At 37.4% G+C, this 71,457-nt stretch overlaps 6 protein-coding genes and 1 pseudogene across 14 annotated transcripts in view; 5 read left to right on the forward strand and 2 right to left on the reverse strand.

Annotated features, from left to right (window-relative positions):
• LOC132111165 (small ribosomal subunit protein mS37-like) overlaps window positions 1–2,358 on the reverse strand; it is a 4,933-nt gene extending 2,575 nt beyond the window's left edge. The window contains exons 1-2 of the mRNA XM_059518326.1: window positions 2,080–2,358; window positions 804–916 (exon numbers count right to left, since the gene is read on the reverse strand). Of these exons, the coding sequence (XP_059374309.1) occupies window positions 804–916; window positions 2,080–2,209 (243 nt within the window). The 5' untranslated portion in view covers window positions 2,210–2,358. The remainder of the gene's footprint in view (window positions 1–803; window positions 917–2,079) is intronic.
• Window positions 2,359–10,705: 8,347 nt separating this feature from the next.
• Window positions 10,706–13,183, forward strand: LOC132110326 (rap1 GTPase-GDP dissociation stimulator 1-like). The gene is made up of 8 exons (XM_059516879.1): window positions 10,706–10,739; window positions 10,787–10,930; window positions 11,099–11,227; window positions 11,354–11,488; window positions 11,608–11,733; window positions 12,303–12,442; window positions 12,526–12,652; window positions 13,011–13,183. Exons 1-8 carry the CDS (start codon window positions 10,706–10,708, stop codon window positions 13,181–13,183), a joined length of 1,008 nt encoding a protein of 335 aa, XP_059372862.1.
• A 1,112-nt stretch (window positions 13,184–14,295) lies between these two features.
• On the forward strand, window positions 14,296–24,346 carry LOC132110766 (uncharacterized). 8 transcript variants are annotated; one of them, XM_059517697.1, is made up of 4 exons: window positions 14,319–14,453; window positions 20,102–20,165; window positions 20,315–20,796; window positions 22,444–24,346. In XM_059517697.1, exon 4 carries the CDS (start codon window positions 22,454–22,456, stop codon window positions 23,813–23,815), a length of 1,362 nt encoding a protein of 453 aa, XP_059373680.1. In that variant the 5' UTR covers window positions 14,319–14,453; window positions 20,102–20,165; window positions 20,315–20,796; window positions 22,444–22,453; the 3' UTR covers window positions 23,816–24,346. The 8 variants fall into 8 exon arrangements, with proteins under 8 accessions (XP_059373676.1, XP_059373680.1, XP_059373677.1 ...); XM_059517694.1 differs by lacking the exon at window positions 14,319–14,453 and adding an exon at window positions 18,253–19,796 and having other exon boundaries at window positions 19,833–20,165; XM_059517696.1 differs by lacking the exon at window positions 14,319–14,453 and adding an exon at window positions 18,253–18,762 and having other exon boundaries at window positions 20,096–20,165.
• Window positions 24,347–33,805: 9,459 nt separating this feature from the next.
• Window positions 33,806–37,922, forward strand: LOC132110768 (elongation of very long chain fatty acids protein 6-like). The gene is made up of 4 exons (XM_059517700.1): window positions 33,806–34,189; window positions 34,300–34,431; window positions 35,562–35,713; window positions 36,049–37,922. The coding sequence occupies exons 1-4, from the start codon at window positions 34,095–34,097 to the stop codon at window positions 36,477–36,479; spliced, it is 810 nt and encodes a 269-aa protein (XP_059373683.1). The 5' UTR covers window positions 33,806–34,094; the 3' UTR covers window positions 36,480–37,922.
• Window positions 37,923–41,138: 3,216 nt separating this feature from the next.
• Window positions 41,139–43,473, forward strand: LOC132111167 (homeobox protein OTX2-like). The gene is made up of 3 exons (XM_059518327.1): window positions 41,139–41,258; window positions 41,550–41,734; window positions 42,443–43,473. The coding sequence occupies exons 1-3, from the start codon at window positions 41,237–41,239 to the stop codon at window positions 43,205–43,207; spliced, it is 972 nt and encodes a 323-aa protein (XP_059374310.1). The 5' UTR covers window positions 41,139–41,236; the 3' UTR covers window positions 43,208–43,473.
• A 3,917-nt stretch (window positions 43,474–47,390) lies between these two features.
• LOC132110769 (tetraspanin-14-like) lies at window positions 47,391–55,845 on the forward strand. Of its 2 annotated transcripts, none has more exons than XM_059517702.1 (9): window positions 47,391–47,509; window positions 49,509–49,595; window positions 50,465–50,515; window positions 50,991–51,137; window positions 51,340–51,510; window positions 51,830–51,955; window positions 52,377–52,433; window positions 52,666–52,776; window positions 54,686–55,845. In XM_059517702.1, the coding sequence occupies exons 2-9, from the start codon at window positions 49,515–49,517 to the stop codon at window positions 54,749–54,751; spliced, it is 810 nt and encodes a 269-aa protein (XP_059373685.1). In that variant the 5' UTR covers window positions 47,391–47,509; window positions 49,509–49,514; the 3' UTR covers window positions 54,752–55,845. The 2 variants fall into 2 exon arrangements, with proteins under 2 accessions (XP_059373685.1, XP_059373684.1); XM_059517701.1 differs by lacking the exon at window positions 47,391–47,509 and adding an exon at window positions 47,800–47,930.
• An 8,377-nt stretch (window positions 55,846–64,222) lies between these two features.
• On the reverse strand, window positions 64,223–69,859 carry LOC132110327 (SH2 domain-containing protein 4B-like; annotated as a pseudogene).
• Between the last annotated feature and the right edge of the window lie 1,598 nt (window positions 69,860–71,457).

The following is a 71,457-nucleotide window of genomic DNA, read 5'->3' on the forward strand; positions in this document are numbered from 1 at the left end:
ATTCTGTTCAAATTCCCTTTAAAATCTTAAATGATTCCCTTTGAGCTAAATTGACCTGTTTCCCTTACAGTAATGAAAGGGATAGTTCAACCAAAAATGAAAATTCTGTTATTGATACCTCATGTTTTTCAAAACCTGTAAGACTTTCATTAATCCTCGGAACACAGATTAAGTTATTTTTTATAAAATCTGAGAGCCCTGCATAGAAAGCACCAGAACTACTATGTTGAAGGCCCAGAAAGGTAGTAAGGACATCGATAAAATAGTCAGTGAACCATCACTGGTTCAACCGTAATGTTATGAAGCTACTAGAATATTTTGTTCTTATTTTGAATTTTCTTATTTTTATTTGTGTGCAAAGAAAACAAAAATAACTATTTTATTCAACAACTCTTCACTTCTGCGGCAATCATCGCCGCCATTCATGAGAGTACAATGGCTAAAGTCATTATTTTTCTTTTCTATGCACACAAAAAGTTTTCTCATAGCTTCATAACACTATGGTTAAACCATTGTTGTCACACGGACTATTTTAACAATGTCCTATACCTTTTTGTGCTTTGAATGTGTCAGTTGCTTTGCTGTCTATGCAGGGTCAGAAAGCTCTCGGATTTCATCGATATATCTTAATTTGTGTTCAGAACAGAAGATAAACGAAGGTCTTACAGGTTTGGAATGACATGAGGGGGATTAATTAAGGACAGAATTTAAATTTTTGGGTGAACTATTCTTTTAAGGATGTTAAAACTGCTATCAGTAGGCTGTTTTTTTTTTCAGAGGATTTCCTGAGGACTGCGAGTTACCTTTTCAACACATGTATAGAAGACTGAGACTTCTTTAGAGCAGACTGTGTTGTTGAAGTCATTCTGTTTCCAGCAAGCCATCAGCAATGACATTTCCGTTACACATGTGGCCTCTGTAACAAAGAGTGTGTTTCAACATGTAAGAGTTTAGCAAAACAATGCATTACAAAAGCCCTTCCAAGTTGCCTTAAAAAGCAAATCAGCATCACTTGTATTTCCCGGCCCATTTAGAGAAGCAAAAATTATTTTAGTGCATGCAGGTCATTTTACTTTAGCAAATCAGTTACTTTTAAAATTGAGAATGAGTGACACCAGTGAATGTATTAATGAATGTATAAGTGCTAAATGTATCTTTATGCTTAAAAATATATATATATTAATTGAACTACAGCTGACTTTAGTTGTTATTAAAACTGTAGTTAGATATAAATCTGAGATTGTTTTCTAGCGAGCACAATGTTTAACCAAAAGCCTTATGTATCAAATTTTATAAATGAATTTCCAAGGCCTCTAAATTATTAACATGATCAAAACTTTGCTGGAAAACCTGTTCTTAATCTACTACATGTCTGATTTTAGCAAGTCCTTTTACTAATTCTAAAAATGTCCAATTTCAGGTGGTGCTACATGGTGCTACAGATCATTTTGCTATAAAATCTTTAACAACTTATATAAACTACATTTAATAACACCTTTTATACTGTTATTAATATTTCAAGATGAAAATTAGTGGAATGAAGATGTATTTGCACATCACTCCAGCATCATTGTATTGCCGTGCATTATACATTATATTTCCCCCCCCACAATTAAAACTACCAATCTTTGATCAAATTGATTGATTTTTATTAATTATTACTGCTATATAAACAATAACATCTACACCTAATTATATGTACTTGCTCAGTTTGGGCCTTTGACTAAAACAGGTGTTTTTTCCGCGAATGTGTGCTATACAGTCAAAACAAAGGTTCAATAAACTGTTCCGTTTAAATAAGTATTAATATTTCATTTGCCAGGTTTTTAACGGCTAAACAGATAACCTTTACACTCTATTTACAAATACTATACGTCCTATTTCACAAATATGCTTAAAAATATATACAAAAAATGAATACTTCGAAAAATTATAAATAGGCTAGGTGAATAAACAAAACTTAATGTAAATTCTGTTACCGTTTCGATCTAAAGCAGGTCAGTAGAAGAAGCCAAAAAACTAGCAGACACCCAACAGTTTATGCGCACGTACATTTTCAAAGAAATAAACAGTCCTAACCTCCTTTCCTGAGTTTGCGGCTGGCGACTTCATTATTCAGCGCCAGAGGTTTGATGGGTCTCAGCGCGGGTTTTCCACTCTGTCTGCTCAACTGTCGAGAAACCTTCTCTTGGATCACAGATACACTCATCGCCTTTCTATAATGTCTCCTCCCAAGACGGTACAAACATTAAACTCTATATAAGAAAGAAACGGAGCCTAGTAATAGAATGACTTAAATGTCATTGCCGAGTACTTCACGTCCTCATGAGTAAGTCGCCATTTTCTGTCGGAAAGCGATCTCTACCCGTTGTTATAGTTACCACTGCCGAGTCTTGACATTGTCGTAAAAGTATCCTGAGTGAGCAGTGTTTCATTTGCATGATTCAAGTTTGTACTTCAGTTATTATGAGCTATTTTATGAAAACTAATTTTATTCATACACAATCCAGACCTAATTATACTGGGAATGTGGTCAAATCTAGTGCAAATCAGAGTTGTTTCTAAGGCTCCTTCAACTTGAATTTGAATTTCAACTCATGAAATTGGAAAGCAAAGTCTTCCATTTCTGAAATTTGCTGAGACCTAGTGCAAACTTAAGGATGAACTCATTTACTTTTAACAAGGACATGTGCTTGTAAAGCTCAGGACAGGATGCCTTTAGGTGATGCAGGTTTTCCAGTAAAAGTTTTACTCAGGACATGTTTACACACTTGAGACACAGCAGAGGCCTGTGAGGGCGCCAAATTAGCCACAACAGACCAAGATGAAAATGATTGTTTATCATTACCATTTTTATCGCCTTAAATTTCCAGTACTCTAAAAGACAAATGTACATTAAGAAAAACCAAAGCTTTCCTTTCTCCCAAAAATCAGGTCATTCAGATTAGATATTAATGCATTGTTGCATGGAAATGACCGACTGTAACACCACAAAAATGTCTTGATGCTGTTAATCCCTGCTTACATGAAAATCCTTGAAACTGTGAAATGTTTTTCACTCTAAATTAATGGGGCTTATCAAACGGAAACTCACCGTATGTACACAGCTCCAGTTACAGTATAAGCATACAGAGACAAAGTTGTAATGACCATGTAGTTTTCTCTTCTACTCTGCAGTAAAATCAGACCAGCATAAGAATGATAGATTTTGATGGATTGGCTTACCATAAGTCATGTCATAGTGGAGAGATAAGAATTTGCGAGCAGAGTTTCCGTCCAAATGTTAATAAGGGACCTTTAAGTGAATATAAAGGTTTTTTTTGTTTGTTTGTTTTAAAAATATAATAATTTTGATAATTGTTCACCTGTCTTTCCCCACCTTCAGCGCATTGTTACAGCCGATTAAGTCCAACTGGTCCATGCATTCCATGGCAGCTTGTCCTCATATCTGCTCTAGTATTCTGACTTTGTCTCTACTTGATTGTAACAGGGCTGTCACAGTCTTCTGTCTTTCTGTCACTGTCTTCTGTGAGTGTTGTGTTTGTTTGGTGCCATGTGTTCTCTCCTGTCCTTTTCTGACCCCGCCCACCTTGTCACCTCATTACTGTTTAGTTGGTCCACCTGTGTTTCTCCCTTGCTTCCGGACCCATTACCTTCATTCTGCACAGCTGTGTCACCCACTCACACATTCACTCTACACACTTGGTTCACTCTGCACACCTGTTCACATACTCACACACACAGCTGTTCCCCACTTGTTCACTAGTATATAATTTTGTCTCACACACCACTCTGCCTGCCTGGATTATTGTAATGTCAGTTGTATTACGTATGTTTCTCGTGCTTGTATTTCGGCTTGTTCCCAGTGTTTTGTTTTTGCCATGTTGGCTTTTTGTTTCGTACTTATTAAAGTGAATCTTCCCCTGCATCTGGACCCTGACCTTGTTCTTTCCACGGCACCGTCCCTACCGTGCCGTGACAAGGGCTACCTTGAGTTTTCAGCCAGCTGGAACAAATATCAGGATCATAAACTGGCTGATTTGGGAAGATTGTGAAGTGTTCCTGGAATGTTCAGGACTGTTTATAATTTGTAAAATTATTCCATTTCAGGATTTCCTATTAGCAATGTTTAACTCTGAGGTAAATTACAAATCATGAGCTAAAGGTAAGTTAAAACACAACATGTAGAGTTTGGAAATGACATCTCATTAAATATTTGTATAAAATCAAATTGCAGCACCGTGCATGTAAGTGTAACTTTTTTTTCACTTGCCAGCAGAATGTGTTGGCATGGACAATACCTAAGAAACAAAGACTGCCCCTCCCTGAACTTCAAACCTTGCTGCTTCTCTTTGCTTGACGGAACTAAATTATGTTTTTTTTGGTGAGACTGTGTTTTCTCTCAAGCTCACAATTATAAATCATTCCTCAAAACAATTTATTTCAAGCTTCGTTCAACAAGCCTGACACGGCTCCTTTTTTCCCTCTCAAAACCAGGGCTATTGCACTGTGATGGCTCAGTTTGTGTAAGGACTTCAGTGCCATTTGCTCTCTTAGAAAAATCCCTTTTTTAATCTAATTGCTTCTAGAAAAAGATGGTCAATAAATATAGACCTTCAGATCAGAGTATATTTTTGCACTATGAAATAAGTTTAGAACGTCTAAACTATGAACACCTCAATGTAGAGTTGGGCATATAAAACCAAAAGTATAATCTACGACCACATTAATCTACTTTCTGAACTATGTATTCAAATTAACCATGTTTCCCTTTATCTTTTTCTTTTTTTATTCAGCTGTGCTTGCTCAATGAATTACATAAACTGAACAAACATACCAGACCAACTCGAGGTCATGACTCTCCTTCCTCTTTGCACTGAATATTTGTTCCTCTACACTCTACTGCTCTGTAAAGCGACCTGTAACAATGCAAATAGATCTCCTTTGAGAGTCTCTTTCATCACATGATCCCACCAAATATCTTAACTACTACTAGTTAAAGCATATTAGCGAGACTGAATGACTCAAGTGATAATTGAGTCATAGAGTCAGAGTAGGTGTCGATGCAACACATTTGGTCTTGGATTATATTCAGTGATATGAAAAAGTATAGCTAAGGTTACTGTGGGAATCAAGCTATTGAAGTCTCTCAGATATAATTCAGTAATAATCTCTCACTCTAATTTTAGAACGAGTTTAATGGTAGTCAGCCGCTATGTAACGTGATGTGGAAGAACGGAAGGCTTAACATAATAACATTAAACTCTGTATAACTTACAGTCAGGGGAAAAAGAATTAGCAAAGACTTTGAGGCTTAAGTCTTATTTGTCCATAGAGGAATGAAACAAAATTAAATAATAATTTTCAGCTTTATAGAATTTAAAAAAAAAAAAAAAAGAAAGTGACATCTATTATTGTATTATAAAAACATGTATTATTATTATCAATGTTGAAAACATTTTGTTTTGCTTCTAAATGTTTTTGTGGAAAATTTGTGGTGATACATTTTTGGTTACATTAGGAAGTTTCAAAAGAACAGCAATTATGTGATTTATTTATTTGTTTTGTTAAAATTCTAAATGTCTCCACTGTCACTTTCAATCAATTTCATGCATCCTTGCTGAATAAGTATAAATTTCTTTAAAATGATCTAATGATCCCAAACTTTGAATGGTATTGTCAGTATTGACAATACTGTGTCATGGAGATGTGCTATTATTGAACTGGCTAACTTGAACTCCTCTACTCATGAATTTGGGTCAAAATGGACGTTTTTAGTGTGACATTTGACTTTTTGCCCCAACCCTTGATCTCCTCACTCAGATTTATTAGCAGGAAAGCCTCATGTGTCAGTAGACCCATTGTTTTAGCAGATGTGAGCTCCCTGATTGTTTTCTGCTGGTGTGTTTGGCCTGTTTGGATTTGGCTTAGGAGCTATTATAAGAGAAATTTCGCTTACATGTGCCTGTAGAGGCCTTTGAAACTAAAGATATATGAGTGCAATGAATGGTGTCTCATCTGTGCAGGTTTTAGTGACAATGTATTATTTTTGGTGACAAATAATGCTTAAAATATGCTAATTATAATGTGAAAAATATAATTTTTATCATTTAAACTAAAGCACATTCAAATATATCTAGTTATATAATCACAGCAAGTCTGGATAACTGATCAATCTGTGATCATTGACATTTTTATCAAGCCAAATTCTTTTTAGAGTCATCAAACAAAGCTCCATTTTCTTCTTTACTGGTTTGACTAGATTGACAGCCTCATACTGCCACCTGCTGCTGCAAACCATTATATGGAAATGATGAAGAAATTACTCTGGGAGCTCTTTGTTGGTCTAAATTGAAGCACAGACTGAGGTGCAGCCACAAAAATCTATATAAAGGATAAACATAGGCTATTTTGGTTTTTACATTTTCTAAGTACATTATTAACACTGTTAGTGGCAAAAGTACCATGGAAATAACGTTATTTTGGAAATGTACCATGCTAGTACATTCATGGGTATGGAAATTGTTTAGCATCATGGTATACTGTAAATCAGACTACTATGCCATCTAAGTAAACACACCAGTGTAACAGAGTATTAGACTTGGATGTGTTATTTTTGGGTCATTTCTTAATGACTACTAAATTGCTATTTTTGATGATTGTTGCTGTTGGGCCTAGGTTAAAATTAAGAAATAATAGTTATATAGATAGAAAACTTATACCATAGACAAGGAATATTATTATTTTCTCAACACAGATAATATTTAACATTTGTTTTAATTCTGCTTGGCTGAAGCTTCATAATTATATGTAAACACTCCTTGTAGGCGTAACAACATTTACGTCATTTGCCCTAAATGTAATCTGTTTTAATTTGATACAGACGTGTCTTCCCTTCTGCAGTAAAATTTTAATACTGTCACTAAACACTCACTGATACATTTCAGAGGATCATGACAAGATTTAAAGGGACAGTTCAACCAAAAAAGAATATCATTTACAGAAGGCTGGCATTTAGGCCTGTTACAACAAGAAAGATAACTATAATGATAAATGTATTCGAGTCCACACAAGTGCACGATAATGTTCTGTTTATTATAAGTGTGCACTACGGATCAGCCATCTAAAAACATTGACAGCCAATCAGAATCCATGACTTTAAAGCGCTAAAGCATTTAAAGTGACAGATGGCAGAACTCTAGTGCACTGTAATAAATTGTAATGCACTAATGTTAGTTGGTGTGGACACAAATATATGTATCAATAATGTTATTGGTGTGAATGGTTCTTTACCTTAATTTTGTTCCAAATACCGTCCATTTCTTTTTTTTCTTTTTTTTTTTATGTGGTACGCAAAAGCAGTTACCAGGCAGAATGTCCAGGCTCCACAGCTGTCCCTGGTTCCCATCCATGTTCATTATCAAGAAAAACAGCTGCTTTTGCTAAATTACTCCCATTGTATTCCACACAAGTCGGTCTGGAATGACATAAAATAATTAAATGATTAAAGAAAGTTCAGTTTGTAGATGAACTCTCCCTTTAAACGAGTCTTCCCCACTGAGATAGTCATTCTAATAGCTTGATAAATAGTTGCCAGACCTCCTGAGCCACAGACCCAGTGTTCATATTTCGTTTGTGCTGTAATTTAACACCCAGAGATGGAGGGGTGCAACTGCAGTGCAAAACACGTCTAAGAACTGGGCAGTGTGTCAGCCTTAGCACTTTCCCAGGGCTAATTGTCAACTGATGAGCTTTGAGCAGCTTTAGGATTTAGAGTGTATTATGAGGAGGAGGGAGAGGCAGCAAGAATACTGCCAGAGAGCCAAGGACCAGGGTGGGGAGGATTGCATCGGAGAGACACGCACACACACAGAAATAATAAGACGTGTGAATTAGCCAAAGTGGATGCAGCATCACTGAGATGTGCAGAGTGAAAGTAAGGGAGTGAATGACAGCAAGGGACCAGATGAATACGCATCTGTGATCAGCAAAAACGAGAAGGGTGAGGAGCGGAGCAGAGGAGAGGAGAGGAGAGAGGAGTGGCACTGCTGCTTCACTGACTTCAGGTGATCTCAGGACTGGAGCTGTCCATCCTGCCTTTCTAACCACACACCACCGAGACACGCACAGAGACTTGGAGAGAGATTCAGAGGACCTGTGGTCATGGCAGACATAGGTAAGTGATTCAAATCTCTTCTTTGTAATTCTTCTTTGAGCTTCTGCTGCAAGTTGTTAAGTGTAGTACAAGGTTAACTTTGAACAGATACATTGTCTGCATCTAAAGGTCATTAATGGTGATTACCCTCCTGGTGAGCCGAGCCCCATTGCTTGCTTTAGGAGGTGTATCCTCAACGTGTTGGTGTATAAATAAAGGCATGCTGGGAGCCAGGCACCCATAACAGACCCAGGGTATCCTCAAACCGGCCGGTTGTCATAGCTATAATGGAGAGGACTTATATAGCAGACATATCTGTTATGCCTGTGAATGGATCACAGGGAGTGTGGGGAAGGGAAAGGTATGATAGCCCTCCTCTATGTCTATTTTCACTCTTCTTACCAGGGATTACCGGGGTGATTACTTAGAGAAGAGATACAGAATCGTCTCTCTCTTATTCTGGCCCTGTCTGTTTCCTGTGCCTGAGGAATGACCGTCATAGTGTGCTGCAGATAGTGTATACTATAGGGACATATACAGGGATATGTCACAGTAGATTAAATCACATTGACATGTTTATCCACAGGATGAACAACACACAGACATTGCTTGATCTTCATTTCAACTTTAATACAAGCATAGAATCAAAACTGACAGTTCGTATATTGTGGTGGAATATTCCAGTATTTACTATAAATAGTTTATCCATACACATTGTTATTTCTATGGGGGAAAAAAGACTTCTATAATGACTTATAATCAATTCCCAATGGACAAAATCAGGTCCCATCCTACATTTTTCTTGTTTAAGTAACCATTTCACTCAAATATCTGTCAAAATAGGGACAAACGATAGCAGCTTCCATTTCAGGTTGACTTGGAATCTATTGCCTTAAAAGCTTTCATTTCAATTGCTTTAAATGTAAATGTTTAAACATAATCTTAATGGAAAAAAAAGGTAAATTAGCACAAATAAATATCCAATATTAACCCAATAATAGATAGATAGACAAATCTTAATACAGATATTCAGTTTACTTCTTTATATTATAGTCTGATAATGTGCATTGGAAATTCACTGAAAACATGAATTAAACTCATCCCATAACATCATTCCATAAACCTGTTTTTTTTTTCATTCATATCTAAACGTTTGTCCATTGCAACAACCAATCCTGGTGCCATGACCCTTATTAGAGCCTGTAAAAAGCGCGATCACATGTGAAAGTGACGTCTGTTGTTGCTAAAAGCCCTACTGAGTGAGTGCACCATTTAGCATCGCACTCATTACATCTCAACTCATTACAACTCATCCTGATGTGAGCTGCAATTTGCCTCTGCCTCCTTGAAATACTACATGTGTGTGTGGCAAGACAATCCTATGTAAGGGGGCAGCAGAGGGTCAGTTCATCTTCCTGCTAGCAGATTTGGGGCACAAGTAGGAGACAAGTAAACTGCATTTACATTTGAGAGAGGGACGGCATAGGAGAGAACGGGTTAATCTCATTAATCTTTCTCTTCTTTTCTCAGTTTCACGCCCCATCTTCTGCTCATTTGCAGCAGTAGACACAGCTGGTGGAGAGTGGTGTAATCCCCAGGATGGTGGCCACAATGCAACAGTTTCCTGAGAATGACCCACTGGTAAACGTCTGCCTGCTGGCACTCTGCAACCTTGCTGATGTGGGTAAGACAAAAATAGATAGCAGGGAAGCTTTCAAATCTTGTGATAAATAATAAAAACACATAATAAAAACACTAACTGACTGGACATCATCACACTCGTGATACACCAGCTTTAAAATTCTGGTGGATACCTAGGTATGTATGCATTTATTTATTTATATATATGCAATGCATGACTATTTATTCATTTATTTATTTACATAATGAAAATCGACTGGTATTTAAAAAATAATTTAGAAATTCATCTATTTATCTAAAACGAATCATTTTAAATACTACAAGTGAATTTAGGCATCACAACATCATAATAATGTACTATATGAACAAATGGTTATCAATTTTAAGATTTTCCAGTGATTACATTTAACATGTATAATTTTTTTTTTTTTTTTAAGATAACCATTAAGTGAGCATAGGGGGATAAAGCATGCACAATTACATAATACTGGTCAATATGTCTATACCGAAATATACAATAACCAATATGCTACCGACATATTGTGCATCTGCAAGATTGAGGGAGTCTTGTTTTCATAACCACCCCATTCTCAGTTATTCTTATTTAAAGAAGCATTCAGGTATTTTTTTCCTCATAATATTTCTAATATCTAGTGACTGATTGTGGTTTATTAGATGCTGCACGAGAGGCCCTGGTGGAAGTGGGTGTGGCGGAGGTCTTGACCTATCAGCTGAAGCGGGCACCAGATGCCGAACGCCGGCATCTCATACTAGAGGTTCTTGGGTCACTGGGAGAAAGTGGTGAATAGCATAATATTCAAACCAGATCTATACGTGAGCCTGAATCATACAACATTATTCATATAGTGCACTTAGGTTGAAATTTTGACTCGGCCACTGTTCTATGTGATGTTGTCTAGAATTGAACTAAAAATATACTTGTGCATGTCCTTGCAAATCCCTTTGTTACAGCATGTTGATGTATTTTAGATGCTCTGAAACGGCAGTTTGTGGATGCAGGCATGCCCGAGGCGCTCTCTGAAATGATTCGAATTCTTCAGGGTGGCTCTGACACACATGACCTCTGCAGCATAAAAGTGGGCTCAAACCTCATTGTTACCCTCCTACTCGGAGGTACGTCACTGTCCATTACTTCACCACTAACATCATATTAAAATAGAATTTATTTTACACGATTTTATCATGAATCCATTAGATTATTAACATTAGACAATAAGGGAGTCAAATAAAAATATCAACAATGCAGTGGAAGAGTAGTGCTATTCTATTTGTTTGTTACAGATGAGTCAATGCAGAAGTGTTTTGGGGAAGGGACGGGGATGTATCAGGATGTCCTCTCCTGGCTGCAGTCATCAAATACTGAGCTGCAGTTGTCAGGAGCCCTGGCCATTGTGAACTTTGCCAGAAATGGTGAGGAGATAAATATGGAGCTGTTGTGAAGTATGATAAAGTTTTTGTCTGAAATGACAAAAATCTCTCAAACGTTATTGCAGTTAAAATGACTGAGAATAGTTTTCTCTCTTGTTTTGTTCTTAGACAGCAACTGTGTAAAGATATTGGAATTAGGAGTTGTTCCTTGTATTCTGGACCTGTTGGAGCAGGATGTAGCAGAGGGAGATGTATCTGTGCAGCACGCTTGCCTCAGTGCACTTAGAAATCTTGCCATTCCAGGTTCTACTTTCCTTTTCAGTATATGCTGTATAAAAGTCAGTAAGAATTTTTTTTATGTGAAAGTGTCTTATGCTTATGTCAAGATCTGTCATCTTGCTCTTTCTGTTTTCCTGATGTAGCTTCCAATAAGGTGCGTATGTTGGAGAATGGAGTCACTGAGAGGATCAGGACCCTTTTGCGCACTGACATGCCCCCCGTCCAGGTCAAACTGCTTGGCACTTTGCGCATGATGGTGGACAACCAAGGTAATGATGCAAGAAAACTGCATTTATGTAAATTGTTGGTTCACCAATTAAAGAGATTAGTTTGCATAAACTTATCAAATGAACTTACATGCAATGTAAGTCGCTAAGGAGAAAAGTCACTCTTAAATGCATAAAGACTGAATAAGTGGGACAGTCCCAGTGGTAGTAAAAAAGTACAATTTGGCTGTTTAAGATGAGTGCATGACAAACATGTTGTAATTTTTAAACAAAAGCTTTGCTAAACTATACAATTACCTGCCAAATGATTATGATGGCTCATGAATTAACATTTCTCCTTACAAAGGGTACAAAGAGGCTGTAATTTCCAGCCCTTCAGTGAAGTGTTATTTTAGATACCCTTTTATTCAGACAAAAGGCCTGCAACGGCTTTGACACACTAAATTACTGTCTGCTCTCCAGTTATTATTTCCCTTACCAAAGGTGATCTGAGTAACTAAATATAAAGGTAAACAAATCTGCAAAAGTATCTCTTTTTTTATATTAAATGATCAACACTTATTTTTTTTAGCATATATTCTTTCTTCATTCCCCTCTCCCCCCTCTTGTAGAGGAAGCAGCTTCAGTTTTAGAGAAGGATGAGGTTATGTTAGCACGGGTGATGGAGTGGTGCGAGGCTAAAGATCATGCCGGTGTCAGAGGCGAGGCCAACCATCTACTAGCAGCTCTTATAAGACACAGCCGAAACCCTGTGATTTTTAGACACACAGAGTATGTGTAACTATAGTCATTGCTCCTGTTTATATAAAATATACACCTCTGTTGTCTTTAAAGGAAGTCATCCACACTGTGATTAAAGCAGACGGAGTCCAACATCTCATCTCAATGGCAACCAGTGAGCACGTCGTCATGCAGAATGAGGCTTTAGTCGCTTTGGCCATTGCCTCTGCAATAGACATTAGTAAGACTATATGAACAGAATGTAAAACCATCCTTGACTTTTAAAGATACGCATTTCTATGTAAATCTGCAGACACAGATATATAAATTGTGATAAACCCTGATATCAAAAGCTGATATGTGATAGGAAAAGGAGAAGAATGGCATTGGGAAAAGGCAGATTCGAACTCAAGTTGGTTGTGTCAAAAGCTAAATCAACCTCCTGTACTCTCAACACCCCTGCTCCTGATTTCAGATGTGTGTCTTAATGTAATTTTATTTGGCTCTACCAGACAACAGTGGTCAAAGTTAGTACGTTTAAATAGCCATAGTGCAAATAGACCTTCCAGTAAACATGTGCCACTTTCTCTTCTGTGCAGAGGCAGTCCAAGAACCATTTCGGGATTCAGATCTCCTTCCCACCTTGCAGAAGACGCTAGATGACCCTCTTGTGGCCGTGGAGGTCAAATTCAGTGCTTTAGGCTTTATCTGCAGCCTTGCCAACTCTAGTCAGTACTGCAAAATAACACACTGTGGAACACCCAAAGACTGAACTCAGTTTCCTGGATTAGATTACTACCTATTAACTAATCAAAGTCTCTGTGGAGATTGAAATGACAAGATTCTGTGAATATAGCAAGCCCTGGTTTTGTTCACACCAGCACAAAGCTGGCTAAGCAGGCCGACACAGTGATGGCTGTTCTTTCTGAGACTGCCTAGACTTGCATAGTCATCTTCCAGAAACACTTATACACTTAACAGGATATTTTCTGACATTTTGTCCCCATAAGGATAGTGAAACACACACACACACACACACACACACACACACACACACACGTTTCTTTTTGTGAAAAGTGGGGTCATCCCATAGGCGTAATGGTTTTTATACTGTACAAACTGTATATTCTATGTCCCTACACCTAACCCTAACCCTCACAGGAAACTTTGCGCATTTTTACTTTCTCAAAAAAACTCATTCGGTATGATTTATAAGCGTTTTGAAAAATGGGGACATGGGTCATATACCTGTGTCATACCCATGTCATTATACAGAGTTGTGTCCAAAAACAAGAGCACACACACACACACACACACACACACTTAAAAATAATATTTTCCTCCTTTAATTATATGACTCTATGAAATAACATCATAGGAAGAGTTATACATGGATAATGTAGAAACAAAAATGACATCACATTCTCCATTTTTGGCACTTTCTTGATAGTGACCCAACTGTAAGCAATCATTTAAGCAGTCTTCTTCTATATGACCACTAGATGGAAACAATAGAAACACTAGTTTAAACAAAAGGCAAGCTGTCATTGTAATAAATTAACATTCATGGTAACCTAATGTTTTAATTAACTTGTATAATGAAGCTCTGTCTATCAAACGTTCAGATGGCCTTTTCTTTACTTGCTATACTTGAATGTCAGGCAGTTGATTCATATGACAAACGATTAAGATGGCTCTTTCTCTATCTGTGTAAATGTTTGCATTAAACACGTTGGGCATGTTTTGCAGAAATTGTGCCAAGTGAAACATATGGGTAGTCTCCGCAGGAGATTGGTATAACAGGCCACATGCCCAGAGTTCATCCTCTCTCATCTGCCCACATTACACAAGCCACAGCACCCAGCTGAGCCTGATCAGTGTGTCCCTTCATCATCCACCGAGTGGACCTCCATCTCCTACATCACAGCAATAGCTCACTAAATAACAGAAAAATACTACAGAAGTCAGTGGCATTATTCAAAATATATTCTGTTGTGCTCAACAGAAGAAACTAACTCATACAGGATTGGAACAAGTAGAAGGTGAGTAAATGATTTTCACTAAGGGTAACTATCCCTTTAAGTTGCAGCCACAATTACCGTTGCTTGGCAAATATCATTATTGGTGGCACACACACTTATACACATCAACAGAACATTCAGTCAGTGCATGGAATGTGTGTGGCAAAATGATTGTCCCATTATTCTGTATAGTATTCATTTACCAACCAACAATTCAAGAAAATTTCAGATTTTGCTCAAGTTCAAGCTGGTCATGACATTTCGCTGCTACTTCATCTTTGGTTGGTTTGGATCACTTTATAATATTTCATATCATAATGTTAAAACTTCAAACATCAGCTTTTGTTGACACCCTCATGTAAGTTATACTTGTTACGGATCACTCGGAGACAGAGGAGTAACAGATGAAGATGGTATTTATTGAATAGACACAAGCAGAGGAGCGGGACGTGAGGAGTGGATGGGTGTTGGGATCCGTGCCGGGAAGGTAGTGACCACACACATGCACCGTAGGGGTTTGGAGGATCTTGGAGGCAATCCTTGGAGAGAAGATGGAAGAAGAGTCTTCGGAGGTTATCCTTGGAGAGAAGGTAAAGAGGAGTTAGTCCAAATAGTTAGCGCACAGGAATGATCTTTTTTTAATAAGATTACCTTATTAATTTTCACACTTTTATTAGTGGTATTCTGTTTCTTTTTGCATAAAACTTTTTTAGACATACTTTAAATTACAACTAATAATTTAAATTACAACTAATAATAAAAAATAATTTCTTAACAGGAATTAAAAGATAATTCAAGTACTGACCAAATATTGATTCTTAACCTCAAAAGTGAGATATGAACATGAAGGAAGGCAGCTGGGTTGGTTTTTCTCTCCTTGTGATTGATTAGAGGTTTGAATGAACACTGCACTGCTGCTTTCAAAAATGCTACAAAGATTATAATGTCAGAATCTATGTGTCACACACCTGGACTCATTTTGTGTGTTTTTGCCCCTGTGACCCAGTTTCTGTCTTCCGTGTGTGGTTTGATTAGTTCCCAGGTGTGTCTAGTCATTTCCGCATGTGTTCCATGTCCCTGTTAATTTAGTCATGCCATCCACCTGTGTTTCCCCATTATCCCTTGTATAAAAGCCTTGTCCTTTCAGTTCTGTTTGGTCGGGTCTACTCGTCTACTTGTTACTTGTCTACTTGTTACCTGTTACTTGCCACTTGCCACCTGTTATTTGCTACTTACCTTGCCTATGTTTGATTTAATAAATCCTTGTTTCGTTTATCCCTCGGCTCCGTGTTCCTTCCAGCAGCGTAAGCCGTGACAGAAGACCCGACCTAAAAAGTTAAAAAAAACTGCGTGTTTTCCCTCCGTTTTGTTTTCCGTTTTTTCACAGTCTTTTTCTTTCGGTAGTGTGTCATGGATCCCCTCTATCGCCCCGAATACCTCCTCCTCCTGCTGGAGCAGGAGGGACTTTCTCTCGAGGACCATACTAGACGGTTTCTCTTGATAGCTAATGCCACCAGCTACCCGGACCACGCGCTCTGCACCTTTTATCACGCCAGCCTGAACTCCAGGTGCAGAGCGTTGTCGCCCGAAGATGGTCCTCGGGAGGATTTCGCCGCATTCATAGATTGGAATCTGGTGAGAAATGGGTCACCTCTCACGGTCGGCCCAATGGAGGATCTCGCCAGGTCCACTCTGGACCCAGAGCCCAGCCTACAATCTCCCCACGGTACGAGGCATAAGCCCGAGCCCACCGATGACGGAGAGCCAGAGAGCAACCCGTCAGACCAGGTGCGAGAGCCGGCGACACTGCCCACCACGAGGGAGCAAAATGTGGAGCGCCAAATGGGTCAAAAGGAGGGGGTTTCCAATTCACCTATGCCAGATCCTCTGTTAAGCCCAGGAAGGGCTCCTGATCTTCCGTTAAGCCCAGGACGGGCTCCTGATCCTCTGTTAAGCCCAGGAAGGGCTCCTGATCTTCCGTTAAGCCCAGGACGGGCTCCTGATCCTCTGTTAAGCCCAGGAAGGGCTCCTGTTCCCCCGTTAAGCCCAGGACGGGCTCCTGTTCCCCCGTTAAGCCCAGGACGGGCTCCTGATCCTCCTGTAAGCCCAGGACGGGCTCCTGATCCTCTGTTAAGCCCAGAAAGGGCTCCTGATTCCCCGTTAAGCCCAGGACGTGCTCCTGTTCCCCCGTTAAGCCCAGGACGGGCTCCTGATCCTCCTTTAAGCCCAGGACGGGCTCCTGATCCTCCGTTAAGCCCAGGACGGGCTCCTGATCCTCCGTTAAGCCCAGGAAGGGCTCCAGCCCCAGAGCTTACTCCAATGCCTGCTCCTCCAAAATTCCCACCCTCCCACCCACTCCTGCCTCCTCCTCCGCTGTCGTCTGGCTGCCCCTCTGCTCGCCCTCAGCCTACCATCATTGTGGTGCGAGCTCAGCGGGACCGCCATCCTCCAGCGACGCCTTGGTCGGCGTCTCCCTCACCTCCGCCTCCAGCCTCTGAGGCCTGGACTCCGCCTCGGCCCGTTGACCCGTCGGCTCCACCATGGCTCCTAGCTCCTTCCTCTCCGCCGTGGCCCGGCAGTCCGCAGGCTCTGCCTGGCTCCCTCGTCCCTCCGGCTCCGCCTTGGTCTGGCGTCGTCCATCCTATGCTTTGGGACTCCACTCCTCCGGCTTCGTCTCATCCCTCCGTCCCTCCGGCTCCGTCAGTCTCCTTCATCCCCTCGGCTACACCTCAGTCCTCGGTCACTCTGGCCTCACCGCGGCCTTCCGGATCCACATCGCCGCGTCCGTCACCAGAGCCATCAGTTCCGCCTAGGACCTCCGGCTCCTCCCCGTCACCCTGGCTCTTCGGCTCTCCGTCTCCACCTCGGGCTCCTCCTCCACTTGCTCCGTTGCCGTGGGTCGAGTCCCTGGAGTCGGTGACCATTCCTCCTCCATGGCTCCTTCCACCGTCGGCCCCACCTTGGGCCGTTATGGCTGTGGCCTGGGTCCTGCTGGGTACCTCCTGCTTCAGATCCTTCCTGTCTCCTCCCTGGCTCCTCCCTCCGTCATCTCCTCCCTGGCTCCTTCCTCTGTGGTCCCTGTCTGCTGGCCCCCTCCTGGGAGGCTGTCCTCCACCGGAACCTCCTCCCAAGTTCCCACCCACGCCTCCCTTTGTTGTTTCTACGGTGCGAGGACGCACCTACCGGGAGGGGGGAGTACTGTCACACACCTGGACTCATTTTGTGTGTTTTTGCCCCTGTGACCCAGTTTCTGTCTTCCGTGTGTGGTTTGATTAGTTCCCAGGTGTGTCTAGTCATTTCCGCATGTGTTCCATGTCCCTGTTAATTTAGTCATGCCATCCACCTGTGTTTCCCCATTATCCCTTGTATAAAAGCCTTGTCCTTTCAGTTCTGTTTGGTCGGGTCTACTCGTCTACTTGTTACTTGTCAACTTGTCCACTTGTTACCTGTTACTTGCCACTTGCCACCTGTTATTTGCTACTTACCTTGCCTATGTTTGATTTAATAAATCCTTGTTTCGTTTATCCCTCGGCTCCGTGTTCCTTCCAGCAGCGTAAGCCGTGACACTATGTATCTCAGCATCATAATCAATGCTTGGTGTTGTGGAACATTACAGTGGGAACTTTAAAGATTACAGACCATGCAGAGGTTAATCTGCTGATCCTGCAGCATTATCAACTTCAAAAAGAAAGCAAAATTGATGAAGAAGAGAGAAAAACATAAAAGGACACTTTGATCTTTGGTTATGGATCAGTCCATTGGATCTGCACATCTAATCTCTACCGGGTTTATAAAAATAAAAAATATAAAAATGTTCAAATCGACAGTTATGCTTAATGCATCAGTGAACTTTATATATTGCAGTACAAATACTGTCATGGTTCTGCTGTATCAGCATCTGATACAGATTAAATAAACCGCAGTATGGCTATTGCAAAAAAATATTCTTTGCTTAAGTGGTGAACTAATACATTTAAGTGAGTTTGACATTACAGCAGCACACATCTATAATGTTTCTGAAACTGGATAGGGAGCATCAGCACTGACTCAATTGATCTAGGGGTCGTATTGACAGTTTAACATCCAAAGGTGAGAATGTAAACATGCCGATGTGGGTGTGACTGGAGTTTAGGTAGGCGTGTGAATAGTGGACAGGAACAAATGCTCTGGGGAAGAGACAGGGAACAATAGTGCCCTTTGGAACAGGCATGACTCACGCATGAAGGACTATCTTTCATAAGAGAAAGTACAGAGTCCCATTAAAGGACACCTGAGAAAGGAACCAAAAACTCACCCAGGACCACCAAAGCACTGATCTCAGCTATGCCAGGTCAGTAGAAAATGATCATTGTCAGTGTAAACGATTATTTAGCAAAAGGAGAAAATTAGTGATAATCCTTATAATATTTAACTGTGTTTAACCACTGGACCTGCTTTAAATGACTTTGGAGCTCCAGTCAATGATTTAGTTTTTGAAGTGTTTCAGATTAATTTGTTACTTTCTGCCAGATGTAAAAAAGCATTTAACTGCTAGCACTCTCTCTCTGTTAATTTGAAAGTAAGTGGTGTGGGTGCACTTACTTTAATTACAAAGATCAGCAATGGAAGATTTTGTTATGCATATTAGGGGTCAGGTGGGTTTTCTCCTGCTCTATTTATTTATTTTTGACCATAGACTGTAGAATTCTTATGCACAAAGTATATATTTATACATAAATACTACATGTGTTTGCTAAAAAAAAAAAAAAAATCAAGATATACAGCGACTCCCTTTTTTGTTTTTCTCTCATCTTCTATTTTGTAAAGGTGCATATTATTCTGAGCATCTCTTTGGTATTATTTATCTTCCTGTCTTGTTTAATCAGTAAAAAGTAAATTTTTCTCATACTGAGTCACTGAATGGCTGTCAGCAGTTTCTTTGTTTATTAGACACAGCTACATTGCTTAACCTTGTTCTTATCTTTTGCCCTTCATTGCCGGGCCAGCAGTGTTTTCTTATCAACAATGCAGCTCAGAATGCACTCTCTGAGCATGTAGCAGCTGTTCTTCTACGTCTTACAAAGCAGAATTTGAAACTCTTTGTAAATAAGGTCAGATTGCCCATTTTGCAGCACAGCTGTGATGTTGTTAATGTTAATAATGCAAGTTATCAATAAACCCTCAAAATTGTGTCAGCAGCACAAGCAAAGCCCAATTTCATTTAGAAAAATGGACACATAATTGGTGGCCACATCCATCTTTAAGCATCAATCCTTAAAACAAGACTGATGATTGGTGTCAGATTCTTTGTGGCTTGTTCTCTCTCATGGTCCATTTCTGTATTTAATCTGTGTGCTTCTGGCCACGCCACTGTCCAGATGTTGAGTAGATAGATAGATAGATAGATAGATAGATAGATAGATAGATAGATAGATAGATTTCAAAGAGGGTGCTAAATTATATTTCCTCTGTTAACTAGAAAAGAAGTAATAAACTGATGAATGAACTGTTGAATGAAATGTCTGCCCACTGACTCTCAGAGGCACCATTGTTCATTATTCACACTTAAACTGCAGTGAGCCCATTGTAGCATGTGAACATACAGAAAGACAATGTGTAATATCACTGTATTACAAATAAAAGAAGATTCATCTCAGCCCCATTGAGAAATGTTGTTTCCATAGCAACAGGGGAAGAACGATGGTTAAGCCAGAGAGACATAGAGAGGGAGTGCACTTCTTTATAAAGAAAGAGGTAAAAGAGAAACACATTTTCACTGTGTTTGTGTGTGTACGCATGGTCACAAAAGACAGGGAGGGCAGTTCAAGACGACAAGAAGCTGGCTGTCCATCCATTGATTTCCTTCACATTCATTCAAGTGTTTCCCCTTTATTTTCTGTCAGATGCATGAAGGGGCATCAACGCCGGCGGCTTAACCACCTCCTCATCTCCATATTCTCCTCCTCCTCTCAATATCCAATCTCCTTCAGCGCTCCACCACATCACTCATATAGTCTTTCCCCACAACACCCACACAAACACAGGCACACACATTCCCTCTCCATTCTCTCTCTCTCATACACTCCCTCCTGCCTAGAGATCTGAAGATGTGACTGAGGCTGGTTTGTAATCAGATGAAAGACGAGTATAATGCCGAAGCTCCCTCCATCTTTTTCACTGCTGGAGTGGGGATGCTGAAGGAGAGGACAAGGGCCAGGATGGTGACGTGTGACTGAGAGATCTGTGCTGACGGAGATTCTGCCTTTTATAAGGACCTGGACTGACGCTGTACTTTTGGGAGTCTGGGATGACCACAGAGAGTGGACGGGTGAAGACAGGGCTGAGAGGACATCACAGGGAGCTTCATCTGTGACTGGGACAAAAGGTAAGAATTCTTTTCTGAAAAAAATTGTCTGCCGTTATTTTTGTTGTGTGTGTGTGTGGATGGGTTTTACTGGATTTAATGGAAGAAAGATGCACTCTGGCCTTTAATGATTTAATAATAAAAGGCTGTTTCATCCCACTGTGTCTAAGTAGCACATTCCTTTCATGTGTGACATAGAACTTAATATGATTTATGTAAGAGACTTTAACTATAAACAAAATGTTAATATGAACAATTAATTTAAATACAATCTAATTTAAATACTGAACATATATTAATGTTATTTCCGATGTTTGATGCAGATCTTTATTTTTTTTTGCTATAGATTATTTTCTCACTTGTTAACAATATTATCTAAAACCAAAGCAAAGGCTGGAATAATGTGGAAAACAGCCTTTTTGACCCGCTTTAAGAAATATGTACCAACAGGTTTTGTTTTGGTAGCTGGTTCTTCAGAATGTGTATGCTGTTGTCTCTCAGAATAACAACAACATATCCATTTCTGTCACTGGTGGAGTTTTGGTTCCTTGCGTCGCCTTAGGCTTGCTTAGTTGGGGAAACAATTACAGGAAACATTGTTGACTTGACTGCACAGACACTATTGGAAGAGAACTGAATCAACAATGAACTGATTGGTTCTACTGGTCCCTTGCATTATCAGAACATGTTTTTCCGGTTTAACACTGTAATGCTGCTTTGACACAATACTGTACAAAGTCCTATATAAATAAAGGTGACTTGACTTGATTTGATATTGTAATTGATGCACATAGAGACTATAGAGGGAGAGGTCATGTGGGACCCATGTTGAAACCCTTGTCGGTAGAACTAGTTGGCATACCAGACTTTCTACCTGCCCTGCCCCTGCAAGTAGCCTAAGACGAACAGGTAGTTTTGCCACAAACTCACAGTATTAGTCCAGCCTGAGTCTGACAAAAGGTTCAAAGGTTTTTGCAATTTAAATATCTATTTTGATATATTTTAAACTGTAATTTATTCTTGTGATGAATTATCAGCAGCCATTAATCCAGTCTTCAGTCACATGATTCATGACGTGTCGACTAAAATGATGATTTGCTGCTCAATAATCATTTCTAATTATTAGCAATGGTGAAAACAGCTGTGTCGCTTAATATTTTTGAGCAAATCATCATCCATTTTTTTTAGAAGGTTCAAAAGAACAGCATTTATTTAAATAGAAATATTTAGTTACATTTTACTGTCACTTTTTAAAAATAAATGTAATTTTGTATTTAAATATTTTATTTATTTTAAATAAAAAATAAAATAAATAAATACAATTCCAACCCATGTTTTAATCAAGACTTTTCTCATTAACAACATTTTGGTAACACTTTATTTTGATGGTCCCCTTTAGACATGTAGATATAAGACACTGTAACGTCAACTACCACTCATTAGAGTATTATTATTTTTCTCCGCTACAGACATTCTTCTGAATAAAGTGACTCTGCAAGTATATGCCAACTTACTCTACTAACCATAACCATAACCTTACAGGCTGCTAACAATCTAGTAATGACAGTGCTTAGTTGACAGGTAGTTGTAAAGTTACTTAGTCCACGGTATTTCTAAAGCGGATAATCAAAATAAAGTGTAACTGACACTTTTTTCCCCCTATTCCAGCAGATATCCAATGGCAGAGGCTGGGCACACTGTGTCATTCCCATCAGGGGACACAATCCCCTCAGACCCTTTTGTCACAGTTGAGTGCAGTTCAGCAGAGGTGAAGCCTGAAGATGCACCCCTGAAGAGCTCCAATGAAGCATCATACTCCTCAAAAGACCTCAAGGATGGCAGCCAGGTTGATCAACAAGATGCAAGTGGTCACGGTATTGCTGAGACCCACATGTCTGACGATGTGTGTTTAAAGTCACTGAGCGATCAGAATAAACATACATGTAGCTGTTCACTAACAGTGCACGGGGAACATGTCTTATCTCCTCACAAGGACCTAAAAGAGCACAGTCCGTTATCAATACAGAGAGGCCACTCAGACAGCTTGCAGATTTTTAAAGAGGCTGACGCTTCTCCTCTCTACTGTGAAACGGATGCGTCTTTTTGCCAAGGACGAGACCAGGATGTTTGTATGCAGTCATTTCCTTCTTTAGTGTGTAAACAGGCCATGCCGCTTCAGCAGAGCAATACGGTGACCACGTCCACCAGAGCAGGAAGCAGTGGATCGGCCAGCCCAACTCAACCAGCCAAACATGGCTTCATTCAGATCTGTGAAGTCATTCCAGAGTCCACCTGCCCCAAATTCAAAGAAGCTGTTTGTTGTAACACACACTTCCCCAACGGAGCTGTCGAGGACACTTTTGCGGCATATTGCCACCCGCAACCAATTCCTGCTCCGGCACAGCTGCTTCCGCACTTAGTAGGAATGGAGGAGAGCTACAAGGGCCAAGTATCAGCAGGCAACCTGCTCGCTCTCCCTCGGCTCATATCTTCCGTCAGTGAGACCGGATTGAACGGTAAGCGACTCCTTCACTGCTACAATCTGGACTGCTCTTGGCCTGGTCCGTTCCATCCAGTTGGTGCCCAACAGTGGGTGGATGAAAAGACCAAGAGGGAAGTGGGGACCATGACCGCAGAAAAAGAACTGAGAGATGTAGGAGTACAAGTGGGTCAGGACTCTGAGGAGCATCCCCAGCACGTGTTCCCAGAAGTGTGCCTGGTGGAAGAGAAGACAAACGCGAGTGGCAAAGTGGCGTCAAAGAGTCAAAAGTCTCCTGTGAAGGAGGTGAAATGGGATGCGGAGGGCATGACCTGGGAGGTGTACGGAGCCTCAGTTGATCCTGAGGAACTCGGACTTGCAATTCAGAAACATCTGGAGGTACAAATCAAAGAGACTAAGGGAATAGCGGCGAAACTCTCACGCCAGAACACGATAACATCCCAATACAGCTCAGGATCAACCCAGAGGAGAAAAAAGGGCTTGTTTGGGTTGCTGCGCCGCCCGGGCTGCTGTTCTCGCACCACAGGTGCAGTGGACTAAAGGACCTACATGAGTGAGACCCCAAATAGACATTTCAAATACTCTTGGGTATAAATTTGACAGCCAAGTAAAGATTAAAAATTGGGATTTTTTTTCAAAAGTACTTTCTTTTTGTCCTTGTATAACAGAACTGGGTAATACATTTCAGAAAAATCATGACTTCCTTTCATTTTTAACACCTCACTTAAATGCTGTAGTAGTTTCCTCAGTGGGTTAAGAACTCTTTTATAATTTATGGAAAGATTGTGGGTTATTTTATAAGTCAACTGCTCTTTGGTTTTTGTTTTCCATCAGCAAATCATAATGATTATGACTAAGTTCCTGTCTTGCATTAGTCTATGTGGAAACGTCCATTGAATGAAAAACTTTTATTGTTTAATTCCGTGGAAGCACTGTGATGGAGGTTTAGAGAATACTGTAACTGTGGCGCTGACTGTGGGTCGAAACATGACAGTAAGACAGACGGTATCACAAATATGTGTAAATACTTTTACAAATAAAACACTATTTACAATACAATACCATTCAAAAGTTTGGGGTCTGACAGGTTTTTTCTTTTTCTTTTTTTAATCTAAATACAATACAACAGTATAATATTATTCACTGTCACATGATTCTTCAGAAATCATTTTATGTGTTGCTTAATATTTGTCAGAATTCTTTCATGAATAGAAATTTCAAAAGAACAGCATTTATTTGAAATCTTTTGTAACATTATAAAGGTCCTTACTGTCATTTTGATACATTTTATGCATCCCTGCTGATTAAAAGCATTCATTTATTTTATGACCCCAAACTTTTAAACAGTAGTGTAAATTAATATTGAATAATGATATTAATAATATGTAAATAGTAAGATAATAGATGTAGCAGGTGAGTTAGTTATTTTAGTCCTTACTTGTCAGTACATTACCAAATATATATATTTCTTAATAATAAAAATTTCTATCAATTTCACATTTACTGAGAAAATTAGCGCTGGATTTTCTACAGCATGACATAACTGGTTTTTGGAAAGTAACAAAGAAGAGGAGTTATAATGTATACAGAATAACACATTTTGACACTAGAATTTGAGTAGAATATGATTTGCTAGTTATTTATCAAAGTAAATTAAATGTCTCACCAGCAGCACTGTTTTTGTCTTTGTCTTCTAACAATAAATGTAATATAGCAGTTAATTGAAAACACTTTTTGCATTTTGATGTTTTTGTGACTGCATCAAAAGTAACCATGCATGAAAGCTTTCCATATTAACTACAACATGACTTCTTTCGTTTTTTTCCTTACCGACTCCTGTTTAGTTGCCCAATTTGGACACTATTTGTGATTCTAGACACAGCTATGAAAAAAAAGATTTATATATATATATATATATATATATATATGTTTGTTAATGATCAGCAATATATTTACAGGCAAAATGAAAGAATGGAAATGTAGAATCCACTGTACATTAAAACAACAGTGGGTATAAAATATTCACTGATACACAGACCATTATAGGCCTGTAGCTATTTATTTATTGTGGTTTCAAAACCTAAAGAGCAGTTCCACAATATTGGCGTTGGTCTGAGTTGAGACCATCCCATGGCAATGATGGCATCCATACATATTTTTAAAATCCAGTAATTAATCTTTTCTTTTTTTTTTGTAAGCCTTTAAACAACATATTCATCTAAATGTATTTAGTTTCTTTACTTACCATTGCACACAGGCTACTTTTTACTACAGCAGTAAACCTGATGAATACACCTGCCATGTTTTAATTCATCTCCAACAGCAGCAGCAGCAGCATCGCACACTACGAGCAGTGCTGCCTTACATAACGCGTGCATTTTATTTGATCTCACAAATGATAGTGAGATATCGTGGGATATTCTGTGGACACGGGCACAAACCGAGGTAAGTACCTCGAAATGTCTAAAGATAAAAGTATTTAAATGAATGAACGTGCATAGTGATGGGTTGCTGTAGAGGTGTAGCATCCATAAGCCCAATAATACAAACAGTCGCGTGAGTCACTGAAACGCCTCGTGTTTGTGCGAACATCAGTCGACGTCGCGTGAATACCGTCATATTGGTCTTTTCTCATAGAGGCTGCCAATGACAATAATGGGTTGAATCAACGTGTTCTAAAAAAAACCCAAATTAATTATTGATATCGTGACCATTGTGAATTTATGACCAGGCGAACGCTGTGTGTATTTTTCGCCTCATATATAGGCTATTTTATTAAGCGTTTTTTTTACAGTAAGAATATTATAAGGAAATGGTCTTCTGACCACTATAGCAGATACTGTGAGCCGTAAATGGCAATATTTCTTGTGACCTAGATGAAGAATAGCCTGATTTCTTACCATTTCGCTTCATTAAACACACGACAGTAAATACCAATTTAAAGCAATTAAATTAAAATACATATGAATGAATGATTGATAAAAATAAACTTAAATCTGTCAACAAAAATAAAAGTAAATTCTAAATAAAATATAAAATAAATGTAATACATTGCATCAGGCTGTTAATAACCAGATTTAAACAATAAGTAAATAATATTTAAAATTGAATGCAATGTTATGGTATGCTAAATAAAGGCTTCCCTGTAGCATTTTACTCTTTTTTTCTCAGTTGAAATATCTAACTTTTTTTTTTTTTTTTTACAATGCAAAATTCCCCTCAAGTTCAGAGGTGTCCCAGCAAGCGTAATTAATCACATGAACCATGCACTTGTTCCACAAAATATGACAAACACAAAGGCTCCAAATGATTTTTGGGAGTTTTAAATATTTTATCTAATGCACTTTTATTTCCTTTTCTTTATTTCTTTCTTGTCCAAGGCCCCCTATTGTCCAGCACAACGATATTCTTTTGTGTGTGTGAATTATTGGATAAGGATTTTAATATTATATTTTACCCAATAAAATATTTCAGAGCTTGGTATAACTAGGTAAAAAAATATATACATGACTTTTCCAATTCTAGAAATCACTTTTAAAAATAGGCTAACATTTATATTCAGGTTTTTCAAGACAGTTGGAACCATGGCTCAAAGTTTTTGAGGGTGTAAAGAAATGTGATGTTGGCCGAGAACCATTGATAATGCAATGACATTTGTACATTTTAAGTGTGACTTAAAATACCTTAATGTCACCTAATACAATTAGGAAACGCTGTAATAATCAAGTAAAATAAGTAGATACAAAAAAGTTCAGAGAGGGTATTACACTACATTATTCTGAGTCTCCATGCTTTTCTTCTGTTCCCAGTGTGATCCAGAATGAACAGGACTGTTGCCACCTGCTGGATATTTCTCCTGATTTCAGCATTCCTGTGCGATCAGCAGAGGTGGAAAGAGTACAAAAATATTCTACTCAAGTAAAAGTACCATTACATTAATGAAATTTTACTTAAGTACAAGTAAAGGTACCAGTCTAAAAATCTACTCAAGTAAAAGTAAAAAGTAGCTCATTTAAAATTTACTCAGAGTAAAAATTACTTAGTTACATTTTAACAGTGGGAGGGAGTCAAAAATGGGACAGGCCAAGGGTGTCAAACTCAGTTCCTGGAGGGCCACAGTCCTGCACAGTTTAGATATAACCCTAATTAAACACACCTGATCCAGCTAATCTAATCATTTAGGTTTATTTGAAAACTACATGATATGTGTGCTGGAGCATGGTTAGAACTAAACTCTGCAGGGCTACGGCCCCCCAGGAACTGAGTTTGACACCCCTGGGATAGGTCTATTAATCTCAAACTAGTTGTTTTTAATTAAAGGAATCAGTTATTTAGAATAATAAAACATTTGGGCTGTTACCAGGCAAATCACTATCAACAAACTCATCTTTTAATGCAGAGGAAATGCAGAAGATTCATTGGAAGTGGCATTTAGATGTATAGGACAAGAATGCATTTAACCTGCAGTTACAAATGCATGAATAATGTTTTGATATACAAGACATAAAATGTTGAATACTCATTTGAAATGATAAGAAATTAATTATTTAAAAAAAATCAGAGATACTTTAAATGTGAAATTAAAATGGCCAGTATGTGTCAGCAAGACACTGTTAATAAGTGAGTCATTGCGATTGAATCGAATCATTTAAACGGTTGATTCATTCAGGAACGAAACACTGTCACGTTGCTCAGAGACGCAAAACTGTGCTTTGGTGGCTGTGTTTGGAATTATTTTCTGTTGTAGAAATAGAGCTAAAAAAGGCAATATGGTGTCTAAAACGCAAGTCTCTTAATTAACTTGTTTACTGAACTGTTATATATATGTATGTATGTATATATTCATGATGATTTTTGGAGGAAAAGATGGCATTCTTTGTGTGATTTTGATTTAATATATGAAATTATATAAATATGTGAATTTTCTGCCCCTATATCTTCAATTTTGTGATCATTCTAAATGCATTTTAGGAGACTGAATCACACAGTGAAAGAACGCACTATAAATGCGCGCGCACATCATTAAAACAAAAATAGCACACTCCTCACCACTGTCTTTTTGGCTAATTTGTGCAAAACCTCTTGCTAAAATGTCAAAGCTTCATTTTAACCACCAATGCAACGATGCAATTATTTAGCTTACCTCTACATTCTTGCGAAGGGTTGATGTCTTGTCGAGATTGTATAAGCTGCTAGTTTGGTCTTCCTAGGCAAGTACAGCTTACACTGCATAATAGAGCATACATATGGCCAGGGGTTCACTTCATTTCCTTCGTACAGTAACGCGAGTAAATGTAATTCGTTACTTTCCACCTCTGGCGATCAGGTGATATCCAAAGGTGGCAGGGGAGGAGCCAGGGGTTCAGCGCGGGGCAGCGCCCGAGGTGGCCGGACGTCCCGCACCCGAGGCTCCCCCGCTGTGCGGGTGGCAGGGGCAGCGGCGGCTGTGGTCTTCCAGATGACAGCTCAGAGCACGGAGATGATTACTACAGTAACAGAACATCAGAGGTGGAAAGTAACGAATTACATTTACTCGCGTTACTGTAATTGAGTAGCTTTTTTGTGTACTAATACTTTTTAAAGTAATTTTTTAAATCTGTAATTTTACTTTTACTTAAGTATATTTTGTTTGAAGTATTGTACTTCGCTACATTTTAAAACACATTAGTTACTGAGTAAAAAAAAAAGAAAAAAAAAAAAAGAAATGCTCCCTGGAAACTACGGCAGTAAATAAAGGGCAGGAGGGCAAACTGGCGCTAAAATCACAAGAAAGATGCAGACGGACAAAACAGGCGTTAGTGGTGCAGACACCGCTGAAAACGAAACCCTGTCATATTCTGAAGTTGAACTCGAAGGAAATGAAGTGAACCCCTGGCCATATGTATGCTCTATTATGCAGTGTAAGCTGTACTTGCCTAGGAAGACCAAACTAGCAGCTTATACAATCTCGACAAGACATCAACCCTTCGCAAGAATGTAGAGGTAAGCTAAATAATTGCATCGTTGCATTGGTGGTTAAAATGAAGCTTTGACATTTTAGCAAGAGGTTTTGCACAAATTAGCCAAAAAGACAGTGGTGAGGAGTGTGCTATTTTTGTTTTAATGATGTGCGCGCGCATTTATAGTGCGTTCTTTCACTGTGTGATTCAGTCTCCTAAAATGCATTTAGAATGATCACAAAATTGAAGATATAGGGGCAGAAAATTCACATATTTATATAATTTCATATATTAAATCAAAATCACACAAAGAATGCCGTCTTTTCCTCCAAATATCATCATGAATATATACATACATACATATATATAACAGTTCAGTAAACAAGTTAATTAAGAGACTTGCGTTTTAGACACCATATTGCCTTTTTTAGCTCTATTTCTACAACAGAAAATAATTCCAAACACAGCCACCAAAGCACAGTTTTGCGTCTCTGAGCAACGTGACAGTGACATTTAAAGTATCTCTGATTTTTTTAAATAATTAATTTCTTATCATTTCAAATGAGTATTCAACATTTTATGTCTTGTATATCTAAACATTATTCATGCATTTGTAACTGCAGGTTAAATGCATTCTTGTCCTATACATCTAAATGCCACTTCCAATGAATCTTCTGCATTTCCTCTGCATTAAAAGATGAGTTTGTTGATACTGATTTGCCTGGTAACAGCCCAAATGTTTTATTATTCTAAATAACGGATTCCTTTAATTAAAAACAACTAGTTTGAGATTAATAGACCTATCCCAGGGGTGTCAAACTCAGTTCCTGGGGGGCCGTAGCCCTGCAGAGTTTAGTTCTAACCATGCTCCAGCACACATATCATGTAGTTTTCAAATAAACCTAAATGATTAGATTAGCTGGATCAGGTGTGTTTAATTAGGGTTATATCTAAACTGTGCAGGACTGTGGCCCTCCAGGAACTGAGTTTGACACCCTTGGCCTGTCCCATTTTGACTCCCTCCCACTGTTAAAATGTAACTAAGTAATTTTTACTCTGAGTAAATTTTAAATGAGCTACTTTTTACTTTTACTTGAGTAGATTTTTAGACTGGTACTTTTACTTGTACTTAAGTAAAATTTCATTAATGTAATGGTACTTTTACTTGAGTAGAATATTTTTGTACTCTTTCCACCTCTGCAGAACAGACTGGGAGCTCTACCTCACCAGGACATCAAGCGCAATAGTGCACGATCCCACTACTACCAGACTGTCCACTCTGCTCTTACCAATAAACTTTGTGATGTACTTTGCCCCTTGAGGCAGTTTAAGACAGTTCGGCACAGCTTAATAAGCTGCTCATGTATGTTAGTGTGCAACATCTATGTTTAATTATGTGTACTTTATTGCACAACAAAGCGGACATGAAGATGAAAGAATGATCCAAAACCTCCATTTAGTTTAGTAGACATTTTAGGAATAGGATCTGAAAGGTTAGACTGCATAGTTTGCTTCAACAGGAGCATTAGTATCTACACAATGATAGACTACGTAAATTATGCAGGTTACATCATGTACTAGATATCAATAATACTGTGGTGTTGTGCTGCTGCACTGTTGGTGAATCGCCACTGTTTTTGAGATTTACACAAACGTGAACCTTTTTATATGAACCTCTGTCTGTTTAATAATATTTATGTTTAACTAATAATTGTACATAGATTGAAAAGATATGCTATAACAGTTTTAGAATAAGAAAAAACTTCATTCTGTATCTGTACTTCCATTGATGTGGGTGTGACAACATCCCGTTTTTACATTATTACCTTCATCATGCTTTAGACATTTGATGCATTTAACTTTTTTTTTTGTTTCTAGTAGATATTTTTTGATAACCCACAAAACAATGAGAATGCAGTATGTATTAAGTGCACACATGTTTACAAATTCAAAGCTGATTCAAATGATAACTAGACAATAAAAACAAAGACATTTCCCAAATACCCGGTGTACCACCTTTTAATTAAAACATTAAAGTGCATAGCACCAATAAAAGCATCCCATGTTCAGGCCTTCTGTCTGTTTGTTAAGATTAAGTGACCGCAACAAGAAAAGTATTTTTCAAAGCATAAAATACCTTTTTTCAAATATGTTCTCCTTACTGCGTTAATTAGTGATGAGATCCCCACATTTGGCACACCAATGACCATCAGACAGTAACTTCTGTCCTACACTTAGACAAATAAGAAATTCAGAAAACTTTATAGTACAATGTAAGCTATTGAAATAACTGTAACCCACCTCTTCTCTGTGAAAACGTGACCCACTTTCTATCAATTCCGTCACAAGAGGAACATACTAGAACATCAGACAGTACACAAACACTATAAGGTGCAAGGTTTTCCAGTCCTTTACTTAAAAAGACCTCTGATTTAGAAATATCTGATGTAACGTCTGACACTGCTCACCTTTTTTACATTCTCATCTTGTTGTCTTAAACAGGCTGTAAACAAAACAAAACTTCTCTCTCTCTCTCGAACTGCTTCAGAATACTCTGCCGAAATAAAAATTAAAAAATCCTGTTAAATCTTGTGTTTTTTTAACATAAATTTAACATCCTTTTAACATAATTTAAGTAGTTTCAGTTTCTGCATTCACAAGCTTTTTTGATGTATGGTCAGATCCATCTTGTTCAGTACAAATATGTGTGGCCAGACATCAAGGCTCTCTTGGAATTGTTGGCCAGTTAAAGAAAGTCTTAGAAATATACTGAGGTGTAATCATTCATGTACTTTCTCTGCAAAAAAAAAAAAGGATATTCTAGCGTCATGGATCTCTATAATGCCGTCCACCTGCCTTAGACTGGCTCTCATCCAACAAGAGTCCTAACAAGAGACGTCACAGTTCTGTAGGAGAAAATCAGTTTTGAATCTCAGATTCTGAGACACATGAGAATAGATTTAGAGACTTACATGTTTATATCTCTGATTGGCTCAAATAAGATGACTAACGAATGAAGATTGAATGAATAAAAAGCTCGTGTTCAAGATGTTAACTCAATAAAACATTTATGGTCCCTGTAAAATGAAATTCTACAGATTTAATGGTTTCAGTACATGTCCAGGGTACCAATGCGCCACCTCTCGCTCACCGAAGTCAAACACTTTCCTAAACTTTGCACTTGCAGCACTGAATAAATCCTCAGCGTTGCCGCTCGGTCAGTCTGAATACAGAACGAATTTGCAAAATATACTGCTACTTTCTGACAAAATTGTATAAATAAAGAGTTCCTAAAGAGTTGTTCAGCTCACAATTGGCTAACTCTCCTACAGAAGCGATTCTTCTTCTGCGCTATGACTGTACAGAACGAAGCGCCATCTACAGGATTGGAAGAGAACTACAGAGCGCCCTGACAGCAGAGAGAAGAAAACTGCACAGATGATGTTATCCCAGTAACGTTATAGCAAGTATACTATTTTGAACAGCTCCATAACAGTTCACATAGCAGATCACATTATTTAACGTTTTTGTCATTTTTAATCTTGTGATAAAAATATCTAAATGTGGGACGAAGAATTAGCCTAAACCTTTGGCCAAATTATATGTAGCCTACTCACACGCTAATTCTGTAATTTCCTTAAATACGCTAATAACGAAATCTTCCAAAGAAAAATATTAATAAAGCGTGTGTTACAGAAAGTCTTGTAGTGTAAATCTGATTCAAGTTATCCTTTATTTTGGGTCTCTTGAGTGCGACTGGTCGCTACAATATAGCACGAGCGCCCTCGCGTGCAGGGACTTGAGAAATATAAATAGACATTTGGTATGTATTCTCTCCATTTTATTACGTTATATTATTACATGTTGGAATTCGGACATTTTTAGAAATCATTTCAGTTCACTAGAATATGTGCAATTGGAATTCGAACTGGAAAGGCAGGAATTTGAGTGCTAGCCTATTGAATAGCAAATCAAAGGCCAAAAGCGAAATTCACACAAATATTTTGCTAACAATCCTAAATAATGATATCATTCATTAAATCTATTTTGCTTGTTTATTTACTGATTAGTGACTTCTCTCCCCCCAATTATACATAGCCTAATTAATCTAAATTCAGTTCACTCAAAACAATTAACAAATAGGCCTATCCATAAAAATAGGCCTATTTGAACATTCTCAGAGGATCAAGATTTTGTTGTTGTTGTTGTTGTAGATAACTTCAGATTTATTTATTTTAGGCCTACATATTAAAAACATAAATATCATACACAATTAGAACATTCTGATTAAGTTCAACTTCATGGTCCATTAAATTAAATAATACATTAATATAAAAAAGTAGTATTGTAGCCTATGCTATTTTTGTTTTTTATACATTTTATCATTTTCATAAAATATGGTATAAAAATGAATCGAATGATAAATCAGGAATTTAGAAATGTAGTATTATTTAAAGTTCTTAACCCTGAAAGTGAGAATATTGCTGCATCGCCATTAATTGCATACTGAATTGAAATTGGTCTTTATCACAGCTCTGGTTTGAATGGCTTAAAAAACGAAAGAGTCTGAATCAGCTCCTTCCTCGCTCTTTGTATGCAACTATTCAAACTGCATTTTTTAACATAAAGACTGCTGTTTGTCTGCATTGCAAAAACTGGTATTCCAATCAGGAAATACAAAAACCAGCCTTTGGCCGAGAGTCACTCCCTAAACTTCACTATAAACTCGGAACTCCACCCTGATTTACACACGACAGGTGTGTGTTTCAGGTTGATTAGTTAACTGGTGGCGAGCGGACAACAAACAGAAACGGACAGCAACCTTTTTTTACTGAATTATCTTCACTTTTATTTCGCCGTTTGTTGTAGGAGACTAAAAAATGAATGAGACTGGATTTCAACTGTCTCTGGCTGAGTATGATTTCGAGCGTCACTTTGATGAGAGGTTTGCTATTGAGTGGATGCAGGGCAACTGGTAAGAACTGTATTTGACTGAATTCGAAATGAATTTGTATTAATACACCTGCCCCCAGTGCTTGGAAATCCAGTATAATAAGTTTTCTGGTTTCATATTTTGTCTTTTAGGAAAAAGTCTTTTTTGTTTGGTGCTGTGTATGTAGTGCTGGTGTTTGGTGGGCAGCACTTCATGAAGGAAAGACAAAGACTTGACCTACGTAGAGTGTTAATTCTGTGGTCCCTCAGTTTGGCCATCTTTAGGTAAGTTAAAGTTTTATTTTTAGTATTAAGTTTTTAGAGAATCAGACTCACCTCCTTAAGGTTCTTTTGTTTGTGAACACAAACATTTAGGACCTAAATGGGGACATATGTATACATTTCTTATAGTTATAAATACTATGACCTAACTCTAACAGAAAACATGTTTACAGTTGTTAAAAAATCTTTTTATACAGTTTTTTACAATATGCTCACAAAGGGAGTTTTTGTCAGATTTAGCCTTCTGGATGCAAATTTGTTCTCTCAGAAATGGATATGCATAAGGGTTATAATGGTTACCTAAAAAAAAAAAAAAAAAAAATGTTAAATCAGGTAAAATATATAAAAACATTAAACTTTTTTCCCAAAGCGGCATTTCTCTACAAAATTTTTTCTTAGTGAGACTGACTGACCAACTTTCATTTTCCATAGTTACAATACTTAAAAATTGAAAACAAGTTCATGATAGACGTGAAGACATATTGAAGACCTAAATGACTTGCTGATTCTTATGATGCTCCTTTGCGTCTTGTGGTTTCATGGAGGTTTCACACCACCTTGTAGTTTTACTTTGCTGTTGGGTATTAATTACGTAACTTATGGTTGTACCAATAGAAAACAATATCCATTGTTAACTGCAAAAATGATGTTTGAAATTTGAGCATGCCAATGACATGTTTGAGAGATTAACCAGGTTTTTAAATCTTTGGTTGCTATTTTTTCAAGTTGATTTCGGTTTAATTTGTGTGGGGGAAGGTGTCTTAGTCCCATCTCTAAAGAGGACAGAGATGACAACAAGCACAAAGTAACTAACCGTTTGCATGCTTGTGAAAAGAACAATGGAATATTGTGATTGGATGGCAGCAGTGACCTCTGATCAAACACTCTTTAGATCTCCCTCGGTAACTGGACTTTCACAACTTAATGTTTTGATATTGATTTGTTTAACAAAGAACTGCCAGCTACCATAGCAGTGTTTCTGTCTAACATGCCCAACATACAAGTCTCTATTTCAACTTTTTTTCTCCCACCCCCAGAGTTCACTACCGGCCTGAACTGTTTATCATGAATTTGAAGTTTTACAGCCGTTACCGACCATATTCATATCCAAATCATGCCTTTTTCTCTTTCAGTATCATTGGAGCAGTGAGAACTGGGTGCTTCATGTTCTACATTCTCAGAAACAGTGGATTTAAACAGTCTGTTTGTGATCAGAGCTTCTACTATGGACCAATAAGCAAGTTCTGGGCTTGTGCCTTTGTGCTGAGCAAGGCCCCAGAGCTAGGTGAGCCTTTTCTTATTCATATATTTTGAGATGAATGACCATTGTGTCATTTTTTTTTTTTCACCCTCATGTCGTTCCAATCCTGTATGACATTCTTGTGTCAAAAGGAAGATATTTTGAATGTTATAATCATAGTCAGTGGGGTTTAAAACAACGCTGGACCTGACTTTTATTGCAAGGGCCCAAATATAAAACACTTTGACCCATTCTGTTGCTACATGCTGTCATAATTTAAATTTTTTGGTTTATTTTTGTTTGTAATTTTGCCAAATATTTTTGAACATGTATTCGAACCCTTTTTACACGCATCCTCACTTTTTTTTATTTTTTATCAGGGGACACCATGTTCATCGTCTTGCGCAAGCAGCGGCTGATCTTCCTGCACTGGTATCATCACATTACCGTGCTGGTGTACTCCTGGTATTCCTACAAAGACCAGGTTGCTGGTGGTGGCTGGTTCATGACCATGAATTACACCGTGCACGCGCTCATGTACAGCTACTACACGGCTCGAGCTGCTGGAGTCCGTGTGCCGAAACCCTGCGCCATCATCATCACTTCCTCTCAGATTGCTCAGATGGCCATGGGGCTGGCAGTAAGTGCGCTAGTGTACCAGTGGATGCAGGACGGGGATTGCCCTTCTTACATAGATAACATAGTGTGGGCTTCACTCATGTATCTCAGCTATCTGCTCCTCTTCTCCTCTTTCTTTTATCAGACTTACATGAAGGGTTCAAAACAAGCCACAAGCATAAAAAAAGAGTGATGCACAGCCCTGAGGTTTGAATACCAGATTTTATTTCTGATGGTTTACCTTGTTAAAATGCATATTTATTTCATGATTTAAAGCAAGGTGAGCAATGAAGAATTTTAAATTTTTAAAACAGCCAGACAGTAATAGCTATGTCTCATATTTCAGGGCTGTTATTATTTTCCAGTTGGTATTAGCTGAGCAAAGCGCATTGAATACAACTTTGTTTTTGCTGTAGATAACTTAAATAGTTTTTGAAGATCTTCCAGGCATTTTTGGATGGTGATTTTAAATCCTATAGGTCCTTTATGACTTTCCACCCCAAGTCTTACAGGGCACAGTTTCTAATCTTCAAAAGTCCTTGTTTATTTATTCTTTGGAGACTTGATAACATGGCCTGAACCCATCTGAAACATGTGGTGTATGTTGAAGCATGTGCCAAGATCCTTGTAATCTGTGCGCATAGTCAAAGAACAAGTGAGTCATTTGCCAAAAGATTCCTAATGTAAATGTACAACTCCACATGTTCCATTTGGCCACCCTTTCTAAATTCCACCCATGCTCCCCTGGGTGTGTAGGTATTGCTTACTAGTTCAGTGTTTCCACCTCATGATGTCACAGAAACTTGAATCATCTGTGCTGACTGGTTGGACAGGTACCCAGCCATTTAAATTGGGCATTTTTGGCTGGATATCTCTGAAGGGACGACACCCATGTTCTTGCTCTCATTTTGTGCATATTTCTGTCGTGAGTTCACTGCAGCTCTCATTCACTGAAGTTACAGTAAAACCAGAACGATTGATGTTGGACTCTTTCATGTTTGTGTTTCACAGAACCGTTAACTGTCCCTATAATGGGGTTTGTTACTGGAGTCATTTATTAAAATGCACAGTTGTATTTATATATTTATCTTGTATATCTCACAGTCACGTTTGGGACAATTAAGTACGTAATGGTTGTCGGGGTATTTTTCCACTGAAACTACAGTGATAAGGTTTACATTTAAATGGTCTTTTAAAAGATTGTATTATGTAATAGTAGAGAATAATCCTTTGAGAATATTCAGTGGAATTATGCACTCTAACATAGTATCATCAGAAATGTTGCTGCTACTGTCCAAGTTTTTTTTTTATGTCCTCTGGTCTCTACTGTCTGTTCCTGTTCAAGACTGTGAAAGACTTTGTCTACCCTTTTGTGTTTCAGTTTAAAGGACATTTTGATTGTTAAAAGATTTTATGACTGTCTGAAATATGTTGGAGATGGCAGCCACATAATTACTTTGTTGAATTAGGAACAGCAAAGTTGAATGTAGTGGCATCAAGCCTACATTACAAGACATGGTTAATTTTTATTTTATATAAGTATTTATCTTTCCTACCTGATCATCTGTACAAGTTCTTAGCTGATATGAAGTCATTGTGTATATATTTTTGTCATTTAAATAAAATTGTTTCTATAGTTTTGTTTGTATCATTCTGTTCAACTTTTCATAGACTGGAGTTCGCTGACTGGTTTTCTGAGTTAAGCTGGCATATTTTATACACTGACACAAATACTTTTGTTGTTATGAGGAAGTTCACATATTTCATGCTCTGTGATGGATGTAAACCTAGACGTCATTTCTTTCAATCTTTCAGTTTTTTTTCCTCTACTGTAGAAGATATAGCTGTTGTAGTTGGATATGATGCTGCCTCTTCAAAACATTTCTTTATTACAGTCTTTAGTCTCTGAGATTTTAATATTCAATAATTGTTGTTACAAAAACACTCTTTAAATATTTTTCCATTAGCAGACAAAAATGTGGTTGGGCACTAAACAGCCGTATTTTGACCCCAGTATTTTTCATGACTACCAGTAACTTGCCATTTAGGTGACCCTTCTTATCGCTCTGCTGGAACCATAATGATTTTCCCAAGGGTACAGCAGCGGAAATGCTGTTAAATTGAGATCCTATTAACTCTTCAGTGCCTGGTTCTTCCCTAACACACATGTGTGTCCAGCATTGTTTGTTGCTTTTGCCTCTTGCATGCTCATGAGAGAACAGCGTGCTGCATTTCCCAAAAGCAACACTGGTCACAAGTTCTGTCATTAGTTACTAATAGAGTTAAACTGAATTAACAACCATAGTTAGTTGACAATGCTTTTGGGAAACGCACCCCAGGACGTTAGCATTAGGCTACCCGGGTTCCCCTGACAGACACCCCAGGATTTGTATCTTTATCTTAATTTCCACGTTTTGGACTACAAAAACACATCGTCTCTGCAGTAGCCTTCTCTATGGACTCACAGTACATGTTCACTTGAGTTATTTATGTCATTTAGTTACATCAGAGGTAAACAAAAATATTTTTCGAGACCCATCTTTCTTTTACAGGTAAAGAATTCAGTAATTCTTTTAATCCCTAATAAACTGCTATAAACTGCAGTGAAAAATGTCCTCCGCAATTTTTGAATGCATTTGATTTTAGAACTGTGTGAGTGAAAAATTGTGCCACAGTATCAATGCTATTGAAGCTCAATGCTGCCATCTACTGTTCTACCTACAGAACAGCAAGACTATGGAGTTTATTCAAGGACAAGAAGGTAATATTGTAAATATGGAAATAAAGAAACAGGCGGAAAAATAAAGTTACTTATATAGATTTGCTTATAAATGTTTATTAAAATAAAGTTTCCAAAAAAGTGTTTTATAAGTAATACCATACTTTTTCTCTACTCGTTGTTTTCTGATAAAGAAACAACAAAAACAACTGCAGAAAACGTCAATGATAAATTCAATGCACTCTTGCCAAACTATTTAACAAAAACTTTGAGATCCTGCATTTTACATGTAAAATTAATATAGTAGCCATTATTAAATAATCTAAGAATACAAAAAAGATAAGATGAACCTGAACTTTACCAAAAGCAGTCCAACCATAACACCTCTTTCATATTTTGTATTGGTCTGAAAGGTCCTTTTGTGATTATAGGGTTCCGTTTGCTTTAGTCTTGCTTAATGCAACAGCACATCTAAACAGCTCATCTGCATTGACAAGCTTGGCAGTCACCTTGACTTTGAAAGGACTGTTATCCCCTCTGGATCCTCTGGAGCAGATAGAGGGAGTGACAAGACTCACACATGCAAACTGTCCAATTAATCATTCCACAAATCACTCTCCTTGTTTTCCTTGCCTTCCAAACATGTTTCTTTTATGTTCCTTTTGAAAAGAGATCAGACCACACAAAGAGATATCCATTCACAGCCTTTTGCTTAAGCATGTTGTTAATATCTTTGTTAGTTAATATTTCATTGAGTCTTTTGTTTTATTGACTACAATGATTGAAAGGAGAGCAATTACAGGAAAGCACACCAACCATTTACACACTTTTCCAATAAATCTAATTCTGTTTGATTAACATGCCAAATTTTTTTTTTCAAAAAAATCATTCTGCATTAGCACACAGTCTGTTTTTTACGCTTAAGTATATACAGTAAAGACCAAAAGTTTGGACACACCTTCTCATTCAAAGAGTTTTCTTTATTTTCATGACTATAAAAATTGTAGATTCACACTGAAGGCATCAAAACGATCAATTAACACACGTGGAATTATATATGGAATTATATACATAACAAAAAAGTGTGAAACAACTGAAAATATGTAATATTCTAGGTTCTTCAAAGTAGCCACCTTTTGCTTTGATTACTGCTTTGCACACTCTTGGCATTCTCTTGATGAGCTTCAAGAGGTAGTCACCTGAAATGGTCTTCCAACAGTCTTGAAAGAGTTCCACGAGAGTTGCTTAGCACTTGTTGGCCCTTTTGCCTTCTGTCTGTGGTCCAGCTCACCCCTAAACCATCTCGATTGGGTTCAGTTCCGGTGACCGTGGAGGCCAGGTCATCTGGCGCAGCACCCCATCACTCTCCTTCTTGGTCAAATAGCCCTTGATGCCTTCAGTGTGACTCTACACTTTTCATAGTCATGAAAATAAAGAAAACTCTTTGAATGAGAAGGTGTATCCAAACCTTTGGTCTGTACTGTACAAATATATAATTAAATAGATTGTTTTGAAACAAACAAATTAACATTTCATTTCATTATCAAATTATTTTTAGCATTTGATATTTTTGATCACTTACATTATAAAAATATCATAATTATAAAGTTGGAGACTTATGTATGAACAATGTAAATATATTATTAATTTTAAAATGGTAATTGCAAATAAATCCAAAAATCCAATTCCAAATTTTTTTTTTCCATAAATTATATGAAATTCAACTTGATTTTTAAGTTGGTTTAATGTAATTTAAGTTTGAATTTCTTGTACAACCAAGTTGATTATAACTAAAAAATCTAAGTTAGCAACTGAACTTTAATTTTTTTTAAAGTTGAAATGCCTCGAATTTTTTTATAGTGAGATATAGCATGTTTGTAACTAATTAAAATCACCAAACTTTTCTCTCAAGGGAAGATTTTAAATGTTCTATAGTGCTTAGACAGACAAAAATATTACTTTTTTGACAAAGATGTGTTTAAATGCTTAATGTGTTGGGCTCGCCTTCAAAGAGTGTCCCTCCTGTCATTCCCATTTCATAAAAGCACTTCTAAATGGGGGAGGTGGGGTTGAAAGGGGGGTCATGGGATAGGGACTAGAGGGCACAGGTATAAAAAGGTGCTGTAGAGAGGTCAGAAATCATATCCCCCAGGGAGCATCAAGCACAACAGACCTTCACTGGCAGCCTGAGAGTTCTATAACCCTTTGGCCTGCAGGATTCCTTCAGCAACATGTGGAGAGACAATAGTATTGGTAAGCATTACTGAATGGTGAACATTTGGTTGGATATGTTTTAGTATACCAATATCTCATAAGAAGTTTTCCATCTCAAACCAAACATCAAGCACTGTTACAGTTTTTCTGCTGTGTATATTATTATTGTGGAGAAGTATTCATATATCAAACTGATGTTTCTAATGTATATTACATTTGTGCAGTTTAGTTTGCACTAACTGAAATATGACAATTAGGAGAACATTATTAACAAAATTATGATAGCATAATTATGTTTAGCTTCACACTCATTTTTATCTTCTTTTTCAGATGCATCTGCTAAAATATCTGGAAGCAGTAGTGTATCAAGAAGTGCAAGTCGCAGAAAAAGAACAAGTTTCTCAAAGGAACATGTTGAGCTTCTTCATGCTACATTTGAGACAGACCCTTACCCAGGAATCAGCCTCAGAGAGAGTCTCTCCCAAACTACAGGACTGCCAGAGTCTCGCATACAGGTGGGCTGCGTGACATATATAAACCCAGTCAACTGACTAGAACTTAAATGGATATTTCACGGAATGTTTTTTAAATTCTGTCATTATTTAATCATCTTCATGTTGTTCCAACCCTGTATGACTTGCTTTCTGCGGAACATAAAATAACATATTTAAAAAATATTTGTATCCATATAATGAAAGTCAGTGGTGTCTTAAACAACTTTTGTTAGCTTTCATTATCCAGAGAAGAATTATTTAAATTTTTCTTTTTGTGTTCCACAGATAAAACAAATTCATACAGGTTTGAAACATTTTTTATTTATTTTATTAACTATATAAATAAAGAAACAACCTCTCTTTCTCCTTGTTACAAAATCAGCAGATAACCAAAAAAACAGGTAAAATGATATGCTAATAAGGCCTTATGTGAAAACATACTGTTTGCTGTCACTGATACCACTGTCAATATCTGAGATGTTGTAAGCGCCTTAGTGTTTATCTGCTGTTTAGTTTAGAAACTGTACAGCCTGCAAACAATAGACATACCAGTCACAGATAACCATCCTGACTATATGCCACCGTTGCTGGATGTCATCTCACAATGATTAACCTGAATCTTTTGACAGGGAAGCTCTTATCTGTATGGACTAGATGGTTGAGTATAATCTATCAACTGTATTCTTATGAGTCTGACCCTCTTTATCTTGATGTCTCTGCTCACAATAGGTATGGTTCCAGAATAGGAGGGCTCGCACGATGAAATGCAAGGGTGGAAAGAAGTCATTGTGGCAATCCGAATCACCATATAGTGCAATGCAGAATTCGCCAGGTCAGCTACACTCTTCTAACAGCAACAACAGTGAGTCTAGTGCAGTTACTGTGTCTCTATGCACTCCACCACCTGCGTACCCTGATCATATAAAGGAAGAAATGGAAAGGGATGGACTTAATGGGTGTGACATTCCATCTTCCATGTCTGTCGGTGATGATTCCGGCTACTGCACCCCTTCATACAGACACCATCATCAGGCCAGAGCCATGAACGCTCACTGCAGCCCATCTCTACTAAGCCCAGAGCATCAGATGCCTCCAAACTGGGGTGCGAGATATGACAGGAGGTCACCTGTGGGCTCTATGTGGAGTTCATATCATCTTGATGCCTATGGCTGCAATCCCAGCTCCATTCATGGCTTCTTTTACTCTCCATCTGAAAAGCACAACAGCCTTCAGCCGCTGACCCCTGTTACACCAGACGTGGGCTGCTGGGAGGGTGGTTTAGAGGGAACTCCTCCAGCTTTCAGCTCTTTCTGTGTAGACAACCAAGAAGTTCAGAGGATGGAGGGCCAAAAGGAAAGCGGGATTCACCATGGGCCTCTGCCTGAGCTGCCAGCCTTGTCCCTACAGGAGATCCTGGGAGAGCTGCAAGGAGACTGGTGGGAGAGTGAAGGACTAAATAGTCACTCTTCTGAGGGCAACCACGTGTATTGCTGAATTTCGCTGTGTGCAATCTATTTATGAATATTTGTATGTATATAATTTATTATTTATCTGATCTGAAAGTAACAACATGAGAGATTTCAGATGTGTTCAGATTAATTTAATGAGCTTCGATCTTATTTATCTTCATTTTTGTTATTTATTTAATGATCATTGTAAAAGTATAATCATGCGGATGTGTTCATATTGTTTACAGACATCTTTAATGACTTTATTTAATTGCTGCACTTGCATTTAAATAAAATGTTTTTCTCTATATGTTCTCTCAAATGTTAGAATTTTGTACAATATTTCTACATATGTTGCTATTGTTATTTCTGTGTTTTACTTTAATTAATGGATGACTTCCATGCCAGAAAACATTGATAATCAGCAAACTACATTCTGAGTAAAGTTTCTGTCATCCATGAGGTGAAATATTTCTGCTTGATACAATTGCTTTTCTGTTCTGAATCAAATGTTTAGACTGCCATTCAATAGATTGGGGTTGGTAATATTTTTATTTATTGATTTGATCAAGAACACACTAAATATACATTTTACATATATATTTTTTTATATTTTAAAATGTAATATTTGATTTTTCTAAAATATTTTTATATATAAAAAAAACAATTCAGCATCAATAATCCAGTCTTTAGTGTCATATGATACTTCAGAAATCAGTCTAATATGCTGATTTGCTGCTCAAGAAACATTTATATTATAATCAATGTCAAAAACAATTGTGCTGCTTAATATTTTTCTGGAAGCAGTTGCATTAAAAAAAAATCATTCTTTGATGATTAGAACGTTTAGGATTTATTTGAAATAGAAACATTTAGCAACATAAGTCTTTAATATTTCTTTTGATCAATTTGATATGTGCCTGCAGAATAAAGGTATTCATTTCTTATAAAAGAAAGAAAGAAAGAAAGAAAGAAAGAAAGAAAGAAAGAAAGACATATTCATCACCAATGCTCTGTGCTTCCACCTACTGTCCTCACTGTCATTTTCTGCCAGTATATTATCCATTCATTTTTATGGATCTCTCTCTCTCTCTCTCTCTCTCTCTCTCTCTCTCTGTGTTTGTGTGTGTGTGTATATATATGAGATCTATGGATTTAAGTTGTTGTAATCATAAATGAAGAATCAAACTTGATGGGATTTAGACCACAGCAGAATGATGTCGGTCTCAACTATCAAAGGTGTGTTTAACTAATGAGGGGTGAAATAGGCCTGACATCCATAAAAACATGAGATATTAGACTCATCACAGCTGTTGATAGTCAATACTATAATGTAAATCTGAAAGTGTGTTCGAGCAGCATACAATCTCAACACAAACAAAACATAGACACTGAAATGGCAAATAACACTGTACTAATGATGAAAGTGGTAATAAGAGAAAGTGTTCAAAAGATGCATAATAAAATATTGATAACTTATCAATAACTCTGGTGCATGGGCGTGGTAGTGGGGGGAAAAGTGGACCTGACTACCCAGGGCCCCGTCTAGGGAGAGGGCCCTTTGAAATCCCATCAATTTTATTTTATTTTTGTACATTTTTTTTGTAGCCTAATTCGAATTAATTGGGCCCTGCAATTGATGCCATTATTCATTTCAAAATAGATTGATAACACCAACTGAGAGAATGAACTTAGTGCCAGACACTCTGGACCCCCCCCCAATGGTTTAGTCTGCCCATAGACGGCAGCAGGCGGCAAACAAGTAACGCAGTGAGTCTTGAGCGGTCTATAACCTGGGAGCCTGATCATGCTGTGCAAAAAAAAAGAGCCCAAATCGGGCTTTTAAAAAAAAAGAAAGACAGGAAGGAAAAAGAAAGGAGGCAGAATGAGGGGAAGCAGCTGATGACTGCTTTCTTTCCAAAAGGTGAACTGAGTTTGCTTGTTATGCACCTACATCCAATTAAAGTTAATGTAGTCAACTCCAGACAGCTGCTGCTAATGTATGTATGCTATTGCTAATGTTAAATCTTTAGCTTAGTTTGTCAACCAGGCTGCTTGTTGCTGTAAGTAAATTATTGGCCAGGCCTAAGGTCAGGTTTACCAACATTAACCAGTTTCAGAAACAAACAGTGCTGTGCTTAAAAGCTATAGTCAATGCTCAATAAATTCATGATGTTATCAAAGCCAATGAATAGGGTTGCAAAATTCTGGGAATTTTCAAAGTTGGAAAATTCCCATGGGAGTTAACAGGAATATAAGGGAATTAATGGGAATTTACAAAACTGAAAGGTTATTCCTTTATAGTTGACTTTTTTTTTTCATTATGGCAGGCTTAGCTTATTTGATTGGTTTCTGAGGGTACAGTTGTCTCGTGTTCTCCTGTTCAAAAATAAATGTTTTTAATTTAAAACTTGCATCAGTATCATGGATCAAAATGTTAGTACACAAACGAACCCGATGTAGCCTAAGGTTTAAAGGTATTTGATCACAAGTAGGCCAAATGCATCAATTCAGGTGGTGAATGAAAGAACCAGTCATTACTATAATCTGATTTGATTATAGATTTAAACACTTTATACTTGTTTATATTCAAATAATAAAAAAAAAAAAAATTTCATTCAAAATTGAATTTTCATTTTGCTAACCCGCAACGTACAATGGCATGTGTAGGGGGCCCACTGACATTGAGAGTATACAGGGCCCAGAATTTGGTGTTACGCCCCTGCAGTCTGGTGTAATACTGGCACGGTTGGTAAACCGTGATCTCTGGGTTTTGCACTTTGTGGGCGAAGTCTGTATGTTACGCGTCAGCACTGATTAGTTTGTGGGCGTCTCCGTTTATTGTCATCAGCAACAGCTGTCACTCATTACTAATCCCTATATATTGGCTTGTCTAGTGTCTTGTTCGTGAGAACGTTGTTTCATGTTTATGACCTATGCTGTGCTTTCTTGTGTGTTTCTGCGTTGGATGTCGGTCTCTCCCCGGAACCCCGTCCACTCTACGCAACCCACCATCAAGCAACACCACTTACCTTCGGCTCACTTCCCCGCAGTTCCTGTGTCACCCTCTCCTGCTGCCAACTCACCTCCGCCTTCCGGCTTCGTCATTCAATCCCAACCTTCTTGGACCGTGCATTCCTCCCAGCGTTGTTTGTGTCTCAAGTACTGCCTGTATCATTGTCTTCATTAAATATCATTAATCTCGCACTTTATTTACTTTTTATTTGTGCATCTGGGTTGTTTTTAGAGTAATGTAACAGGAAGAGGATAGTAAGCGATGAACTGAGGAAGACTTTTGCTAGCAGCTATTTGATCAACCTACAGGAGTGACTGATTTGAAGGATGAAAACGGCACTGGATCAAGACATAATGTGACCCTGGACCACAAAACCAGTCTTAAGTCGCTGGGGTATATTTTTAGCAGATTTCAGATGATGTAAAAATCTTAATTTACAAAACAAATTGACACTTGGTACAGGGTCACATTTATGGTAATTTTGGATTGCTAATATACAAAAATCAAAACTCTGGAACTATAAAAACCAACAGCAAAGAATCTAAGGTCACAGGGTGATCAGTGATCTCCATGGTTGCACATTTGGATTGTAGGAGTATGATGAACAAGAGAATTTGATGTGGTTTTATGATTCCTTGGTGGTAACTGAAATGGGTCTACGTTATCTGTTGGAGATGTCTCCACACTCCACCCCCCCCCCCCCCCCCCCCCATCTACATCACTTGAACACATGCCAACAGCATTTTTTCTCTGCTAGGTCTGAATGTCTGTACTCCCATCTTTTAAAAACATTCCTGTCTCTCTCAGAACAAAATAAGTCTGAATAAGAGGCTAGGTGGAGCTATTGGAAAGTAGAAAGTAGAAGTGTTTGCCCAAATAATAGTCAACAAGCATTGCAAATCTGACATAAACCAGAAACTTCACGTCCTTACACAATAAGAAGAACTGATCTGTTTTCTTTCTGTTGTGTGTCCTGTGATCTCAGTTGTGTTACTATTTTGCGTCACGGTGCTTTGGTTTCCTACAGCACGATGTGTGATTTTGAGGATGTTTTTTTTTTCTATACAAAACACTTCAAAACAAGAAAGAAGACATGGTTCTTGTAGTTCTTCTTTTCCTCTTGGAGAGACTGTATTGGATGTGTCTCATATGTCTGGAAGTAACAGTTACTCCATGTATTGAGTCGCAGTGTTATATGGAAAGAGAGAAAATGTGATAAAGAGCTAGAAAGAGAGGAGGGGCAGTAGCAAACAGTTGTCTTTTCCTGTTTATACATCATAGCACAGCAACGGATGTAGCAGGATTAGCGGGAACCTGAATTGTACACATAAAGTAAGATTTTTATAGCCAATATTACAATATTTATTATTATTATTGTTGTTGTTTTGTTGTTTCCGCTTACTTGCTTGTTGAAACAGTATAATATATATATATATAACGATACATTTATTTACTAATATGGTACTAATATAATACTAATATTTAATGATAGTCTAAAACACTATAAGTGTAAAAAATACCGCTCGTTGCCTCGTGTTCAGTAATCAATAATTGCTTGTCTAATAAAATGAGTGAGATAAAGAAAGTGAAAGAGATCTAGTTATGATTTAAAGTGAGTGGTCATTATTTTGGGAGCACCGGGCGTGTCGTTCTCACGCTCACGCAAACCCTGGAATTCATGTGGGGTGGCTATTAGTGTTTTTGTTTTTTAAACTATAACTAACGCTACCAGGCCTCGGAGGCGTTGTGTGAGGTAACGTTAAGCCTTTTCAGATTGAATATTAGGACTGCTTATTTATTTATATTTCCTTGAAGGGAATGAAGTATTTTGCCAAAATCGTCGATAGACCACTTTGCTATGTGCTTTTGAATTGTAAACGCGTTAAACATAACTGTCGAACGTTGTATTTCACTCACAGAGAATCAGCGCGCTCGCGTGTTCCCCTCTCTCCAAAATACATGACACGACGGCTTAGTTTAATTTGTTGTTGTAAAGTTTTTATGTATTAGTATATTGTATACTTATAAAAAAGTAGGTAATTGTGAGTACATTTTGTTTTGACAAGTCGTGAAGTGTTAAAAGTTTGCCATATTGAGACATCTAAGTTAGCTGTTAGCATTATTCTTGCTTTTATCGAAGAAAAACAGTTCCTTGTATTATCACAGTATTGATAGTGTTCCCTGTATTAACTTTCCAGATTCTTCTAAATGACAACGTTAAACGCTGTGGAATACTGAAAGTTTTCTTGGCAGCTGGTTTTAAAAAGTGAACTCTGCTAATCAGTTAGCTACATAGCTAACTACGTTAGTAAGCAGAAGAAGAAGTGGGCTGAGCTTGTGAGCCATCTTATGATCTTGATAACTGAATGTTTATGTTTTCTTGTGAGTTGTCTCTGGGCCTTTAAAATGTTCGTAGGCCATATTTGATATTATAATCAAAAGAAACAGAACTGAAACATATTCAGTGGTTTTTCCGAATATCCTTTTGCAGTTGTTGGTACCAGTAGGCACATAATGCATATAATGAATTCACATCATAAACTATCATGATTACATAACACTTTAAACCGAGATGTTTAACCAGCTGTTTTTATTTGTAATTTAAGAGAATCCCGCTGTTTTTTGTGCGAAACATGTTTACAGACGTTTACTCTGAAGCAGATTCTCAGTAGAAACTGTTTCGGTTTCTGTATGCTGCACTTTATTGATAGGACATTTAATTGAAAACGTTTCAATAAGGAAGGGTTTTATTGATTATTATGTAGCATTTGTTTAATCATCAAGATTTAAGGTTGTGGATGAACAAGGTCAGTAGGTGCTGTATATGCAGTAAAGCAGGCTTTCACTAACATTTTTGGCAGCCCTTTGACCTAAATGTTTGCCAGCACTCCCTGAGATCTATATTTTAACAAGTTTATTTTAATAATTGAACTGCATATTAATGGTTCTCTGGTGTCAGTCAGTGGTCACATGACATGCAAGGAAACATAAAATATAAACTTTTTTATTTGTAAAAAAATTATTTCAGTTTTACATTTATTTATTTTTTTGCAGTTCCCTCACGAACCCCCAGTCTATAAAAATGTTTAAAATTTTACATGAATGAAAAGTACATTTTATATTTTTATTTGTATCACACACACACATTATAATTAAACTCTTGTGCAACTCACTCATTCTGAGGATGTGTTGTAATTTGGTTGACTTATAGGCCTAACACTTCTGGATATCTACATGTCATTTCTGCTTCTGTGTTAAATGTGTTATGTGTTAAAGGTCTCTGGATGTTTTACTGTGGTGATCTCAAATGTTCTTTCCCATTACGTTACAGAAGAAGATGCACTATTACAGATATGAAAATGCAGAGGTCAGCTGTTGGTATAAATACCTTATGTTCAGCTACAACATTATCTTTTGGGTAAGTTGATGTCATGAGAAATGTTTTATTTCAGTGTAAACAACACATAACAAACACCAACATTCCCTTCACTGCAAATCACATTTAAATGGCCATCCTTCCAGTTCTAACTTTAGATAATGTCTGCCCTGCCTATCTTTCTGCCACTCTTGCTCTGATAACATGATCTGTAGACCGGCCCCACATTTTATGTTTATTTGTTCCACTTAGTTTCACACTTTCTGACTATTTTTGCATTACTGGGTGGGTCATTTCACAGCAAGTGAACACCCACGGCTGAAAATATATATCTAGAGGAAAAATTCAGCATTATGACATTAGGTTTCCACGTCAACAGGAAACCAATTAACCCTTGCGTATTGTTGTAGTGGTTTGTGATGTCCTCTATAGGAAGCAAGGGAGGATTCTGACAGAACCACTTCTAACCATTATCCTGTTTTCAATAGTGAACATTGCTCCTGTGAAACGAGCATTGTTATTACTGCACAATGTGTTACGAAAATTTCATGACCTGTTTTAGATATGAACTATAAGTCTTATTTTCCTACTTTGAAATAAAGCTTTTTATCTTTAGTATGTTCATAAATTGTATACACTACTGTCCAAAAGTTTGGGGTCATTAAGATGTAGTTTGAAAGAAATGATTGGTACTTTGAAATTGTAGTGTATTTCAACTTTATTTTTGCAAACAGTATTGCTGTTGTCTAGTTTCTTGGCATTCTGTACATTAGGCATATCTCTAGTCATATTTAAACATCATCTGTTATTACCACACACTCAGTTGTTGCAGGTTTTGTTTTGTGCGACCTTGACTGTTCTGATGTAACTTTAAATTTTTCCATTTCTCCTAAATCTCTTTTGGTTCTTAGCTAGCTGGAACAGCATTCATTGCAATTGGCTTCTGGGCCTGGAGTGAAAAGGTAAGTAGACACTTCGAAACTTCCTCTATATATTATTACTGTATATATGTACATTATTCTTTATATAAATATATTTCTCTCTCTCTCTCTAAATATATATATATATATATATATATATATATATATACATATACTAGTTGTTTGATATTACCCAAAAATTTAGCGTCAAACTGCATAACCAACTACATATTCCACTGTTAAATGTAGGGCTGCATGATAAATCGCTTGTGGTATTTAATGCGCATCTTGTCAGTAAAGCCGGTTCTGTAATCAGCGGTAAATCTCCATCACCTGCACGCGTAAAGTAATGCGTTGATGAAAATTCTGATTTTATTCAAAGTCATTAAAAAAAGTAACTTTTGAATGCTAGACAGTATTTAACTGTTAAAACACTGAGTTATGTAGCTGTGAATGTGTTTTAGTGGCTCAGGCAAAAACAGCCAGTGAAATTGTTTGTTCCTTAATTTTCCCACAGGGTGTTTTATCAGATCTGACACAAGTTACACGTCTACATGGTTTTGACCCAGTTTGGGGGGTGCTTCTTGTGGGCACAGTCACGTTCATTTTGGGATTTGCTGGGTGTGTAGGAGCTCTCAGGGAAAACATCTGCCTCCTTAAGTTTGTAAGTACTCATACTTTAAATGTGATACTGAAACCATCACATATGCTGGTCAGTTCAAAATAAAGAATATTATTTGGCATGCCTTGCAGTGCTGAATCAGTACAAGATCAGAACTTTATGAAATGTTATGAAAATGAACAAATTCTATTTATACTGTCAAATGATGCTCTTTGATTTTTTCCCCTTGCTTATTGTGTTGCAGTTCTGTGGAGTCGTCGGCTTCATCTTTTTCATGGAGTTGACGGCTGCAGTGTTGGCGTTCGTGTTCCAGGGCCAAGTTAGGGAGTGGATCAATGATTTCTTCTTGGCTAATGTGAAGGCCTACAGGGACGACATTGACTTGCAGAACCTGATCGACTCTCTCCAGAAACTGGTAAGTCTGAGAGAGTTTTGAAGTATATACTAATTTTAAATAAAATAATGCTTTCTATTTACTCAACTTGCCAACCACATACTATATTATGTGTGAAATGGTTTCCATACAAAAAGTGTCTGTTTCTCTACTCGCTTTTCCATGTCTTTTCGCATATTCGGGCTTAAATAATTAATAAATGTTTAATTAACAAGCATTATTTACCCTGAACGAAACGAAGACATTTTTGAGCTGGTACTGGACCAATCGCTTTATATGTTTTGACAAATGTTTTACATTTTTAACGTATGTTTAAACGTATGTTTTTTTTCTTTCAAAGAATCATTGCTGTGGAGCTAAAGACCCCAACGACTGGAATCTAAATGAGTATTTTAACTGCTCAAACAGTAACCTCAGCAGAGAGAAATGTGGAGTGCCCTTCTCCTGCTGCATCAGTGACCCTGCTGTAGGTTATTCTCTTATTCACAGCAGCCCTCCACAGAAAAAAGATCTTTTCAGCATGCTGCACTGTCATAAAAATGCTGTTTAAAAGAACCCATTGTGCTTTAAAGTCAAAGGCCAAGGATGTGGAAGACTCCCTCTGCTAGTGGTGGCCTTGTACTCACTGCCTGTATGTGAAAGTGAGAGTAAGGAACTGATGACAGAATTTAGATTTTCCCATGAACTATCCTTTTAAAAGGCCGTTTCAGTTTGCAGTTGTCTTTATACTTTATAGTTTATACTGACCCTAATGCTTAATGCGTTGTCTCCTACGCACAGGTTATGAATTGCTTTGGTTTAAATGACTTAATGCATGGATTGTTTTCACTATCGTAAATTACTTTACAATGAATATTTATCTATAAACCTATGCCTTTTCCTTATAGGATACAGTGTTGAACACGCAGTGTGGATATGATGTTAGAAATCCTAACTCACTGCCGGTGAGTGCATTTGGAACCGTTTTACTAGAGACACAGTTATTTCATTATTTGCTAAATATCCATCAAATGTGAACGTTGTAGAGTGAGTTCTTGCTTCAGAGATTAAAATGAATTAAAACACTTTGAAAATGTAGTAAAAGGTTTTGAAATGAAAGTCAAGTTTCCAAGGTTCAGTTTCTCTGATGGCAGAACTAATCTCTGTCACGCACTGTTTTTATTTTTTTTTTAGAAGGACTGGAGTAAAACCATTTATGACACAGGATGCATAAATGCTTTGGAGCAGTGGCTGCCACGCAATATCTACATTGTGGCTGGAGTCTTCATAGTGATATCATTGCTACAGGTATGGGATGTACTTGAGAAAAAGAAAATAATTCATGGAAAACATATTTTACAGCTAGATGTCACCCTCTGATTTTGTTTTTTTAAAGAGCAACCAAAAAGCAAAACCACTTTCAAATTCTACACTAATTATGATCAGAGGTGGAAAGAGTACAAAAATATTCTACTCAAGTAAAAGTACCATTACATTAATGAAATTTTACTTAAGTACAAGTAAAAGTACCAGTCTAAAAATCTACTCAAGTAAAAGTAAAAAGTAGCTCATTTAAAATTTACTTACATTTTAACAGTGGGAGGGAGTCAAAATGGGACAGGCCAAGAGTGTCAAACTCAGTTCCTGGAGGGCCACAGTCCTGCACAGTTTAGATATAACCCTAATTAAACACACCTGATCCAGCTAATCTAATCATTTAGGTTTATTTGAAAACTACATGATATGTGTGCTGGAGCAGGGTTAGAACTAAACTCTGCAGGGCTACGGCCCCCCAGGAACTGAGTTTGACACCCCTGGGATAGGTCTATTAATCTCAAACTAGTTGTTTTTAATTAAAGGAATCAGTTATTTAGAATAATAAAACATTTGGGCTGTTACCAGGCAAATCAGTATCAACAAACTCATCTTTTAATGCAGAGGAAATGCAGAAGATTCATTGGAAGTGGCATTTAGATGTATAGGACAAGAATGCATTTAACCTGCAGTTACAAATGCATGAATAATGTTTAGATATACAAGACATAAAATGTTGAATACTCATTTGAAATGATAAGAAATTTATTATTTAAAAAAAATCAAAAGATACTTTAAATGTCACTGTCACGTTGCTCAGAGACGCAAAACTGTGCTTTGGTGGCTGTGTTTGGAATTATTTTCTGTTGTAGAAATAGAGCTAAAAAAGGCAATATGGTGTCTAAAACGCAAGTCTCTTAATTAACTTGTTTACTGAACTGTTATATATATGTATGTATGTATATATTCATGATGATATTTGGAGGAAAAGACGGCATTCTTTGTGTGATTTTGATTTAATATATGAAATTATATAAATATGTGAATTTTCTGCCCCTATATCTTCAATTTTGTGATCATTCTAAATGCATTTTAGGAGACTGAATCACACAGTGAAAGAACGCACTATAAATGCGCGCGCACATCATTAAAACAAAAAATATGATATTATCGCAGACGATATATATATATAGCACACTCCTCACCACTGTCTTTTTAGCTAATTTGTGCAAAACCTCTTGCTAAAATGTCAAAGCTTCATTTTAACCACCAATGCAACGATGCAATTATTTAGCTTACCTCTACATTCTTGCGAAGGGTTGATGTCTTGTCGAGATTTTATAAGCTGCTAGTTTGGTCTTCCTAGGCAAGTACAGCTTACACTGCATAATAGAGCATACATATGGCCAGGGGTTCACTTCATTTCCTTCGAGTTCAACTTCAGAATATGACAGGGTTTCGTTTTCAGCGGTGTCTGCACCACTAACGCCTGTTTTGACCGTCTGCATCTTTCTTGTGATTTTAGCGCCAGTTTGCCCTCCTGCCCTTTATTTACTGCCGTAGTTTCCAGGGAGCATTTCTTTTTTTTTTTTTTTTTTTTTTTTTACTCAGTAATTAATGTGTTTTAAAATTTAGCGAAGTACAATACTTTAAACAAAATATACTTAAGTAAAAGTAAAATTACAGATTTAAAAATTACTTTAAAAAGTATTAGTACACAAAAAAGCTACTCAATTACAGTAACGCGAGTAAATGTAATTCGTTACTTTCCACCTCTGATTATGATATAATCATTAGAATGCAGTTATAGATCCTGGAAAGAAAGTAACCATCTGCATTTCTACAGTAATGTGTCTTTAAAACTCAGTTTGTTGTGTGTTGTGTCTTGTCATTTTACTCTTAGATGGTGGGAATCTTTTTGGCGAGGACGTTGATTGGAGACATTGAAAAATACAAGTCTGATTATTAATTAAACACATTTATTATTAACACATTACTGAAAAGGAGCGAAGGGCAATGTTGGGAAAAATTTGGATCTGTTATTTGTGGAGAAGAGGACTCTAGAACATTCACTGGACCACCTTTTCAGAATTTCTATAAACCACATGTTGAATACGCAGCTGTCTAAGTTTACCTGGATACTGTCACATGTGTGCCTTGTCTCTTCAAGTTTACTCTTGGCCCACTCCCTATTTTTCTTTGAATAGATTTTTTTTTTTTAAATTTTCAAATCTTTTTTTTTATTTTTATAGGACTATAATTAACCAATCATTTGAGACCATTTCATTTTTGAGACCACTATTAACCAAGCTGGGTGTACATAGTGGCAACATAACCTACAAACTAACCTGAAATAATTGTAATGATGAGCACAAGCTAGAAAAAATGTAGGATGTTTTTAAGAAGTATGTTTATTTTTCCTTTAGATAAAAACCTATAAAAAAAAAGAAGAAAAAAAGATTGACAAGTCTCTTATAGTAAAATGTGTAATGAAAGAGAAAACATTTACGCAGTTTTAACTACAGTAAATACATATCCTAAAAGTTTGTTGTATCAGTAACATAATATTTTTGCAGTCAGATAGATGTTCTGCATTTAATGTCAACTTCAAAGGGTGCAGAAGAAAAATATCAGGATCTGAGACTAACTACTCGCATGTAAATGGAACAGAATTGAGAATGCATTTGGGTAGAAATCAAATGCCAGCAAGTCTAAAAGAGAAGTGAGCTGATCTATTTGGTCTTGCGTGATACAGATAAGATGAGTCAGTTTGTGATCTGTATTTAACCATAAGAAACTCATATACGCTATTACGTGTCCTGTTAGTATTCTTTTAACTGAATATCTTGCATTTAAGAGTCACCAAAGTTTGATGGTAGTTACCATATGGCTTATAATATACCAGTCAACACTGCCTTGAGATGCCAACATTTACCTCCTTTTTTCTACTCTTACTTGGTGACTTGTACAAAAATGCAGATTGTGCCTTTTCTCTGGCATTTGAAGATTTCATAAAATGTATTGTACCGTGTTTAAGCAATTAAACCCATGATTAGCATTTTTTATGAGTGTTCAAAGAAAATTTACTTTTTGTATTTTCAGTTGAAAATTTAAATGCCATTTCAGCACAAGTTACTTAAAATATGTAATATTAACAATATAACATTAACATGTCTTTACACTTAAATTATCCTTAACACAATATGCATTCTTACATAAATGCAAACACATTTTCTATAGCCCAAAGAAATTATATATATATATATATATATATATATATAAGCATTTTTTGCACTATTTTGTCCCTTTTTTTGGAGTGTCTGTCTGTGCCACTGTGTAATGTTAAAACTTAATTATTTACTAAATTGCAGTACACTTTCCCTGATCCTGCTGCAAGAGCCTCCTTTTTTGTTGAATTTAGATGTCATTTGTTGTTTTATATTTGATATCTTTGTAAATATTTTCAGAATTCTTTTCATAACTTTTATATTCAATAATAATAAAAATAATAAAAAGTTTGACATTATCAGCAACATTGTCATTTGTCTTCTAAAGGAATTATGCTGGTTGATGAAGTTCATACAATATTTGAGCTGATATGTATTATGTTGACAATGTTGACATTGCATTTTAAATCCAGATCCCATTCATATTTTAATGTAATTATTTAAAACTAGTTGTCAATTAACTTTCTTTTAAAGAATCTCATCAATTTGCACACATCACACACGCAGACAACTTAGTAAAGCTTAGTAAAGTTCTTGAGTTCAAGTCAACAATGTCTTATACTTACCACTGCATTTGTTCGATCAGAAATACACTAGAACAGTAAAATTATTTTATCCTGAGATGGCAAAGCCAAATTTTCCGCAGCCATTATAGTACAAGAAACATTTTTTTAATATTATAAAAGTTAAAAACAGCTGTACTGCTTGATATTTTATGGCAGCCATGATAATTTTTAGGAAAGAACTCAAACAATATCAATTTAATGTGTGTTTGCTGAATAAAAGGATTACATTCTTAAAAAAAAAAAGTCTTAATGACCCCAAACCTTGAATGGTAGAATGCTTAAAAAACACAATCATGTTCTTTATGTGCACAATTAATCATTGAAAATATAAAACAAATCTTTCAAAATGTAAAAACCTTCCCCCTTCAGAAACAACTTTACTTGGTGGCTGACAATTTTTTGTAATGCCCACAGGTTTTACAATCTGATCATATTTTACTTTTGAAATGCAGCATATCATAGAAGTAAAATGTTTTGCAAATATCTTTTCCCTCTGATATTTACAAAAAATCATTTTACAGATTCATTGTATTCATAAAAAAAAAAAAAACTATTCAAATAATAAAGTATTGTTTTGTTGTACCTCAAGTGTTGTAGAAGTATTGGAAAATTACTTTAGCAATTAAAAGCAGGGACGTTACCCCAGGGCTCTATTAGAAATTTGTCTGTAGCTTTAATCTTGGCTAGACTTTGGCAGGGAAAAACAACATAAACAATGTAGCCTAAAACTGGCTTTTAAAACTCTAACTTTGCTCTGGGTCATGACATCAGAGCTTCAGACTATCAGATCAGAAAGGCCCACTTCTTGAGAAAACCTGCAGTGCAGTACATTTACCACAACCCTTGTGTGACTTCTCAGCCCATGCAACTACTCTTATTAATAAGGTAGTGGCATTCTCTTATTCAAAGTGACTTGCAACACACTAACTACAAGCACAATCATTCTGGAGAAACATTAAGTGTCGTTCTCAATAGTGATAAAGCATAACTGGGATCTTGGTAACTTTGCCATTTCATGGTCATCTCTAAATTAGACTGAACATCTTTGACAATCTGTCCTAATAAAAAGTCCCATTATGGCCCAGATGGGAACATATACTGGGAACAAAAAGACCATTGATGTTCTGTAGGGTGATCTGCACATATTTTTCTGGGTCAGAAGAATAGAAAATCTGATTCCTTTCAGTGGAAGATACAGAACAACTACTGTATCTCCCTCATGGAAAAAGCTACAGCACAACTAAAGAATGGACTGAGGAAACAGCCTTTTCCTGTTGATGTTAAATCAGAATTTCCTTGTTTACACTTTCTTTGGATGCATTGTCTCAGTGCTCCCATTTCTTATTTATAGGTTTTTGCATCACGTCCTATTTTAAAGAACAGAAAATAATTTTATTTTCAGATACATTTATGCTTGCGCCACATGAATGCATTAATAATCTTCATAATATCTGTATTGATATTTTTACCAAGTTTAAAACCAGAATGTTTTATATTTTCATAAGAAAATCATAAAGGTCTAAACATTTCTACAAAATTTGTATAATCTGCTTCATTTAACACATTTTTACCATGTTTAAAACCAGAGTTCTACATATTTTCCTTAAAAATTAGCACTGAAAAAAAAAAGAATTGTTTCCATTAGGGGAGTGCTATATGACGATTTTTGATCGTGGACAATAAAAATGTCAACGATCTGGTTTGAAGAAATATCGTAGTTTCGTGTTACAGCGCACATGCATTCACAGCAGTGTTAACTCAGCGGTAGAGTTACTTTCTCATTATTGGCATGTGCTTTTAAATGTTTCATTTGCGTGCTGGTCTGACCTGTGCTTTTTCTGAGCGCCATATACACCCGAAGTGTGTCAAACAGTGCCTGATTATTGAATTAAGTTATCTTTTGTGCTAATACTGTCAAAACACACAAGGTTTACATGTAGACTCAGTTGGTTATGTCTAAAATGAAAGTAAACAGTTGAGAGAAAAACGTATACGTGCCTGAATATCAGATGCGTGAAGGTCGAAGAAAGAAACTCATTCAGGTTTAAAACCACTTTTGAGTGAGAAAATGGTCGTATAAAAATAAAACACTATGACAGAATTGACAGACAGCTGACAGCTGTTTTTTTTGGGTGAACTATACCTTTAACATTAATAAAACAACAAAACACAAAGAGAAAAATCACTCACTGCTCTTGTCTGAAGAATTATAACACAGTTGCTTTAGGAATCAGTTTATATAGTGTTTTATTTTTATATTTGTTCATTCAATTTCTTGAATGCTCCTGCTAAATACACCTATTTTACCTGAAAATAAAACTAGTTTGTTTTATTTGTATATTATGTGTAGCTGTAATGTGTATCTTTGTCATTCGTTTATCTTTGTTATTAAAAAATAAGAACAAAGATTTTTATCTTCACCCTCTTTGGCCTAAATATCTGCCATTCTTTTTTTTGTTACCTTGAAAGGCTTTGTCTTTATAATAGGGAAATTAATGCTCAGAAATAAAACCAACATGACAAAGAATTGTGATAAAATCGTGAATTGTGATTAAAAAAAATTATATATATTTTTTTTTTGGAAAAAGATTTTCCATATCGCTCACCCCTTCTTTCTGTTGAGGCCTGATCATAAGGCACTGTAACTCAGAGACAGAACATGGTTTATTTAGTTTATTTTTGACCTTGTTTTTGGAAATGCAGTGAAGACCATGCTACATTAGCTGCCCTGCAGAGATATATCTTTGAAGTCTTTAGCGTGTGAGGGGTCATGGGAAAATTCCTCCGAAGTCCGCAGAGGTCCCAGTCCACTTGCAGGCCTCCAGCAGCAGCCCTTTCCCTGCAGTTGTGATGACTTCCTCCTGGGAATCGACAGATCTTGCCATTATTCAGTGTACTGTGCATTCTAATACAATGAGTACAAGATTTGAAGTCTGATTTCTGATACCCAAATGGCTGAAAATCATCTTGTGCTAAAAGAGAGCATGTTATGTGTCATTTGATCTATTTTACATATTCCAACACATGTCAAATGTGACCTGCAATAGTGAGGGCAATCTTGTTTCAGGCACTGCTGTGTAAATCGGAGGTGCTTTTTTATTCGGTGATTGTCATTGAAATTTTTCTATCTGAGCTAAACCTGTTGATTTTTTTCATATATATGTAGACAGGTTCTCTACAGAGTTTTTTAATTTATTTTTACCAGATTGCAGAGGCGTGAAGCAGGAATGCTTGTTGATAGTTGTACAACATCCCCTGCATTTGCATGCAACTAATGTCAGAGATTTCACAGCTTTTGACTCCAACTTTGACAGCATTCCAGACAGAGAAATGCGTATTCATGGATACACAGGCTACACAGAATGCATATATGGCTTGTGGATATACCAAGGCAAGCTCTCAGTTATTGAAAGTTGCTCTAGTGCAGATTACATTATAGTGTTTGACTCAGAAATCAGCACTGACTCCTACAACCCGAATTCCGGAAAAGTTGGGACGTTTTTTAAATTTTAATAAAATGAAAACTAAAGGAATTTCAAATCACATGAGCCAATATTTTATTCACAATAGAACATAGATAACGTAGCAAATGTTTAAACTGAGAAATTTTACACTTTTATCCACTTAATTAGCTTAAAATTTAATGCCTGCTACAGGTCTCAAAAAAGTTGGCACGGGGGCAACAAATGGCTAAAAAAGCAAGCAGTTTTGAAAAGATTCAGCTGGGAGAACATCTAGTGATTAATTAAGTTAATTGATATCAGGTCTGTAACATGATTAGCTATAAAAGCTTTGTCTTAGAGAAGCAGAGTCTCTCAGAAGTAAAGATGGGCAGAGGCTCTCCAATCTGTGAAAGACTGCGTAAAAAAATTGTGGAAAACTTTAAAAACAATGTTCCTCAACGTCAAATTGCAAAGGCTTTGCAAATCTCATCATCTACAGTGCATAACATCATCAAAAGATTCAGAGAAACTGAAGAAATCTCTGTGCGTAAGGAACAAGGCCGGAGACCTTTATTGGATGCCCGTGGTCTTCGGGCTCTCAGACGACACTGCATCACTCATCGGCATGATTGTGTCAATGACATTACTAAATGGGCCCAGGAATACTTTCAGAAACCACTGTCGGTAAACACAATCCGCTGTGCCATCAGCAGATGCCAACTAAAGCTCTATCATGCAAAAAGGAAGCCATATGTGAACATGGTCCAGAAGCGCCATCGTGTCCTGTGGGCCAAGGCTATTTAAAATGGACTATTTCAAAGTGGAATAGTGTTTTATGGTTAGACGAGTCCAAATTTGACATTCTTGTTGGAAATCACGGACGCCGTGTCCTCCGGGCTAAAGAGGAGGGAGACCTTCCAGCATGTTATCAGCGTTCAGTTCAAAAGCCAGCATCTCTGATGGTATGGGGGTGCATAAGTGCATATGGTATGGGCAGCTTGCATGTTTTGGAAGGCTCTGTGAATGATGAAAGGTATATAAAGGTTTTAGAGCAACATATGCTTCCCTCCAAACAACGTCTATTTCAGGGAACGCCTTGTTTATTTCAGCAGGACAAGGCAAAACCACATACTGCAGCTTTAACAACAGCATGGCTTCGTCGTAGAAGAGTCCGGGTGCTAACCTGGCCTGCCTGCAGTCCAGATCTTTCACCTATAGAGAACATTTGGCGCATCATTAAACGAAAAATACGTCAAAGACGACCACGAACTCTTCAGCAGCTGGAAATCTATATAAGGCAAGAATGGGACCAAATTCCAACAGCAAAACTCCAGCAACTCATAGCCTCAATGCCCAGACGTCTTCAAACTGTTTTGAAAAGAAAAGGAGATGCTACACCATGGTAAACATGCCCCGTCCCAACTATTTTGAGACCTGTAGCAGAAATCAAAATTGAAATGAGCTCATTTTGACCAGTGACCAGACTTTAATCCTGATCATGCTGTCATGTATCTGGGCATCATCATTTATTTACTCCAAAATACATGTCCAAAGCATAATTATGTTTTTCATCACTGGCAAATGATAAGACAGTGTGCAAGTTTGTTTCATTTGATTGTAACTAACAAATGGCTTCAAGTCATTTCGGTTCAGATATAATGTATATTCAGTTTTAATTAATTAATAATAATAATAATAATAATAATAAAAAAACATAGTCTTGGAGTCATGATTTTGTTGTACTTGACATTCCTTGACCCTCATCTGGCCAGTTTCATTGAATGGAAAAGAGCAGTCTGAACATGCACCATAAAAGAAAGTCATATGGGCTTGAAAGCTGGAACAACATGATGGTGGGTAAATGATCACAGTATTTTCAGTTTTTGGTCTCAAAACGTACAGAGGAAAGAATGGTAGTAGGAAATAATGTAAAAAAGGCACAAACTTGCGCCATCTGCATGCATGAAAATCAACATTAACCCTATTTTCTAAATACATGTTACTGGCCTTATAGTGAATGATTCATCTCAACTCTTTTAAATGTATTTTGGTTGGTGTGGAGAAATGTTTTTATCTTTCGCAGTTTTGATGTAAAAATCCTTTTACCCATATGTCACACACTATTCTGCTCTCTTACTTTGTGGAAGTCAATGAGGTCAGCAAGGGTGGCATGCCAGATTTGGTCCACACCCAGAAAGCCATAATAGTCCCCAGAAGCATTGATAAGGAAATGCTTGAAACTGCTGGCTGTGCGATAGGACAGGGTGTAGCCCCATATCATCTCACTGACCAAAATAACATTTTTTTTGTTGATATTAACTGAGGCCGCTCTCAAACCCTGGCCTGTTTACTCTTGTGAAAAGGGCAAACAGGTCAGACACTTAATTGTGTTATTTGCAATGAAACTAAAATGTATTAGTTTAGTTTAAATGTATAGAATTTCATAATTGTCTTTGAAATATAGTTACAGTTGAATGTACTGACATTTATGAAAAACTAAATCTTTTAATTAAAACGTTTATGTGTGCTTAAATATATTGGTGTTTACACATTTGTAATTTAGTGTTTCAAATATATTTACTTTAAAATTAATACTGAATAACACTTCAGCTCTAATCAAGTACTTTACATCTGCCTTACCAGTAGTAGTTTGATGTTAGCACATCAAAATAAGTGATGTCTTTGAAGCACAAAAAAAGATTATTTAAAATTATAGAAAGAAAGTGGTAGCAGCAGTGTTGGTTTAAATCTACACCGTAGCTTGCGTATGTGTGTCAGTAAGAGTATGAATGAGTGTGCGTCTGTCCTCTTATCTAGACGTATCTATTCAGAAGCACACAGACTGATGTGTGGCCCACATTCCATTGGAATTTCCGACACTCACAAGCCTATTAATCTGCTCTCTTGTCATTTAAGCAGGAGTCACACACTGTTACCCATTCTAACATGACAAAGCTGCAGGACTCACGCCAGTAATTAGCCTAGCAAAGCCTATGAATTATTGAGCACTCCCCTTCAATTTCTCTCTAATGTCTGTCCATGTACAAGTAGATGCAGACACACACCACTGCTCTCCATCTGTTGTTCGGCTAGTTTCTGGTTTCAGAACAAGGGCTGCATATTCCACACTTCATTTATCTCTCCTTGTGGATCTGAGTGTCAGTGTGTACAAGAGGGTAAAAGGGCAGAGCTGGGCACAAGGGGCGCAAATGTCTGGGTTGCTAAAACTACTCATGTTTTCCACTTTCTTATGGAAAGCACTCATCAGCCACATTCTGCAGTTAATGTTGACATTGGCAAGCTATTCAAGTTGCACACAATTTAACAGGTGATCATGGATTTTAATGTATCATATCAGATAACAGTAGACACCTGAGAGGTCATTAATAAACCTTATCGTGGAACCATGGCGTGATAGCATTGCCATTCTGTTCATATCCTGCTTGTTTTGGTTTCTGCTCTTCAGTGAACCAAAGAATAAGCATCTCCCTGGAACTGGGCCATGGTGTTCGCACCCATGCATGGCTAATGGGAAAGAAAAGTACTTTTTTACCGAATTACAGAGTTCTTGATCTGGTGCATGATCCTATTGAAAAGACCAGCCTAAGATGGTTAGGTGGTCTTAGGTGGTCTCCCAGCCTGGTAAAAAAGACCATGGTTTACCTATATTAGAGAATGTAAGGCTGGGAGAGCAGCTGAAACAACTGAACACAGGCTTGGTCAGTCTGGGAGACCAGTTTAATCCAGATAAGACCTACAAACCACCTTAGGCTGGTCTAAAGCATTTCTGCAGGAATGTTATATTTGAATCATCAGTCGTTGTATATATTAGAGCGTTATAAAATTTCAATATCAGCTGATTGTATGTATTAAAAACATTGTTAAATGTTGTAATTTTGTGATGCCTAAACTTGACAAATGATTTTACCTTTTGTGTTTTATTAACAAAATGTGGATCACTTTGATCTATATTCAGTGTCACATACTATAGTTAATTACATTTACATTTTACATTTATTCATTTAGGGGACGCATTTATACAAAGCGACTTACAATTGCTATATATGTCAGAGGTCACACACCTCTGGAGCAACTAGGGGTTAAGTGTCTTGCTCAGGGACACATTGGTGTCTCACAGTGGATTCGAACCCAGATCTCTCACATCACAGGTATGTGTCTTATCCACTGCGCCAACACCACCCCGTTATATCACATATTCGAGGCCGGGCCTGGGATGGTCTTCATTGCTGGGAACAGGACTAACAGATGGTTCAATGAAAGTACTGTGGCTCCAGTAGGACTGATTCTGAAACTGGCCACACAGACCAGCAACATGGCCTTTCTCTTTATCTCGTAGGGACTGACGCTTATACTCATCTCTTGCCCAATGAGCCTTTCTTGTCTTCTCCTCATCAGCTGATTTGGAGCAACGTACTAAAAAGAAAGTAGAAAGAATAAATGGTCAGATGGAGAAAAAGTGATAAGAAAGGATAGATTGCATGCAACCCTGCTAGAAAAACCTTCATATATAACTTATATAATCCTTATACAAGCTTATATAACTGGTAAGTGTGTTTTGGAACATGGTAGCTGGTTTCTAGCTATAAGTTAGTCTGTCTTTGTTGCAATAAACTAGTTGCTTTACAGTTGTATACCAGGTATACCACTGACTAGTTATAACTATCGCTCTCTCTTTCTCTTTCTAAACATGGTGACTGGTATTTATCAGGTTATCAAGTATTTATTTGATACATTTTTTTATAAATTATAATTATTTAATTTACAGGCTGCAGAGATATTTTTTGGAGATGTTAAGAAGACACATACATAATCAAACAGAAAAAGATAAAAAATGTATATGAAGAAATAAAATCTTCACTCACATTGTTCCTCCCACTCTTTGTCACGTTGTTCACTTTTTTTTTGTTCTTGCTCAAGGGACATATATAGCTCCTTCGCTCTTTTTTTCCTCTGCACGTTTGAGCTCCTCTTCTTCCCTCTGCCTCTCCTCTTCCTTTTGTTTCTGTGTGAGTGTAACACATTTAGTTTTGTTTTTGTTTTGTTTTTTTGTGACAGAAAGAGAGAGAGAGTGTTGACAAATCATATGCACCTCAGTCCTTACTTAGCCTCAGTATGGTGTTCTAACTCTTTCAGCACTAATGAATTAGCACCAGTTGCTCATTAGCTGTGTTGAAATGGAAATCATTTGGTTGAATAATTAATCCTCTAGGACACTAACATGTGGCAGCATGATTGTTTGAGATACCTAAGCCGTGTAATTATTGGTATAAGGTAATTACCAATGAAGCATTATCTGAAAACAGACAGTCCTTGTCTAGACCACTAGAGTCCAAAAAGATGACTGCAGTTGAGGTCATGACAGTAGCTACGGAAAATATTGTTAATTCTGCTTAGTATGGAGATTTTTTCTTTGAGTTTGCTGACATAGTTGCTCTATATTGAAGTGTCTCCTCATATAACTGAAGCACATCTAACTAAGACTCAACTTTTGAGAGATCCCACCATTTTCTTTGTACTCTTCTCCTTAATTTGTGCCTCGGCAGTCTTTTTAAAGATTTCTTAAAGAGTATTGTGAGAGAAACACTTCAAAGTTTAATGACTCAGCACTTTCCAGTAAGAAGGATGATATGTAAGCTGTGATAAATGAACTCTTTAGTATTTGACAAGTTTCTTTAGAAGGTCTCATTACCATGCCACAAATCATGGCTAACCATCAAGACCTTTTTAGAAAACTGCAGTGAATATTGAAAAACGGTCATGCCACCACCCTTGTCTGCCCCGACTCCTACGTTTTGCAGTTTTTTTTCTTCCTCTTTGAAAAGATATTGCCATCAGCGCAGCTTCGTAATAACTAATCTTGCAGCATTGGAGATGCCTTAAGGATTTTATCTCCTCTTTAAGATGAATTGGCTTCTGCCCTCACTTTCCTACAGCCAAACTAATTCTTATTCTTAAAAAGCTGACATGTTTCTGACTTGCCAAAGTACCATGCATCTAGATTTTGGGTCAATGACATCATTTTAAAAAATGCATTAAAATACAAATTCACATATACAATGAATTTTTTTTTTTAAAATAAAGTTTGATATTTTTTGGGAGGCATAAATTACAAAAGCGTGATTCAACTACCTCAATGCTTATTAATGTTTGAATATTTTTTAATGTAATGAAGTCAAGTTATGTTATAAAGAGAACCCATTACCTAGGGAATTTAACCTTTATTACGACAAGGCAACTTAGTTCAGTTTGTAAAATGTCTTCATGAAACTAACATGAATACACAAGTAGATTTTTACTTGTGAGTAAACACAAGAGCTTTTTAATGTGTTTTAAAGCAATTTATTTAAAAAAAAAATTATAATAAGAATACTCCTATTCACTGTGCTCTTATTTGTCATTGACCCTTTTACACTTTAACATGACTTCTGCTTTTCACATCATCAACCAAAAGCAGCTCCGGCTCTGTACAATACATTTCCTGTTTCATTTAGCTTCCAACCTGGAAGCAACTAAGACTAACATGACAAAACAAAAGTACGTAGACTGTTTTGGAGAACTAAAAAAGCACTCAGCCGAGTTTTTGTTGTTGCTGCAGCATGTTACCCTCCTGTTGGTTTCAGATTGAGTATTGATTGCCTGGTTGTTCTCCTCATTGTTCCCTGTCTTTAAAAGGGAGGTCGAGAGAACAGAAGTACAGAGGGCCCACCTCCACATACTGCTGCCGTTCCACACACTTAGCCAAATAATTTACAGAGAGTTTGGAACGAATGTTAGGCCCTAAAGGTGGACATCACTGCAGGTCTCGTACAAGTAACTGATCACTTGGATTGTTTTGTGACTCCCACTGCTAAGTTAGTCCTTTAGAAGTTTGAGGGGTTTGTTGATCAATCACCTTTAATTCCTTTTCAGGAACTCGAGCTGCGTCGAGCGCCTTGGGGAACGTCCCTGACAAGACTGACTCTGAATATCGCGTGCAATCTGTCCAATGGAAGGGCGTGACGTCACGGGCGGGGCTTCCGCTTCGCGTCTGTCAGTAAGCGCTCTGTGTGTGCATGTCAAAAGTCTGTCCCGTTGGTCCTATTTATTGTTGTCTGTCTCTTAAGCATTAAAAAGATCGCTAGAACAGCTCAATATGCCTAAAGTTAAGGCTAAGACCAAACATGTTAAGGGCGATTCCAAGCCACATTACAGATTGTGTGTTCCTCCCTGCCCTCGCTACATTAGGAGTGGGGATACACACAATTTGTGTGTGGTTTGCCTGGGATCAAAGCACACTGAGTCGGCTCTCGAGGGGGCCGACTGTCCGCATTGTGATCGATTGCCAATGCGGATGCTTCGATCCCGGAGGGCTCTCTTCGAGGAGGGAGCCTTCACCAGCGTTCCCCGTGGTGCTGGCCCCGCTTCTGCCGAGGCAGAACGGCTGCTGCACTCGTGGGGTTTGCAGGTGGATCTGTCAGAGGGAATGGAGACGGGCCAGTCCTTATCTCCTTCCTCATCTGCCAGATCCGGCACCCAAACCCTGGGTTCGGAAGCACGCACGTCGGTTTCTTCCCCCCAGGGTGAGGGATCAGCTCTTCACCTCTCTTCCTCCGAGGAGGTCGATGTGGAGACTGTTGCTGGGGATTCGCCACCCCTGTCGCCCCAATATGAGGAGCTTTTGGAGGTGGTTACACGCGCAGTTGATAGATTAAAAATTGAATGGCCTGCTGAAAAACATTCTGAGCCACAGAGAAGCAAGTTAGATGAACGCTTTCCGCGGCCGAGGCAACCACCTCCACGTCGGAGCCTACCATTTTTTCCCGATCTCCACAACGAAATATCGAGATCGTGGAATCATCCATATTCGACCCGCCTCTTCGGCCCCGATTCACTATACTATGGCAACGTGATGGGGCTGGGGGAACGGGGTTATAGAGCGGTGCCACGGGTCGAACAGACGCTCGCGGGCTATCTGGTGCCCGGGTCGGCATCGTCTCTTAAGTCTCCGACGTTGCCCACCAAGCCTCTTAGGGTTACATCATCGCTGGTGGGCAAAGGTTATGTGGCAGCAGGTCAGGCTGGGGCTTGCCTTCACACTATGGCAGTCCTACAAGCATATCAGGCCGACCTGTTGGGAGATATCGACGACGGGGAGGGGATCAAGTCTGAAGATGTTGAAGAACTTAGAAAGACCGCTGATCTCTCCCTCCGCGCCACTAAAGAGACGCATTCTCGCACATATGGGGGAGCTGGGTTTGAGACTAAACACCAAGAAGAGTGTACTTTCTCCAGTTCAGAGAACCACCTATCTAGGCGTAGTGTGGAATTCGACCACGATGCAGGCACGTCTGTCTCCTGCTCGGATCGAGTCGATCCTCACATCAGTTGAGAGAGTCAAAGAAGGCCAGTCACTCACTGTCAAACAATGTGACGTCACGCCCTTCCGTTGGACAGATTGCACACGATATTCAGAGTCGGTCTCGTCAGGGACGTTCCCCAAAGCGCTTGACGCAGCGTCTCGTTCCCTCAAGGAACCAGGGTTACATTCGTAACCTTGTATATGTTCCTCCTCCTGTTTGGCTGCCTTCCTGTCCTCCCCTTATGAAACAAAAATTTATTTACACTATATTGGAAAATATCATGTAATGTATTAGGCATATATTCTTATATATGGGATTTAATATTTAATTTTTCCAATATATTGCAATATATTGAAAGCGGCAATCATTTGTATATTTTGCATATATTATATAATATATGTATCATCAATATATTATTAAATGTATTCAAATATATAATATATTAGAAAATAAAAAGGGAAAATAATATATTACAATATATCACAATATATTTTAAGAAATATATTGGTAAATATATTTTCCTTTCGTAAGGGTCAGCTTCTTCCTTTCATTTTCCTGCAACTAAGCGTGCTTTTTCCTTCATGATGGCATCTCTGAACTTTTGTTTTATTTCTTCTTCTTTCTTCCACCTTGGAAAATGCCAAAAAATAAGGTGGAAAATCTTTTAATGAACTAGGATTTGAAAATACTTTAAAAATAACCTACTTTCACGTCAGTGCACTTTCCTTTAATTTTTTTGTTTTCTTAGGCATATTTGGAAAAATTATGGACATGATTTTTCTGTATTAACAAAATAAAACTTATACTTCTACGTGGCACCCTGAAGCATGACACTAAACTGCTAAATCTCTATTTTAATGTTTTTTATTTTTTATGGAAATGCAACAAGTTTGTAATCTAGTCAGTTGATACAGACAGACATCATGGATTTGGTGTTGAGTTCACAATCCTCACCACAGCTCCTGGGCTTCTAGCTGAGCCTGTCGCCTGGTTCTCTCCTCCATCAGCTCTTTGACTATCATCTTGTATGTCCTGTCTCCAGGGATGTCCCCCGTCACCCAGACCCACACCTCACTATCTCTACCCTGCAGCCACTGAACACTCTTTCTTTTTTCTGGAGAGAGTGATAAAGTAATTTTGAGCTGTATATTACCTACAAAGGGACCATCCTAAACATCATGAAACTTCAGAAGTGAGTCTTCAACAGCAAATGCCCTGAGACAGTAACACAGTTCATACTTTATTTATATTGACTTATATGTGTTGGTTTTAGGAAGATATCTTAGGTAGTTGTGGTACAAATTACATTAAATCCAAGACATTTATAATGTTAATGATGACTATTTCTATATTTAACACATTTATTAAAAAAACAATATTGAGGTTTCTTTCAAACCTTGTGTAGAACGCAAGATGTTTGTCATGGGCTCATAATAAAGCACTTCAAACAGTTTCTGGAACAGCTCGCCCATCCACACCATTTTTGTTTCTATTCATTTACCATTCAGTTTTTATGTTCTTTTCCTCATTCTACCCTTTTCTTTTTAATTTGCCAGTATCACATGTTGTATTTTCATGAAAAGGCCAAAATCTCAGAGTCTTCAGATTCTAGATTTTCAAATAGTTGTATCTCGGCCAAATATTATCCTATCCTAATAAACCATACATCAAGCTTATTTATTCAGATGATGCATAAACCTCAATTAAAAACAATTGACACTTAAGACTGGTTTTGTGGTCCAGGGTCTCATATTTTCTCATCATCCTAGTCAAAAAAAAAAAAAAACCCCAACAGTCTTGTGACATCTTAACACTTGTTATCTACACAGAAAATCAATAGCTAGCATTCGTAAGCACTCTGTTGTCTGTTTTCCTAGGTCACTCTTTTTCTGCATTATTCATCTTACTGACCTGCTCTGGTTCCTTCAGATCCCTCTGGGTCCTGCCAGCATGGAGCTTCTCGCTGTGTCATGTAAGGGTCGAGCACAGTCAGGTGATTGCCAGTGAATGCAGCGGTGCAGTATAGTGTCTGCGTGATTGTATCTATGTTGTGAGAGAGAGAGAGAGAGAGAGAGAGAGAGAGAGAGAGAGAACGCTAATGTGATTAGAACCTCTCTGTTGTTCTATTTAGGGTTCATCTGGGCCATTGCTCTCTTCATTAAGTCTGTCTTCCTGTGGTACACGGCTAATGCCTTTGCAAGAGAGAGACTCTGAATTATTCTTTAAGCTATTTAAGATCATTTAATTCTGCTAACTATGCTGAGATTACATGTTTGGCATGAATTATTAATTTGTATCTGTACCTTCATTCCTTACATTTTATTTCTATCTATGTTAACTATCACCTTAAACACAGAGTAAACAAAGCAAACCCTTGTGACTTTGAGCTTCTATCTGTACATCTGGGGAAAAGACTGAAGGTGTGTTGGTGTATGTGAATAGTATCTTAGTGTTTTAATGTTCTTAGCTGGGCACCACAAACAGCCACATGGTGCATAATTCTCTCTCTCTCTCTCTCTCTCTCTCTCTTTCTCTCTCTCTCTCTCTCTCTCTCTTTCTGTTCTGTATCCTTCTGTGTCAAGATTATATTTCATTTTCAAAAGATCCTTGATTTTTTTCCCCGTACAGCCTTGAAGAATGTTAAGTTGTAGTGCATGTTCATGTAAGTATTTAGCTCTGATATATATATATATATATATATATATATATATATATATATATATATATATATATATATATATATATATATATATATATTTACTAATAATTTATTGTAATTGTATTTATAAAACATTATAGGCATATTACTGATTTGTTTGTCATGAAACTTTAAATAAATGTCATGAAACTTTGATTCATATACTGTAAAATTTCTACTTGTCTACTTTTTCATTTTCCATCTTTATGAATGTTATAAATGCAGACAACTTCAAACGAATACCAATACTTCCTGACAGGCAAAACTAAAAGTTTGGACCCTCACACTAGCGCTTTCCTCTTCAATACTTCTTAAAAAGTCAATTTATCTCCCAACAAGCTTAAGCCCCAGGCATCAAGACAGATTGTTTTAGGTCCTTTC

This window comes from Carassius carassius, chromosome 30 (assembly GCF_963082965.1).
Source record: "Carassius carassius chromosome 30, fCarCar2.1, whole genome shotgun sequence".
Taxonomy (NCBI): Eukaryota; Metazoa; Chordata; class Actinopteri; order Cypriniformes; family Cyprinidae; genus Carassius; species Carassius carassius.

Bases quoted from the DNA above. Each gene is read 5' to 3' on its own strand.
- LOC132110326 (XM_059516879.1), top strand. From the start codon at position 10,706: ATGTTGTCTAGAATTGAACTAAAAATATACTTGT. The intron at 11,228-11,353 runs GTGAGGAGATAA...TTTTGTTCTTAG, and splicing joins TGTGAACTTTGCCAGAAATG to ACAGCAACTGTGTAAAGATA. The intron at 12,443-12,525 runs GTGATTTTTAGA...TTGTCTTTAAAG, and splicing joins TAAGACACAGCCGAAACCCT to GAAGTCATCCACACTGTGAT.
- LOC132110766 (XM_059517693.1), top strand. From the start codon at position 22,454: ATGGCAGAGGCTGGGCACACTGTGTCATTCCCATCAGGGGACACAATC.
- LOC132110768 (XM_059517700.1), top strand. From the start codon at position 34,095: ATGAATGAGACTGGATTTCAACTGTCTCTGGCTGAGTATGATTTCGAG. The intron at 34,190-34,299 runs GTAAGAACTGTA...TTTGTCTTTTAG, and splicing joins GAGTGGATGCAGGGCAACTG to GAAAAAGTCTTTTTTGTTTG. The intron at 35,714-36,048 runs GTGAGCCTTTTC...ATTTTTTATCAG, and splicing joins GAGCAAGGCCCCAGAGCTAG to GGGACACCATGTTCATCGTC.
- LOC132111167 (XM_059518327.1), top strand. From the start codon at position 41,237: ATGTGGAGAGACAATAGTATTG. The intron at 41,259-41,549 runs GTAAGCATTACT...CTTCTTTTTCAG, and splicing joins GTGGAGAGACAATAGTATTG to ATGCATCTGCTAAAATATCT. The intron at 41,735-42,442 runs GTGGGCTGCGTG...TGCTCACAATAG, and splicing joins TGCCAGAGTCTCGCATACAG to GTATGGTTCCAGAATAGGAG.
- LOC132110769 (XM_059517702.1), top strand. From the start codon at position 49,515: ATGCACTATTACAGATATGAAAATGCAGAGGTCAGCTGTTGGTATAAA. The intron at 52,434-52,665 runs GTGAGTGCATTT...TTTTTTTAGAAG, and splicing joins GAAATCCTAACTCACTGCCG to GACTGGAGTAAAACCATTTA. The intron at 52,777-54,685 runs GTATGGGATGTA...TTTTACTCTTAG, and splicing joins TAGTGATATCATTGCTACAG to ATGGTGGGAATCTTTTTGGC.